The sequence below is a fragment of the Pimephales promelas genome, chromosome 13, assembly GCF_988280905.1.
Source record: "Pimephales promelas chromosome 13, fPimPro1.hap1.1, whole genome shotgun sequence".
Classification (NCBI taxonomy): Eukaryota; Metazoa; Chordata; class Actinopteri; order Cypriniformes; family Leuciscidae; genus Pimephales; species Pimephales promelas.
The window spans coordinates 33,556,412-33,628,500 of NC_142781.1; the positions used below are offsets into that span (position 1 = coordinate 33,556,412).

The 72,089-nt window shown below is 35.4% G+C and overlaps 2 protein-coding genes and 1 long non-coding RNA gene across 4 annotated transcripts in view; 2 read left to right on the forward strand and 1 right to left on the reverse strand.

Annotated features, from left to right (window-relative positions):
* The first annotated feature begins 20,565 nt into the window (after positions 1–20,565).
* slc24a4b (solute carrier family 24 member 4b) lies at positions 20,566–59,609 on the forward strand. The gene is made up of 17 exons (XM_039689967.2): positions 20,566–21,126; positions 27,526–27,639; positions 40,512–40,588; positions 45,360–45,434; positions 45,621–45,705; positions 47,273–47,376; positions 48,009–48,083; positions 49,148–49,173; positions 49,274–49,327; positions 50,260–50,354; positions 52,077–52,246; positions 52,373–52,514; positions 53,569–53,735; positions 53,844–53,958; positions 54,344–54,456; positions 54,536–54,601; positions 55,884–59,609. The coding sequence occupies exons 1-17, from the start codon at positions 20,943–20,945 to the stop codon at positions 56,031–56,033; spliced, it is 1,812 nt and encodes a 603-aa protein (XP_039545901.2). The 5' UTR covers positions 20,566–20,942; the 3' UTR covers positions 56,034–59,609.
* A 5,603-nt stretch (positions 59,610–65,212) lies between these two features.
* LOC148976884 (uncharacterized) overlaps positions 65,213–72,089 on the forward strand; it is a 102,788-nt gene continuing 95,911 nt past the window's right edge. The window contains exon 1 of the long non-coding RNA XR_016145934.1: positions 65,213–65,338. This is a non-coding gene — a long non-coding RNA (uncharacterized LOC148976884). The remainder of the gene's footprint in view (positions 65,339–72,089) is intronic.
* Positions 70,559–72,089, reverse strand: part of tmem121ab (transmembrane protein 121Ab) — a 64,097-nt gene continuing 62,566 nt past the window's right edge. The window contains exons 2-3 of one of the 2 annotated variants that reach the window (XR_016146096.1): positions 71,117–72,089; positions 70,559–71,033 (exon numbers count right to left, since the gene is read on the reverse strand). The exon at positions 71,117–72,089 is cut by the window's right edge and continues 1,459 nt beyond it. Coding sequence is in view for 1 of the 2 variants with exons in the window: in XM_089118917.1 (XP_088975043.1) it covers positions 71,266–72,089 (824 nt within the window). In the remaining variant the exon portion in view is untranslated. The other variant, XM_089118917.1, reaches the window with a different exon arrangement.

Genomic DNA, 72,089 nt, shown 5'->3' on the forward strand with positions numbered 1-72,089 from the left:
ATTATGTCGGTTATGTCTTAAACAGTTGTGAGTGTATCGGATGTGCATCAGTGCGATTGGATCCGCATGTCATTGGAAATAATCCGACGTCTTAAAGTGAAAGTGGCATCAAACATAATGTGGTCTGTGTCCTTAATATTGATCAAGCAACCAAAGAAAAAGAGAAAAGCAATCACAGTTTGTTAATAGCTTTAGTATAATAAGGATTAATTATATTTAATTTACACAAAGAATATTTCTGCTTGAAAGAATAAAGAAGGATGTATGCATGGTTATAAAGAATGCATACTGTATATCATCCATTGAAAAGGCTGTGTTGTACTTTAGGAAAAGTGGTTTTTATTTAATTTTAAGATATTTTTTAAATCACAGTAGTTAAATCCGTATCTGTATTGCATGTTCAGACTTTTAAATCATTTATATTAATAGGTTAATAGATGTTTTCTTCGGGAGTGTATGGGTTTGTACATTTTATTCTATTCTAAATTCTAAATTAACGCATTACAATTTAACTAAACCCATTATATTTTAGTCGACTAAAATCCAATGTGATCTCATGAGAATACGTATGCATTTGTACGTAAAGTGTAGTTCTATCATACGTACATATAATTACGTTTTATATGCGCAGAAACGTATAATACTGACGTATTTACAGAACTAAAATGTAAAATATTTACGTTATTGACAGCACAAAAACGTAATTTATTTACATTTGAACAAATCCACCGATGTACACATTTGTACATATCACAATTTATGCATATTAAAATCGTAGCATTATGTTTTGACTATTGCATTCAACTGTCTTATTCATTACGTTTTCAGTCTCATTTATTGATATAATACTCATAAATATTAACATTTTGCTCGTTTCGCCTGCATGGTGTTAAACAATACACTATAAAACCTTAAAAATACATTCTTTAACTTTACTCGTTTAACCATTTTGTAATATAGTTTATTTGCCGTGAGGCACAGAAAGTGTTTTCTCCTATAAAACAAAACATAAATTCACAAAAGACATCAATTTTATTAGTTTGATGTAATCCAAATCTTTAGAATCCATAGCCTACGTTGTTTACAAGAAAAAAATCCTAATTCAACCTTTTATCCAGTCGTGATCTTCGCCTCCATTCTCAGCAGCAACCGTACACGTCAAATCCCGCGCTGGTGATGAATTCAAATTCAAAAATCGCGCCCTTGAGAAGCGATACGTCGTGTTTTACGGCAGAGATATCAAATGGTCATTGGCTCTTCCCTGCCTCATCACAGATTGAGACATGAAGGACTGTGACGGTTGGTTTAGTTCTTTTGAAATAGTGCGAAGCTGCGAACTGAAGCCGGATGAACATTTTCACTGATTATTAATTTAAATTCTGCTCTGTACTTCATACAAAACTATTACAATGTTGCCAGAGAGGACTGCGACTGCAAAGCATCTTCATGTGAACGGCTTTTGGTAGCGGTTTTGACATTTTTGCAATAAATATATTATTGTGATTATACTTTTCTGTTAGTCACGTTTTTCTTCATAATGGGCTCTATGCACGGCGTTATTTCCGGTGAAGCATTAGGGATGCTCGATAACTTCCGCCGATCGTAGAGTCCAATGCAATACCGAGAATTTATATTGAATTTTATACTCCATGGTTATACTAATGAAACGTTAGTCACAAAAACAGATAAAACAGACACCCCTCGTTGTGTTTATGCTTCTTTTTAAAATTATATTAAATAAACATAACTATATATAAAATTACATCTAAACGTATGTACGTTTCGTTTCAAAGACGGGAGGACAGTAAATATTGAAGACTCTGCCATAATCCCGTTTTCTCCGGTTTTCCTCCGCTTTAATCTACACAACCGGAAATGGACGAGCATCCTTACGTCAAATGCGGAACTTATGCGTGCATACAGCCCATTGTAACGTTAGTTTACGTAGTTTTAACGAATTGTTAGGGGTAGGTTTAGGGGTAGGAGTAGGATTGGTGGCTCAAAATATATTTTAATACCATATTGTTAATAGAACTGCCATTTCCCAACACATCTGTCCATTATGTTTTATCCTTTTTTATATTCTGTATAAAATACACTGTAAAAAAATGTCTTGTCAAATTAACAGTAACTTACTGGCAACAATTATCCAGTACTTGCTGTATTTCATTCAAAAATAAAATTACTTTAACACTAACTACAGTACTGTTAAGCATACTGTAAAATCAAATAACATTATTTTACTGTAATTTCTTACCATATTAAAGTACAGTATTACACTGTTAATTTTTAATAATACTGTATAGTATTATACAGTTATGAAATGTTATTGTATTTATTTGGTGCTACTAACCTGTAGAATGTGTAGAAAATCCGTAGAAATAGAGTATTATTTAACAGTTAAAATAATATTTCTATGGATTTTCTACATATTCTACAGGTTGCAAAGTAGCACTATAGGAAATAGAAAAAAGAACAATTGAAGCTTTAACTGCTCAAGGTTTATTGTGTATTTTCAAACACATTACATTTACATATATACATTTAAATACATGAATAAAATTAAATACATGAATAATAATAATGTAATATAATACAATTTAAATCATGCATGAAAATCATGAACAATCATGCGTTTCAATTCATGCAAAAATGATTATGAACAGGTAAAATAGAAAAGATTAAAGGGGCGCTATCTGATCAATCTATTAGAAAGGGGGGGGGGGCTTAAACTAGATAGTCTATTGGTTTGAGATAGACTGTCTAACTGGTCAGACTGGTCTGTTGCTGATTTTAAAGGGTTTTGGGCTCCTTTATAACTAGAGGACCAGATTTGCAGGGCTGGGAGAAATGTATAAACTAGCTTTGACGAGTAAACCACCAATCCAGATGAGTATTACAAAATGACAAGTTGCACTCTAAAAAAATGCTGGGTTGTTTTAACCCAATTTTTGGGTAGAATATGGACAAAACCAAATGTTGGCTTAAAAATGCAATGTAAAAATTTAACCCAACGGCTGGGTTTGTCCATATTTGGCCCAAAGTTGGGTTAAAACAACCCAGCATTTTTTAGAGTGTGTTATCCAGTGTCCTTTAAAAAAATCTAAACACAAAACAATATCATCATGCACATGTGCAATGAAAAACTTGCATTACGGTATTAATAATCATTTATATGCAGACTTAATGTTCTAACATTTGCAATAGGAAGTTCTCTATACAAGCTTTTATGCAACTGAACCAGAACAATTCTTAACAACTTGCAGATAGGCAATTATCAGTTCAAAATTCACAGATAGCAAATAATCTGTTTAAAATGTTCTCAGTGGGTCAGTATTTGGCCAAGGTATAGTAGTAGTAGTTGGATAAATAGAATAATTAAATTAGATTAGATTTACAATTCATCGGTCGTCAAGATGGATGGGGTCTTCTTAATATGCACAGCTCACACCTGTGGAAAAGGAGAACAGACGAGACGTTTTTACAGTAAAAGCGTTTTTGTTGTTGTTGTTTTTTTTAGCTAAACAGCAAAAACAGACAAAATGATGTCTAAAGTGTAATTCACTTAATACTATCTTGTTTGTTGGACTGTTTAAAATCAATTCATTTACGGTCACGTGAAAACGTCAATCTTGCTTGTGTGATACTAAGTTACATCGTATGACAAAAGAAGCTTGACAGGGCGTCTTTCCCTTCAAATAAGTAACGTTACATGTCAGTTTACACATAGTTATAAAAACAATTACGATATCAGACAATACTGTAAATGTCACACATAGCATTGTATTTGGACAAAACTGCACTTTTTGGGCGCTGCGGTAGAGACTGTCACTGAGGTAAACATTAACGTTAACTTAAATAGCAGATTGCCAGGTCAGGATTTACACAAAAATAAGCGTGAAAAAATCAATAAGAGGAATCGAAACTTTAATTTTATAACAATAGGCTAATCCGAATCCTAACCTTGGATATCAGATTTAAGGATACATTTATCGATTTTCAATTCCCAACCCTATAAAGTTATAAAATAATGAACGTGCAGGCGTTTCCACCGACATAACGTGGTAAATAACAAAACTGATTAGACCATTTTGACCTTATAAGAGGCTATATATGATATACATGTTAATAAAATCACATTTAATCAAGTAACTTCATATAGTTCATGCCGCGGCCAGTTCTAACCTTAATCCGTTAATGTAAGTAACTGATATGGTTTGCATAAAATATATAATTACTAACCAGATATATCATATGTAGGCTATGGCGAAAACATTGCAGACGACAGCGGCGCGATGCACAGCCTGCACGCTCTCACAGAGGGAATAAGGGAACTGAAGAGTTCTTCATAAAATGGCAGCTTGTTGTGGTTATTTTTCGCAGTCATTTCGTACTTATGTATTTAAATTGACAGTAACATGTCCCTAGGTTACATTGAAGAGTGTCAAATTGTACATCTTATAGTAAAATGTCTAGAATAGATTAAATTGAATACAGAAATTGTGGTCAGCTATTCTATATAACTTTAAAGTTATAGCAAGAATCCATAATAATTATTACTTACCAGATGAAGAAGTTCCTGGTCGGCAGAAAAGACAGCGGCACCACTGACACGACAAACTCTTTCAAAATTCAAATGCGCTCTCATGCACACTGAATTAAGGCTGTTCAAGGCGTGCTACATTTCTTTTTTTTTAATGTAAGAATAATAACATTAGAGGTCTAGCAATTTTACCCGTGGAACTGTGTGTCGAGTTTTTCGGTCAGTTTGCACTGCTGTATTTAGATTAACAGTAACTGATAATTTCCCAGAATGCATTGAAATTCTACAGTAACATACTGTCAACTGTGTGCACAGTACATAATTGTTGAAAAAACAAAATAATACTGTGAAAACAACTAAATTCTACTGTAACTTACTGTACATAGATTATACAGTAAGAAACTGTTGACAAAAACTGTATAATCCTGTGAAAACAACAGAAATCGTTTACAGTGTAGTTATGTTTAGGTTTGGGATTAGGGTTATGGGATCTTACATAATATGGTAAAAAGGGATATATACAGATATCTTTATGACATAGAATATACGTAAATACTTAACGTTTTGTAGTTGTAAAAACATAATAATGTTACTTTTAAATGTTGCAAATACGTATATATTATACATTTCAGCATCTATCCAAACGTACAAAAAAGTATGTTTTATATCTTTGCAAAAAACTTAAAATACCTACGTATTAACAATGAGACCAGGCTGCTAAAATCATACTGAATTTCGTTGACTAAAACTAGACTAAAACAATTCAGATGACTAAAATATGACAAACTAAATGGCATTTTAGTCAAAAGACTAAAACTAAATCAAAATTTGTTGTCAAAATGAACACTGCTTTAGTTTGAAAATTACTTCAATTATCTTTTTAACAGTTAACTGGTTTCAATCTTATTTATGGAACAGAAAGTTTTTGTTCAGGATAGGTCATTTCTTCTGTTCTGTCGCTCACCTCCACAGGGATCGATCTCGGCGCCCTCCCTTTACTCGTTCTACATGCTACCATTGGGTTCTATATTTTAATAAGACATGGTGTTTCCTTCCATTCTTATGCTGAAGACACCACAATATATATACACCTATTGAGAGAAATGATCCGTCTGCTTCCATTTCTCTTTTATTATGCTAAGATGAGGTTACATCTTGGCTTGCAAAAAAATTGTGTCTTTAAATGAACACAAAACTGAGGTGATTGTTTTCCCCACTGATAATTTTAAGACCACCAGCATCGCTTTGAGGAGCTTCTCTGCATTCAGATCTATGCGGGATTAGGTGTGCTTTTAGATGGGCCTTCAAAACGTGATAAATATCTTCCGTAACTGCATCTAGTTTATCAACTGCATCTAGTTTTTATTTGAGAAGTTGCACAGATACTTGAACATTGGTAGCTGTATTTGTAAGCGCTCAGACCAGTTTACCTAAAACACCTTCAAAAAGCCATCCTGCATTGAAATGTTAATGAGTGTGGGGGGATGTGGAATCAGGGGCGTAGCAATCATTTCAAAAGTGAGGGGGACAGAATGTCAAGCATTTTACATGGTTCATGTTTACATGAAAGACTAAGACTTGTGTATGTGTTTAGTTACTTCTTAATTTTTCAGTTTTTTTTTTTAGATTCAGAATATGTTTCAGTGTGAAATACGGTAGAAATATCTTATTCATTTTTGTGTTGATAAGTTTTGAACTTAAATAACAGTCTTGGAAATAATATGTAAGCATGTGCCTGTACAGTAAATCAAGTTTTGTTTGCCAGAAATCAATTCATGTAAATCGAAAGATCTTAGTTTAGCCAAGACTGATCGTGTGATCACTGAGTGAAGAGTTTTGAGAAGTTGTTCAATGTTGTATTATGTTCAGAGTTTTAGCAGTGTTGTGTCGAAGTGAAATATGTAGTTTGGAAGATGTAGTCACTGAATGCATTAATACAACTCTAAAAAGAAAAACAACAACAAAAAGCAACATGTAATAGCAGCTGCAAATGGGGCCTTATTTATCACTCAGAAAGAATTAGTGTTAAACACATTTACACAAACTCTAGACACAGAAGGATCATATGTTCCCCACATCATACCAGGACATTTCAATCAAAATTGTGAAATATTTCACTCATTAAGTGTTTGATTTACTCATTCAACTGATGTTCAAAACAACTGTGTAGTTACCGTGCTGCAAAACAATGCAGACATGTTTCTTTATAAAATAGCAGACACAATACCACTGATATTGAAAAAAAAAGATCTAAATCAACTTCTAGGTTTGGGTGAAGTGAGAGGGTCACAGAGACAGAACTAAAAACCTAATTTGTCAAATAAACTCTAAAAATAAAAGATATTCAAGACTGTGGTATAAATAATTGGATGATCTGACCATAACTCATACTATCCTTGATTTTCTAACTTAGGACATTTCCTTTGTGTGAGACCTTTCCGCCCTCCCCCACACTAATTAACATATCAATGCAGGATGGCTGGAAGGTGTCTAGGTGAAGTGGCCTGAGCGCTTACAAATACAGCTACCAATGTTCAAGTATCTGTGCAACTTCTCAAATAAACTACAATAAACTAGAGAAAATGCTGGGATTTACCCTTCCACATTTATTTTGTAATGTTTTCTTTTGTAAAAATGTATTTAAAAAATAAATAAATACAAGAATTAGACTATCTACTGTTAACTGCAGTTTGTTACATTATCCATGTTTACAATACTGCACAAAATTATTCCTAATTTTCCCCTTTTGTATAGATTAAATTGGTGATTAAACTGAGACTAACACAAACACTTGTGGAGGTGTTTAGTTAAATATAATTGTTTTTTTTGTTTTGTTTTTAATTCAGATTATATTTCAAAATGGTATTACTGTATAAATATTGCAAATTTTGGTCTTATTCATGTTGTGTTAGGTTTTGAACATCAGTTTTGATTGGAGAATGTAAAGATGTGCAATTTGGTCTTTATAGAACATAAAGTTCTGTTGGTGTTTGTGTTAAGTGTGAAATACATTCATGTAAATTGAAAGACGCCATTGAATAAAAAAATTCCAAAGCAAAATTAAATGATCCACAGTTTGTCACATAAGCCCATTTCACTCCGAGATTCTAGAAAATATACTGATAATTTGTCCCTTGATCTTTTGATTTCTGTTCATCGACAGTACCAGGGATTACAGTATTGTAAACATGGATAATGTAACAAACTGCAGTTAACAGTAGTTTACTTCTTGTTTTTATTTATTTATTAAATACATTTTTACAAAAGAATATGTTACAAAATAAATGTGGAAGGGTAAATCCCAACGTTTTCTCTAGTTTATTGTAGTTCATTTGAGAAGTTGCACAGATACTTGAACATTGGTAGCTGTATTTGTAAGCGCTCAGGCCACTTCACCTAGACACCTTCAAGCCATCCTGCATTGATATGTTAATTAGTGTGGGGGAGGGCGGTGTAATCCCACACAAAGGAAATGTCCTAAGTTAGAAAATCAAGGATAGTATGAGTTATGGTCAGATCATCCAATTATTTATACCACAGTCTTGAATATCTTTTATTTTTAGAGTTTATTTGACAAATTAGGTTTTTAGTTCTGTCTTTGTGACCCTCTCACTTCACCCAAACCTAGAAGTTGATTTAGATCTTTTTTTTTTCAATATCAGTGGTATTGTGTCTGCTATTTTATAAAGAAACATGTCTGCATTTTTTTGCAGCACTGTAACTACACAGTTGTTTTGAACATCAGTTGAATGAGTAAATCAAACACTTAATGAGTGAAATATTTCACAATTTTGAGTGAAATATCCTGGTGTGATGTGGGGAACATATGATCCTTCTGTGTCTAGAGTTTGTGTAAATGTGTTTAACGCTAATTCTTTCTGAGTGATAAATAAGGCCCCATTTGCAGCTGCTATTACAGGTTGCTTTTTTGTTGTTGTTTTTCTTTTTAGAGTTGTATTAATGCATTCAGTGACTACATCTTCCAAACTACATATTTCACTTCGACACAACACTGCTAAAACTCTGAACATAATACAACATTGAACAACTTCTCAAAACTCTTCACTCAGTGATCACACGATCAGTCTTGGCTAAACTGAGATCTTTCAATTTACATGAATTGATTTCTGGCAAACAAAACTTGATCTACTGTACAGGCCAATTTGCACATGCTTAGATATTATTTCCAAGACTGTTATTTAAGTTCAAAACTTATCAACAGACAAACGAATAAGATATTTCTACCGTATTTTACACTGAAACATATTCTGAATCTAAAAAAACAAACAAAAAAAAACAGAAAAATTAAGAATTAACTAAACACGTAAACAAGTCTAAGTCTTCCATATAAACATGAACCAACGAATTCTGAACAGCAAAAAATAGTGCATATTGCTGCCTGTTGTGTGTGTGTGTTTATTCAACGCATTCTCATCCTTTAACGTCATATAGAACGCTATATGCAAAAACGGCGCTATACTACGCACATGGCACCCGTTATCATTAATATAACACGCGCTGTGAGAGCTAAGTTTAGGTGTGGGGTAGGGTCTGCGTATCATATTTACACTAAAGGATTTATGACGACTTGGGTTCGCGTGTTATATTAATGATAAAGGGTGCCATGTGTGTAGTATAGCGCCATTTTTGCATATAGCGTTCTATGACGTTAAAGGATGAGAACGGTCTGGTTTATTATATATATGAATGATGTGTTTTGGTAGTTTTAATGCGTTTTGAATGTGAAATGTACTGCAGTGAAGCTGAAGTGAAGAGCTTAAAAAAGTGATAAGTATTTAGAAATAAATGCATTCTAATTTAATTTAATTTAATGGGAATATAACATTCTAATGTTGTGGGTTAACAGATTATGATTGGGTTACAAGCATCACCTGATGTCAGTCAGGATAAAAATGTAATGATAAAAAAATAAACAAATCTGGGTAATTTAAGCCCTAAGGGAAACAAGGTTGTTGTTTTTTTTTTTACTGATATTGGCCAATATGAGGGACCACAACCCATAAGATTGGTCTTTCATTACAGAAAAGAGGCTCTCCAGTTTGATGGTAAAGGGAACAATGTGTAATTGCTGCTAATATACTGTTATATACTGCTGCTATGCTAATATCAAATAATGTTATATCTTTTTATAATTGTATTATGAAATATATGCCTTGTTAAAAAGAATTGAAACATGTTCATAATTGAAACCAAAAGGAGAATTATAAGCATTCCCCAGACTTGCTGCTGCCATTGCATTTTATTTATCTAGAGTCTAGGTCATGTACAGTTTAGCTTGTGTGGAGACCTGCAATTATACCTTAAAGAGATATTTCTGCTTGATTTTATTGAGTTGATAAACTAGATGCAGTTACGGAAGATATGAAGAGTTCAGATGCAAAAGCCTCTAAATGCCATTTGAAATTTTCTTCTAGAACGATCATTTTTATCAAGATTGTATATTTAAGTTCAGTGATTTCACTTAAATGGCAATGATAATTACCTATTAATTGTTATTTAAGTGAAATTACTGAACTTAAATATACAAGTTTGATAAAAATCATCATTAAAGAAGAAAATTTCAAATGGCATTTAGAGGCTTTTGCATCTGAACTCTTCATATTTATCACGTTTTGAAGGCCCATCTAAAAGCACACCTAATCCCGCATAGATCTGAATGCAGAGAAGCTCCTCAAAGCGATGCTGGTGGTCTTAAAATTATCAGTGGGGAAAACTATCACCTCAGTTTTGTGTTCATTTAAAGACACAATTTTTTTGCAAGCAAAGATGTAACCTCATCTTAGCATAATAAAAGAGAAATGGAAGCAGACGGATCATTTCTCTCAATAGGTGTATATATATTGTGGTGTCTTCAGCATAAGAATGGAAGGAAACACCATGTCTTATTAAAATATAGAACCCAATGGTAGCATGTAGAACGAGTAAAGGGAGGGCGCCGAGATCGATCCCTGTGGAGGTGAGCGACAGAACAGAAGAAATGACCTATCCTGAACAAAAACTTTCTGTTCCATAAATAAGATTGAAACCAGTTAACTGTTAAAAAGATAATTGAAGTAATTTTCAAACTAAAGTAATATACACTGTAAAAAAAAAAAAAAAATCATGATTTGTTATCATAACGTTGTTTCTTCTGTCAAATCAACTTAGATAATGTATGTGGTTCAGATAACATAATATTTTGAGTTTCTGATTATAAAATCAATCTCCTTCATTGTATTAAGTCAATTTTTCAATTTTAATGAACGTAAAGTTTCAAGGCAACCAGGTAACTTCATTTTTTAAGTTAAACCAACAATAATTGTTTTACAGTGCACACATATCAGTCAAAACTGCTTGTAAAATGTAAAATATAGTCAAATACAACTATTTGTATATTTGTCAAATACAACTTATCAGTAGGCAATAAGCTTAAATGGGATATGTGGACCAATCATATACTGTAAGTATAAAGCCACAACAGAGAATTAATTTTTTAAAGCAATAACTTTCCTGTATTGTCCACAACATAAAGCTTCTGATGTTTTATAGGAATTTCATCGAAAGTGTTATGATATTCTGTATTATTTGTTAGTATGGAATTGCTACTGAGGTACAGACAAAATTATTAAGAAAAGTAACAATGGCAAGTAAATTGTTAGGGACTGCTATAACCAAGCATAGACAGTATCTATGAAGAGAGAGCGTTAAATAAGAAAAAAATAATATTATGAATGATAAGAGGCGTCTTCTCGCCTCTGCTTTCGAACTGTTGCCACTGGGCACTTCATAATAACTGCATGCTATTAATCATTAGTTAATCATTAGTAAATAGTTTATCTGTAATTTATAAAGCATTAATAGACATTAATAAGAAGTTTATAAATACAGCTATAAATGCTCTATTCTTGTGTAAATGCTTTATTCTTTATTTAGAAGCATAATATTGTGTTTAATCATTGTATTTTCATACTTTATTAATGATCAATTTATAATTTCCTAATGAAGAATAACATTATTTACAAACCAGTTATTTAGGAGTTGTCAGTGATTCATGAGATCACTTAAGTGTATTTAAATGTAGTAAATGCAAGAAGTTAAGCATTTAGTAGTGGTCAGTTAACTTTTTTTGGCAGCTCATCTAAAGTGAGGAATAGTTATATCTTGTAAAGCATTCATAAATTAGATTTAAAGGCTCAGTTCTCTTCTAAACAGAAAAAGGAAACAAACACAACACTTTGAACATAAAAGAACATACAAATATTTAACTGAGCCTTTGAAATCTCTTTTATAAATGCATTACAAGGCATAACAGGTCCTCACTTTAGATGAGCTCACAAAATAGTAAACTGACCACTACTAAATGGTTGATAACTACCTGAATTAACCTTGGATTACAGTAGAAATACATGTTAAAAATGTATTTACACACTAAGTAACTATTACTATATGTCTGAATAATAAGATACATGAATGCACATTGAAATAGTTTATTAATCATTTACTCACTTTCTAAGTGATCTTATAAACCACTGACAACTCCTAAATAACTTTATATTGGTTTATTATTATGGTTTATAATGCTATACTTCATTTAGAAATCATAAATTGTTCATTAATAAAGCATGTAATTAAAATGATTAAAACACATTATAGATATGCTTTTAAACCAATAATCAGCAATTTATAAAGACAGCTATAAAGCTATAAATTCTTTAATATTGTTTTAAAAGCATATCTATAATGTGTTTTAATAATTGTATTTTCATTAGTTAAGCATTTACTATTGCTTAACTAATGATTACTAGCGTGGGGTTATTAAATTTACTGAAAGTACCTTAACTAAGCAGCTCTACAGTCTCAGAGGCTTTGGGACAGCCAGCCATTCAGACAATAGAGAAGTGTGAACGACGTGTGTTAATGGGCCACTGCAGTTCCTGCTCCAGCCTACAGGAGCGCTGCTGAGTATGGGCTTAAACACACACACATGTGTTAGTCCCCACTTGGTCAAAAGTTAAAAAAATTCACCAGAGCGTTTTTTAGTTGATTTTAACATGTTTTAAGGCATAGCTAACAGGGGACTTGAAAAATGTCCCCACTTCCCTCGGCGGTCCCCTGTTAGTGAGTGTGTAACGACACCAAAGTCCCCTCTTAGATAGGTAGACAAGTACACACACACACACACACACACACACGATTCTGAATTGAATTTAAACGATTCTGATTCCGATTGCGATTCCTTGTTTCGATTTCGGTTCCTAACGATTCTCGATTCCGATTCTTTTAAGAGGCAGGGTCAAAAAAGTTTAGCTAACCTTGCTAACCAACGGCCTTTCTGAAGGAAATAATCCTTTCTGAAGGAAATAATCCTTTCTGAAGGAAATACTCCTTCTGTCACAAATTTTGCATTTTGCCGAGATTTCGTTATTTTTTAGAAAAGTGAAGCCACACTTTGGACCGCCGACGTAAGCTACTCATGTTCGACTCGCGCGGTTATGCCAACACTTCCGGTAGACGCTTCTTCGTTGGTGTTGTTCTGCGGTTTCTTCTTCCGCTTGGCGGACTGTGAATATCGAAACTAGGAATCGAAATTTTAACTTTTGAACGATTCCGGGAAAAACGAAAAGTTAGTCTCGGTTCCAATCGATACTCGATTCTCGATACCCAACCCTACCTGCGTCCACTGGATCATATTTGGTACGCACATTTCTAACTGACTACTTAAACGTACAGTATACAATTTTTGGCCACCAGGGGTCACTCATTTAAAATAATAACAAAAGACTTTATGAACATTCTGTGACGCGCGAGCAGCACCGGTGACAGTGTGTCTGTTAAGAGTGAGCGCTCGTGAGCGGGCACGTGATTTACACACATAAAAATACGTACTACTTTTTTTTCTTGGTCATTTTCTTTGCTTTATTGGCGGTAGTCCAGTGTTCCCTTTTGTGTTTGCGGGTTTCGCCGGGTTCCGCAAGGACAATAGAGGAGTCAAAGGTTATATGACGCCATAGACGGGCGACGAAACGGAAATAAAGAAACGTCCCGTGTCTTCGAATTAAACTATAAATTTCTCCGTATTTGAAAGTTGGTGGGATAATGTAAGTACACATCTAATAGAAATATATAACATAGATACAGTTATTTTTGCTATTTTTAAAGCAGAAAAAATACATATTGTGGCTTTAAGCATAAATATCACTTATTCAACTATATCTGCCAATGATGTCTCGGCAACAAGATATTTACACTGTAAAAAAAGTTGCTGCTTTAAATTTTTAAACAAAAAAATCAACTTGGATGTTTATTTCAATTTATATTAGCTACGTTAAACTGACTTTAAAAACATTTCTTGAATCTTGTATAACTTACAATAAAAATATATAAATTATATATAAAATGAGCTTGATATCGTTTTTTTTTTAGGAAAACGCCTTATATATGCGTTTATTATAATTATTTTTATGAATATAATTATAAATATGCGAAATCATTAGATTTGTAGAAAATGAAAACAGTGAGTATTGTGTTTCTCTCCACCTGTGGTCCGTGTGTGTGACCGTGAGGAGAACTGGTTTCAGGACACTGCTGATGTATCCCTGAAACATCTGTGTCGTTTATTATCCTGACGTGAGACTCAACGGCTGTGTGTGTGAACCGTCCTCGTTCTCTGGAGGTCACATCTCACACACCTCTGCATGTGTGGATACTTCAGAAATGTATTGCTGTGGAGAATGAAAATCTTCCATTATCACGAACTTGACCAGCATTTAATTGAACACAGCGAGCGATTATAGTTCAACAATGAATCGGGCTAATAAAGGCAAACACTGCTGTTATTAAACCTGGCAAACTGCACACGACTGTCACAGGAAAGGACAGCAGGCCTGGGACAAGGACACCAAGGTCTGTCTGTGTGTGAGTGAGTGAGTGAGAGAGTCAGTGAGTGAGTAAGTGAGTGAGTGAATCAGTGAGTGAGACAGTGAGAGAGTCAGTGAGTGAATGGGTGAGTGAGTGAGTGAGTGAGTGAGAGAGTCAGTGAGTGAATGGGTGAGCGAGTGAGACAGTGAGTGAGTAAGTGAGTGAGTGAATCAGTGAGTGAGGGAGTGAGAGAGTCAGTGAGACAGTGAGTGAGTGAGTCAGTGAGTGAGACAGTGAGTGAGTGAGTGAGTGAGAGAGTCAGTGAGTGAGTGAGTGAATGGGTGGGTGAGTGAGTGAGTGAGAGTGGGTGAGTGAGTGAGCAAGTGAGTGATTGAGTGACTGAGTGAGTGAATCAGTGAGTGAGTGAGTGAATGAATGGGTGAGTGAATGAGACAGTGAGTGAGACAGTGAGTGAGTGAGTGAGTGAATGAATGGGTGAGTGAGTGAGTGAGTGAGAGAGTCAGTGAGTGAGTGAGTGAGTGAGTGAATGAATGGGTGAGCGAGTGAGACAGTGAGTGAGTAAGTGAGTGAGTGAATCAGTGAGTGAGGGAGTGAGAGAGTCAGTGAGACAGTGAGTGAGTGAGTCAGTGAGTGAGACAGTGAGTGAGACAGTGAGTGAGACAGTGAGTGAGTGAGTCAGTGAGTGAGTCAGTGAGTGAGTCAGTGAGTGAGACAGTGAGTGAGTGAGTCAGTGAGTGAGACAGTGAGTGAGTGAATGAATGGGTAAGTGAGTGAGACAGTGAGTGAGTGAGTGAGTGAGTGAGTGAGTGAGTGAGACAGTGTGTGAGTGAGTGAGTGAGTGAGTGAATGGGTGAGTGAATGGGTGGGTGAGTGAGTGAGTGAGTGAGAGAGTGAGTGAATGGGTGGGTGAGTGAGTGAGTGAGTAAATGGGTGAGAGTGAGACAGTGAGTGAGAGAGTCAGTGAGACAGTGAGTAAGTGAGTGAATGAATGGGTGAGTGAGTGAGTGAATGAATGGGTGAGTGAGACAGTGAGTGAATGGGTGAGTGAGTGAGTGAATGGGTGAGAGTGAGACAGTGAGTGAGAGAGTCAGTGAGACAGTGAGTGAGTGAGTGAATGAATGGGTGAGTGAGTGAGTGAGTGAATGAATGGGTGAGTGAGTGAGTGAGTGAATGAATGGGTGAGTGAGTGAGTGAATGAATGGGTGAGTGAGACAGTGAGTGAATGGGTGAGTGAGTGAGTGAATGGGTGAGAGTGAGACAGTGAGTGAGAGAGTCAGTGAGACAGTGAGTAAGTGAGTGAATGAATGGGTGAGTGAGTGAGTGAGTGAATGGGTGAGTGAGTGAGACAGTGAGTGAGTGAGAGAGACAGTGAGTGAGTGAGTGAGTGAGAGAGAGAGAGTCAGAGAGAGAGTGTGTGTGTGCATGTGAGTGTCCTAGTAAACTCTACATAATGAGGACAAAAATGTCCCAACAAAAATGGCAATTTCTGAAATCTTTGCAGTTTGTACAGTTTGTGGATGTCTATGAAAAGTCCCCATAAAACATGAAAACAAAACACTTCCTATAATTTTATGTTAGGACTAGTGTGTGTTGGTTGCACAAATGGATAATGCTGTTTTATTCATAAGCTCATAAATGCCATATAGAGGTGACCATATGAAGTATGACACTGTTGATTCAGCCGTGCAGATTACATATGTCTAGACGAAGAACCATGCATGTCTGAAACAATCTATGACCTTCAAGGTAACAACACGCACACACACACACACACACGCACACACACACACACACACACACACGATTCTGAATTGAATTTAAACGATTCTGATTCCGATTGCGATTCCTTGTTTCGATTTCGGTTCCTAACGATTCTCGATTCCGATTCTTTTAAGAGGCAGGGTCAAAAAAGTTTAGCTAACCTTGCTAACCAACGGCCTTTCTGAAGGAAATAATCCTTTCTGAAGGAAATAATCCTTTCTGAAGGAAATACTCCTTCTGTCACAAATTTTGCATTTTGCCGAGATTTCGTTATTTTTTAGAAAAGTGAAGCCACACTTTGGACCGCCGACGTAAGCTACTCATGTTCGACTCGCGCGGTTATGCCAACACTTCCGGTAGACGCTTCTTCGTTGGTGTTGTTCTGCGGTTTCTTCTTCCGCTTGGCGGACTGTGAATATCGAAACTAGGAATCGAAATTTTAACTTTTGAACGATTCCGGGAAAAACGAAAAGTTAGTCTCGGTTCCAATCGATACTCGATTCTCGATACCCAACCCTACCTGCGTCCACTGGATCATATTTGGTACGCACATTTCTAACTGACTACTTAAACGTACAGTATACAATTTTTGGCCACCAGGGGTCACTCATTTAAAATAATAACAAAAGACTTTATGAACATTCTGTGACGCGCGAGCAGCACCGGTGACAGTGTGTCTGTTAAGAGTGAGCGCTCGTGAGCGGGCACGTGATTTACACACATAAAAATACGTACTACTTTTTTTTCTTGGTCATTTTCTTTGCTTTATTGGCGGTAGTCCAGTGTTCCCTTTTGTGTTTGCGGGTTTCGCCGGGTTCCGCAAGGACAATAGAGGAGTCAAAGGTTATATGACGCCATAGACGGGCGACGAAACGGAAATAAAGAAACGTCCCGTGTCTTCGAATTAAACTATAAATTTCTCCGTATTTGAAAGTTGGTGGGATAATGTAAGTACACATCTAATAGAAATATATAACATAGATACAGTTATTTTTGCTATTTTTAAAGCAGAAAAAATACATATTGTGGCTTTAAGCATAAATATCACTTATTCAACTATATCTGCCAATGATGTCTCGGCAACAAGATATTTACACTGTAAAAAAAGTTGCTGCTTTAAATTTTTAAACAAAAAAATCAACTTGGATGTTTATTTCAATTTATATTAGCTACGTTAAACTGACTTTAAAAACATTTCTTGAATCTTGTATAACTTACAATAAAAATATATAAATTATATATAAAATGAGCTTGATATCGTTTTTTTTTAGGAAAACGCCTTATATATGCGTTTATTATAATTATTTTTATGAATATAATTATAAATATGCGAAATCATTAGATTTGTAGAAAATGAAAACAGTGAGTATTGTGTTTCTCTCCACCTGTGGTCCGTGTGTGTGACCGTGAGGAGAACTGGTTTCAGGACACTGCTGATGTATCCCTGAAACATCTGTGTCGTTTATTATCCTGACGTGAGACTCAACGGCTGTGTGTGTGAACCGTCCTCGTTCTCTGGAGGTCACATCTCACACACCTCTGCATGTGTGGATACTTCAGAAATGTATTGCTGTGGAGAATGAAAATCTTCCATTATCACGAACTTGACCAGCATTTAATTGAACACAGCGAGCGATTATAGTTCAACAATGAATCGGGCTAATAAAGGCAAACACTGCTGTTATTAAACCTGGCAAACTGCACACGACTGTCACAGGAAAGGACAGCAGGCCTGGGACAAGGACACCAAGGTCTGTCTGTGTGTGAGTGAGTGAGTGAGAGAGTCAGTGAGTGAGTAAGTGAGTGAGTGAATCAGTGAGTGAGACAGTGAGAGAGTCAGTGAGTGAATGGGTGAGTGAGTGAGACAGTGAGAGAGTCAGTGAGTGAATGGGTGAGCGAGTGAGACAGTGAGTGAGTAAGTGAGTGAGTGAATCAGTGAGTGAGGGAGTGAGAGAGTCAGTGAGACAGTGAGTGAGTGAGTCAGTGAGTGAGACAGTGAGTGAGTGAGTGAGTGAGTGAGTGAGAGAGTCAGTGAGTGAGTGAGTGAATGGGTGGGTGAGTGAGTGAGTGAGAGTGGGTGAGTGAGTGAGCAAGTGAGTGATTGAGTGACTGAGTGAGTGAATCAGTGAGTGAGTGAGTGAATGAATGGGTGAGTGAATGAGACAGTGAGTGAGTGAGAGAGTCAGTGAGACAGTGAGTGAGTGAGTGAGTGAATGAATGGGTGAGTGAGTGAGTGAGTGAGAGAGTCAGTGAGTGAGTGAATGAATGGGTGAGCGAGTGAGACAGTGAGTGAGTAAGTGAGTGAGTGAATCAGTGAGTGAGGGAGTGAGAGAGTCAGTGAGACAGTGAGTGAGTGAGTCAGTGAGTGAGACAGTGAGTGAGACAGTGAGTGAGACAGTGAGTGAGTGAGTCAGTGAGTGAGTCAGTGAGTGAGTCAGTGAGTGAGACAGTGAGTGAGTGAGTCAGTGAGTGAGACAGTGAGTGAGTGAATGAATGGGTAAGTGAGTGAGACAGTGAGTGAGTGAGTGAGTGAGTGAGTGAGTGAGACAGTGTGTGAGTGAGTGAGTGAGTGAGTGAATGGGTGGGTGAGTGAGTGAGTGAGTGAGTGAGAGAGTGAGTGAATGGGTGGGTGAGTGAGTGAGTGAGTAAATGGGTGAGAGTGAGACAGTGAGTGAGAGAGTCAGTGAGACAGTGAGTAAGTGAGTGAATGAATGGGTGAGTGAGTGAGTGAATGAATGGGTGAGTGAGACAGTGAGTGAATGGGTGAGTGAGTGAGTGAATGGGTGAGAGTGAGACAGTGAGTGAGAGAGTCAGTGAGACAGTGAGTAAGTGAGTGAATGAATGGGTGAGTGAGTGAGTGAGTGAATGGGTGAGTGAGTGAGACAGTGAGTGAGTGAGAGAGACAGTGAGTGAGAGAGAGAGAGTCAGAGAGAGAGTGTGTGTGTGCATGTGAGTGTCCTAGTAAACTCTACATAATGAGGACAAAAATGTCCCAACAAAAATGGCAATTTCTGAAATCTTTGCAGTTTGTACAGTTTGTGGATGTCTATGAAAAGTCCCCATAAAACATGAAAACAAAACACTTCCTATAATTTTATGTTAGGACTAGTGTGTGTTGGTTGCACAAATGGATAATGCTGTTTTATTCATAAGCTCATAAATGCCATATAGAGGTGACCATATGAAGTATGACACTGTTGATTCAGCCGTGCAGATTACATATGTCTAGACGAAGAACCATGCATGTCTGAAACAATCTATGACCTTCAAGGTAACAACACGCACACACACACACACACACACACACACACACACACACACACACACACACACACACACACACACACACACACACACACACACACACACACACACACACACACACACACACACACACACACTTATGACCATGCTTGCTTTGAGAAGGAATCAGACACACTCACATTCAGGGCCTCATTGTCACACATTCTCAATGTGACACTTTAGGTGTATTTAACCAAAGTGAGTCTCCTGAATAGAAAGATACATGTACATTTATATCATACAGTAAAAATCAATATCACTCAAGTCTTCTTCACTGTGATTTGTTCTGGTGATTGTTTTGTAATGATCTAATCATATGACTGTCATTTCTACTGTGTTAAGTACTTTTTGGTTGAGTATATATGGCCTTGCTTTGACCCAAGCACCATTTAATGTTGAAAATACCCATTACATAAAATATATTTCTATCACAATAAGCTTACATGAATGTTGAAAATTACATAACCAGTTTTAAGCAGGCTAACTGTTCTAGTTTGGGGTCTGTAAGATGTTTTTTAAAATTAGTTTCTTCTGCTCACCAAGGCTGCATTTATTTAAACAGAAATACAGTAAAAACATATTGTGAAATATTATAATATTTTTTATTAACTATCTTCTATGTGAATATATTAAAATGTAATGTATTCCTGTGATAAAAGCTGAATTTTCAGCATCGTTACTCCAGTCATCAGTGTCACATGATCCTTCAGAAATCACTCTAAATTGATGATTTGTTGCTCAAGAAACATGTATGATTCTTTTTTTAGTGATTAAAGTGTATTATTAATGAATATGAATTTGCAACTGCATTTTAGTTAGAATTTATAAATGCATGCATACTCAAATTACGGCTTACTATTATTTTTATGAATTATACGCTACTTTTGGAACTATTTATTCAGGAATGTTCGAAATGAACAGAACTTTATAATCAAAGTTACTGTAATATTAATAATAGCCTTATTTATAAATTACATATAGCAAACTAATCATTGCGCTGAATTATTTATGTATGTAGTTCACTAGCACATAGGACATGATAACATAACTCGTCAGTGTTGAATGCCTCCGCTCTCTCGCTGTATATAGGAGCCGTGACGCGTCGGATCCCCGTGAATGCACCGGATCGCAGCGCGTCACGTGTCTCGGGTGGACACCGGAGGAGCGCAAAGTTCCCGACGTTCAGATGGGAAGAGCAGGGACGCTTTCACGAGCAGAGGGACCGAAGGACAGATCACCTGAGAGCCGAGATCGATGCTATTTCCACACGCGCGCTTCACGACAGACGCACGCGACGCCGCAGGATGCATGCATCATGCAGGAATCTAACGTTCCCAGTGTTGTTGCAATGCGGCTGGGAGGAATCTGATGAGAGCAGGGATCTGGGACAGTGAAGGCTGGGGTTTTCCGTGTCTGATCGCGCTCTCTCTACACGTCTCTCCATCAGTGCTCGACGATGACCAGCGCGGATCAGGAGCAGCATCAGGACCACACCATGACGACCAGGGTCTCCAAGAAATCCATCATCGCCAAGATGTTCCGAGTGCGCAAGAGGAGGGAGATGCTGCTGGCGCAGGTGTGTTTGGTCTGCAGTGTTCTGTTCGTGGCGTGGGGCATGTCCACCATCCTGACCAGGACAGGTGAGTCCGAGCGGAACCTGTCAATCAAACCCCCGTGTAGTGTGGACAGAATCTACCCATAATGCTCCAGTGCGATTCATAAGAAGTGATCGGTGTCAGAAGAGCTTTTGATTGACAGTTTAAACAACATTTTGGGTTCCCTTTTTATTCTTCATTCACTATTAATGCAATTCTATATTTACTATCTTACGAGTGTCAGTGGATAAACACATTGATGTTTATTCATTGTGTTTTCATCCTTTACAGCATGAATTCTGCCATAAATTAGTGCCAACTCTCTTAGTTAGAAGAAATGGCATTTAGAACCAGAAATGGTTCCATCCCCCACTTCATATATGGAACTCTACATAGAACCATTTTTTTTTTTTTTTTTTTTTGGTAAAAGGTTCTATTGACCAAGTACGGAACCCTCAGTTTTCTATATAGAACCCAGAGGAACCATTTTTTTAAGAGTGTATAGAACCTTTTAGGGGTTCCAAATACGTAGCGCTGATAGAACCTTTTAAGGTTCTATATAGAACCTTTTCTTCTAAGAGTGAAGAATTAACTACAAAAAGCAAGGTTATTTAGAATTATAAATATGAGTGAAATTCTGTTTTAAGCGTGTTACTGGGATTGATTTGATCCCATTATTTCCAGATTATGTTTGAAATTCAATCTGCATGACATTATAAAGAAAAATGTGAAATGGACTGCTCTCCTTAAACACAAGTATTATGCATCAGATATGTTTCTTAGTTCTATGAGATTCATGGCATTATCCACACATTTGAAATCAGTATTGTTGTGTGTGTGTGTGTGTGTGTGTGTGTGTGTGTGTGTGTTTGAGGCAGATGCACCTGTTCTTACACCAGGGCTGTGTGTAAAGCCCAGTGAGCTGTCCATCTGAACGGCATTTCTGCACTTAATGTGTGTAGGTAGTCGAGTCAGTTTTAAATGTGTGTGTGTTGCTCCATCTCGTATGCCGCAGTGTGCGGAGACGGTATGTTGGGTCCGTTATGCACACATGGTTAGATTTTGAAAGCACTATTCTTTGGTGATTTGTCTCTTATGAGCAGAGATGCGTGTCGAGGGTGCAGTCGTGCCGTTTCGGGGTAAATGAAAGTCACATTCCTGTGATGACCTAAAACATACGAGATGAACTGAACTGATCAAAACAAATGATGCTTTATTTATATAACCGTCATGTATCTTGCACACGTCAAATAGATTAGAATAGAATAGAATATTTCCCATGGCATGATTTAAAGAAAGTTTAAAATGATTTCCGTTATAATAGCTTAGTTTAAACATTTTATTGTGTATCTTGAATTAGCTTAAAGAGGACCTGTTATGTTTTCCCCCATCTCTCTTGAGTGTCTTTGTAATGTTGCTGTTTGAGCTCAAAGTCCCTCCAGTGGGAGTTATATCTATATCTATATCTATATCAGTGTTTCTGAACTCCTGAAACGCCTCAATTGTAGTCTTGAGTTTCTTCACATGTCACAATATTCCTCATTATAATAATTCATGCGCATAATAAAGGGGCGGGGCCTGGTTGAGTTAGTTAGTAGTGTGTTAAACTGGAGCGGGACATTTCCCAAACACACTCGAATCGCTTGACCGATCACAACACACTGATCCAGCCGACCAATCAGAGCAAAGTGTGCTTTTCAACAGGAGTGTGTTTCTCAAAAGCATCGTTATCCAACTATGGTCGCAAGATCTGTCGTTATCATAGTTCAACGAGTCGGTGTTTCCCGAAACTATAGATCTAACGAACATTCACAAACAGCATCGCAAAGTGTGTGTTAGGAACGACAGCGTCGACCTGTGGTTAGAAGAGTAGTTTCTTGTTTGCATGACATGTGGACTCAATAATTCCTTATCTTGAGCAAAATAAGCAAAATGGCTTTCAGTACGATCTGTATCTTTTATTTATAATACACACAAATGTCATTTACGTCTTTTAGTTTTTCAAGCGCCATTTTTGAAGAGTGTAAGAACGAGCCAATGATTGAATCTGGAAATAAAGAAAAATAACTGAGAAAATGAGAAATAATTCTCAAATACCATGTCTGTAATTTATAGCAAAACATCTAGCATTAATTAAATCTCTAACAGATTCATTAAAAGACGTTATTACTCCACTCCTGTGTGACGTCATTAACCGACGTGGTTGAACGACCAATGTGCGACAATACAGTTTCGAGAAACAGTCGTGACTATCTAGTTGATTTCTTCAACTATGCTTCCTACTGGTAGTTAATCAGCGAGTTACGGAGTTACACCCTCAGAGCCTTACTGAGAGACCGGGAAGAGACGAGCCGTAACAATGGAGAATATGTAAAAAAAAAAATTTTTTTTAGTGTTTTCTGAACCATCAAGCATGAAAGCCTATTCTATAGGAGTCCAAAAACAAAATTAAAACTTTGTAAAAGAGCATAAGATCCCATTTTTACTGTTAAGTTGTGTTTTTTATAACAAAGAATTTTGCTTTTGCAGCAAGTATTTCACAGAACAATTGCATTTTTCCCCTCAAAAGAGTGACACATCACTGTTAGGACAGCAGTTTGAGAATGTTTCGTTAATTTAATTTTAATTAAAGGAGTAGTTCACTTTTAAAAAAACTTTTGCTGATAATTTACTCACCCCCATGTCATCCAAGATGTCCATGTCTTTCTTTTTCTCAGTCGAAAAGAAATTAAGGTTTTTGATGAAAACATTCCAGGATTTTTCTCCATATAATGGACTTCAATGGGGTCCAGATGAGCTTCAAAGGGCTTTAAACGATTCCAGACGATGAATAAGGGTCTTATCTAGCGAAACGATCACTCATTTAATAAATAAATAACAAAGTTTAAGTTTTATAAGCTCAAATGCTCGCCTTGCTCTGTTCTGTGATGCACGTTTGTGACTCTTTTGTTCGAATTCGTGCATCAAAATGAACAAATCTTTTCACATTTTCACATCATTTCTCTTTTTCTCTTTTCACATCATTTCGTTCGTTGAATGAACCAAATGACTCGAAAACAGATTTGTTCATTTTGATGAACGAGTTCGAACAGGCGAGTCACGAATGTGCATCACAGAACAGAGCAAGGCGAGCATTTGTGCTTATAAAACTTAAAATTTTGTTATTTATTTTTTAAATGAGCGATCGTTTCGCTTGATAAAACCCTTATTCATTGTCTGGAATCGCTTAAAGCCCTTTGAACAGTTTGTACTGAAACTCTCATTTGGACCTTGAACCGTTTGGTTCCCATTAAAGTCCATTATATGGAGAAAAATCCTGGAATGTTTTCATCAAAAACCTTCATTTCTTTTCCACTGAAGAAAGAAAGACATGGACATCTTAGATGACTTATCAGCAAAAGTTTTTTTAAAAAGTGAACTATCCTTTAAGAAAACAGTCAGTTCCTGTTTATACTGTAAATTGTTAATAATTTGACTTCTTGCTCACTTGTTTGCCTCTGTAAAGTCAAGTGAAGCACGGTGAATGGCGTCACACAGTGTGTCCTGGGCTGCTCTTGTGTTCACAGACACACGCGTGTTCAGATTTCATGAAAGATTTATTCATTCCAATTCTGGTTAAAAAATCTTCACGATTGTCTAAATGTGCATGCATAATTCCCCGCTGTAATGTGGTGTTTGCCAGGGTGTTGTTATGCAGATGTTCTGGGGTGTTTCTGGTTCCTGATCCGAGTCAAACCCCTCAAATCTCTAGATGTGACTCGGATCCCTCCTTCAGTGGCGTTTCGTCTGCATGTCTGTCTACCGAGTGAAAAGTCTGATCTAGACAAGCACAAACAAGCCGCTCATGCCTGTGGCTCAAAGCTCAAATTAAAATGCATCAAACACAAAGACGACGTTAATTACAGTAAAAACAAGAAGCTTAAAAGATTATTCTGCACTGATATCGTACAGACAATAGTAAATCTGTTTCAACGCACAGCGTTTACAGTCAGAAACATGAATGTCTGTTCTTGACAAAAGCTTGAAAGCATGTGTGTGTGAACCTTTATAATGATTCAGGAACGAAAGATCTAAGACTGAGGGAACATATGCAACCCTTTCGATTCAGCCAAATCAAGAAAAGGAATACTGTCACTCGTATTTGTCCCTATTTTATGTTATTTATTATATTTTTCCCCCCATCAAAACAAGACGGGAAAGTGAAAATCGCTCTCTTTTCTTTGCATGCTTGTTCTGAACTGTTCCAGAGCTCTGAAATTGAGTTCCCTAGTGAAATGGCTTTGTCCTGGAGCTAGTCAGGCAGTCCATGAGTGTCTCATCAGCGTTTCAGGACAGTCGTTTTGGGCTGCGTTTAGGCCGCTTTACTTTAATTGACACCCTGTGATTGAACCAAACACCTGCAGTGGAGCAAAAGCGGCGCCGCTCACTCACTCAGGCAAGAAAATCATTCATTTACATTATCGCAGAGCACGTTAAAGAAAACGTGCTTTGTGCCTGAAAAATGAACATTCAGTGGGCGGGGTCATGCAGGATTCTGTGCTGTCAATTAGAGCCAGACCGATATATCGGCCGGCCGATATTAGGCATTTTCCAAAATATCGGTATCGGCAGTTATAATGGCCGATAAATAATATTCAAAAAATAAAATAAAAACGGACGAAAAAACGCTTCAATCATCATCTCTCCTTGGCCTGTTGTATTGAAAATGTATGTTTTACAATTTGCAGTATGACGTTATCTATTGCTATCATCATAGACTAGCTAACCACAAAGCTAGCTAACGCCACTATCATCAGTGGAAGACCGCTAACGTTAACATTAATGAGCTTGGAAACCACAATGAACTTTTTCTACCTAAATAAAGTAATGATTACTGTATTTATAGCAAGCATATCTCTAGTTACAGTCCCTGCATTGTAAAATGTAAGTTATACTTGCAAGGAGTGAACATTTAGACATAGAGAACAAGTATCAAACGTATCTCGTGCAGAAAAGTTAGCTTTTCTTTTACACGTGTGTGAAATCCAACAATATTTAATAAAAAAAAAAATATCGGCCGATATATCGGAATATTGGATTTTAAAACCCAAAAATATTTGTATCGGTATCGGTCTTCAAAATCCTTTATCTGTCGGGCTCTACTGTCAATGTAATTTCAAATTTTAACCCAACTTTTAGTTTCAACAGTACAATTTTTAACCCAAAATTTGGGTTTGTCCATATTTGACCCAAATTTGGGTTGAAACAACCCAGCATTTTTTACAGTGTAGCGTCTCTCTGAGGGATTTAGTTACTAAGAAATATATGCTAAAACTTTTCAGTTTCTAAGATATTTTCTTGATAAATCATAGAACAGTGTTGACAATTTCTGCACTTCTGGCAATTTTTTTTGGTGTTTTCAATAAGATTATTGATTCAACACTCTAAAAATTGCTGGGTTGTTTTAACCCAACTTTGGGTTAAATATGTACAAACCCTAAGGTTGGGTTAAACATAGTAAACAGTAGTTAAACAACAAGTCTAGTCTACTCCGTGATGAGTCTGCCCCGAAAATGTGTTTCGAGATCGCCCAAAATGTCCGGGATTCGGCTTTTGCGTTCAACAGTCGCCATTCGTTATGTTCACGGTGGCGTGATTACCGATGAGCGACACCTGTGAGACGCACCGGTCTCGTGTCACTCGTACACTATTGTCTTCTGTAGAGCTTTAGCTGAATTGAACTCGTTTCATAATTGATGAACTTTGCAACATTGAATCAACATTGCATTAAATTGTTTTCTCAAGAGCGGCTTTTCAGCTATTTGTTTCATAACTGATGAATTTTACAACAATATTTTCCTGCTTATTAATGCCAAGCTGCTGTATAAAGCGGTATATACTAGTTTAATCTAATATTTAAATTTGTATATATGAAGAGTTCAGATGCAAAAGCCTCTAAATGCCATTTGAAATGGTCTTCTTTAATGAAGATTTTTTATCAAACTTGTATATTTAAGTTCAGTAATTTCACTTAAATAACAATTAATAGGTAATTATCATTGCCATTTAAGTGAAATCACTGAACTTAAATATACAAGCTTGATAAAAATGATCATTAGAAGAAAATTTCAAATGGTACTTAGAGGCTTTTGCATCTGAACTCTCTCTCTCTCTCTATATATATATATATATATATATATATATGGTTAATATTTAAATGAATATTAATAATATAGCCTATTTATAAAAATAAAATCTGATACATGTAAAAAAAAAATGTTTACCACATCAAAAGTCATTACGTTCAGTTCCTAGACACAAACATATGATTTGAAGTGAGAGATGTGGTCTTAAATGTGTTATTTAAAGGGATAGTTCGACCAAAAATGAAAGCCTGCCCATCATTTATCATATATCTTTCTTTCTTCGTTATGTTGGGATTTGACCGATGTTTTGTTTTTCTAGGTCATGGCATGATTGTGGAGGAGTCTCATATGGAATCACATGACCACTGGGGGCGACGGCTGATGTCATCGACACCTGATAACATGACAGAGGAGAAAAACTGCACAGAGCCAGGTGAGGTGACATCATCAGAGCGTCCTGTCTCCAAATATGCCTTCGGAGAGCTGATCGCTTTCTCAAATGATCTGAGCGTGAAGCTTTGGTGATATGAAATATGTCAGGTTCTGGTTTAACAGTGGAATTCATGACAATAATATATGAAGAGTTCAGATGCAAAAGCCTCTAAATGCCATTTGAAATTTTCTTCTAGAATGATCATTTTTATCAAACTTGTATATTTAAGTTCAGTGATTTCACTTAAATGGCAATGATAATTACCTATTAATTGTTATTTAAGTGAAATTACTGAACTTAAATATACAAGTTTGATAAAAATCATCATTAAAGAAGAAAATTTCAAATTGCATTTAGAGGCTTTTGCATCTGAACTCTTCATATATATATATATATATATATATATATATATATATATATATATATATATATATATATAAATCTACATTACCCGTGATGCTCAATAGAAAATTACACCAATTGAAAATGTTGCCAAAAGTTTATGTTCAATCAAATAAAGCAATGCAAATGATATTAAATATTTATATATTCATGCAGTATACTTCTTAAACAAAATCTTTAAATGAATCGTTTTGTATTTCTCCATCGCTTCACGGGTTTGTAGCTCTTTTCCTCGTTAAAGCGCACAGTCGTGTATGTTTTTGGTGTCGCGTCGAATCAAAGTTTGTGCTGGTTGGTTTGGTTCATGACTTCTAATGCTATTTTAAAATAAAATATACTTATATATAGGGTTGGGTATCGAGAATCGAGTATCGATTGGAATCGGGACTAACTTTTCGTTTTTCCCGGAATCGTTGAAAAGTTAAAATTTCGATTCCTAGTTTCGATATTCACAGTCCGCCGAGCGGAAGAAGAAACCGCTGAACAACACCAACGAAGAAGCGTCTACCGGAAGTGTTGGCATAACCGTGCGAGTCGAACATAGCTTACGTCGACGATCCAAAGTGTGGCTTCACTTTTCTAAAAATAACGAAATCTCGGCAAAATGCAAAATTTGTGACAAAAGGAGTATTTTTACAGAAGGAGTATTTCCTTCAGAAAGGATTATTTCCTTCAGAAAAGCCGTTGGTTAGCAAGGTTAGCGAAACTTTTTTGACCCTGCCTCTTAAAAGAATCGGAATCGAGAATCGTTAGGAACCGGAATCGAAACAAGGAATCGGAATCGCAATCAGAATCGTTCAAATTCAAACGATACCCAACCCTACTTATATAATAAAAATACAAAGTGGTGGAACACTAATGCATGATAAATTGTCATTTTAAAATGATTCAGTGATTCGTTCACAATGCGTTCTTGTCATTTTACGACCAATCTGCTTTCATTTTTCCCTTTTTGTATGGATAATAAGTGTGTAGATGATTGCACTGATGCGCCAGAGCCGTTGGACTGAGCTTTTGGGAGTGTGTTTAGTTTCTTTGAGACGCCGACGACTGGAATTATCTTCTGTTTTTGGTTCATCATCAGATGGAGAACTTCACAGAAGTGCGTTAAAGTGTGCACTAAGAGCTTTGACCAGATTTGAACTCCATGTCCGGCTGTTTTTGTAACTCCAGTGAGATTTAAGGTTTAATGTGACTTTGCTGTTCACTTGTGGAAGTTTTAATCAGCTTTGGTCCAGAGAGAAAGGCCTGCGTTTAGCTGACACTCGTTTTCTTCGGAGCGGACTTACGGCTGTTATTCCGACTGCGGTTGCTCTCATTAAATTCTTTCGAAACACAAATTAAATATCTAATTTTAGCTGTGGATGTTCTGTTTGTTCAGCTTTATACATTTTAAGGCATAATTTACAAGAGAATCTGCACTGAGGTGTTTGATGTCGCTCGTCTCTCTGGAACTTCATTTATTAAAGGAGTAGTTCACTTTTAAACAACTTTTGCTGATAATTTACTCACCCCCATGTCATCCAAGATGTCCACGTCTTTCTTTCTTCAGTCGAAAAGAAATTAAGGTTTTTGATGAATATCTCCATATAATGCACTTCAGTGGGAACCAAACGGTTCAAGGTCCACTATATATCATTATATTATTATACTTATATATATATTAATATAATATATTATATTATTTGGACTTCTATTATTGATTGCTTTCAGGATGTAAAGAGAGTTTCAACCAGAATAACAGAAAGTGTTTATGAAAAAAAAAAAAAAAATCTTAGTGTGAGAGAATTTTGATAAAATAAAGAACATTTTTTTTCATTACAAATAAATTTTTGTACAATAAAAAACAGGTTCTTCATCCTTTGATGAAGTAATAAAGAAGATTTTGAGGTTAGTCACATTTTGTTCATCTTTGTCTGTACGTGAGCTGCAGGTCAGCTATTTTTAACATTAAAACTTTTGCATTTTTAATTCTTTTTTGACTGTTCAATCATCCAGCAAAGAGAGGCTTCAAGTAACTCAGGAGATTGCTTTCAGTCGAAGTATTTCTGAAATAAAAACGCTCATCTGTGATGAATCTGCAGCTCTCCGTTAGCCTTTCTCACCTCGTACTTTTGCCACTAAGTTTTCAATCTGAGTTGCAGTGTGCCAGTTGACAAGATTACGAGCTGGGAATCTTGTAATCTCTGAAGATTACAGTTTACTCTTTCCTTCTCTTCTTCAGCATGTAGTGCAAATGGCGATGACATCCTGTTTCTCTCTTCTTCACCTTCTTCATGGCCTCCATTTCTTGTTTTATGTCCTCCATGACAATGCAGCTTTAATACCAAGTTCGATTTGGGTGTGTGTGATCATCTTGCTAGGAGTATTTTCAAAGGAGTTGTAGAATAGTGTAAACGAAATGTTCATTTTTGTGGTGCAATCTGGCAGTGTTTGTTTCTTACATTACTAACTGTAATTCTGTCTTTTATCTACAATAAATTTAATCTATGTAAACGATCTTTTTTGATTGATATACAGCCCAAACTTTATTGCAATGGATATATATATATATATATATATATATATATATATATATATATATGAAGAGTTCAGATGCAAAAGCCTCTAAATGCCATTTGAAATTTTCTTCTTTAATGATGATTTTTTATCAAACTTGTATATTTAAGTTCAGTAATTTCACTTAAATAACAATTAATAGGTAATTATCATTGCCATTTAAGTGAAATCACTGAACTTAAATATACAAGCTTGAAAAAAATGATCATTCTAGAAGAAAATTTCAAATGGCATTTAGAGGCTTTTGCATCTGAACTCTTCATATATATATATATATGCGTATATGGTTGGCATAGTTTGAATTTTTGCTAGATGTTTTTGCACTCTGATTTTATATGAAGGAACTAGTTGTAACTTTTCATATTTATTGCTGCAAATGTTTAATCATGTTTTGTGAGGTGACCTTGAGTGTCCAGAAAGGCGCCTACATAAATAAAATGTATTATTGTTATTATTAATATTTAAAAATAGATGCTCAAACTTGTAATTAAAAAAAAAATGTTATTATTAATGAAATGTTTGAAAAGTCTATTAAAACCCATATGAAATTAATTTTTAAATAGCTTATAATATGATATATAATATTCAAATATATTAAATATATAATTCTTTGCTGTTGACATATTCATGTGCGAGAAGGAGTAGGAAGAAGTAAAACTTATATACTCCTACCCCTTAAATGTTGGGCTTGCCATGCTGTATTTTTTTTAAATATTATGTAAATATGTTAAGTAAAATTATTTATATATGTATTTATATATTTTCAAAATTCAAATAATTTAATGTTTTTGAAAGAAGTCTCTTCTGCTCACCAACACTCTTAAAAATGCTGGGTTGTTTTAACCCAATTTTGAGTAAAATATGGACAAACTCAACCATTGGGTTAAAAATGTAATTTAAAAATGTAACCCAATGGCTTGGTTTGTCCATATTTGACCCAAAATTGGGTTAAAACAACCCAACATTTTTTAGAGTGAACACTCTAAAAAATGGTGGGTTGTTTAACCCAATTTTGGGTCAAATATGGACAAAACCAAATGTTGGGTTAAAAATGTAATGTAAAAATTTAACCCGATGGCTGGGTTTGTCCATGTTTGACCCAAAGTTGGGTTAAAACAGCCCAGTATTTTTTAGAGTGAAGGCTGCATTTATTTAATCTGAAATACATTAAAAACACCAATAATGTTATATTATTACAATTCAAAATAACAATTTATGTTTTATTTTATTTTATTTAGTTTATTCCTGTGATGGTAAAAATCATTTTAAAATGCTGATTTATAGCTAAAAAAAAAATGCTGGGTTAAAACAACCCATCATTGGGTCAAATATGGTCAAACTCAGCCATTGGGTTAAATGTTTAAATTACATTTTTAATCCGTATTTGACCCAAATGTGGGTTAAAACAACCCAGCATTTTTTAGAGTGTAGGTAGACGTGGATGTATATAATGGTTACAGGGAGTTTGAATTACATTTTTAAATGTAATTTAAACATTTTTTAATGTTTAAATTACATTTTTAACCCAATGGTTGAGTTTGTCCATATTTGACCCAAATGTGGGTTAAAACAACCCAGCATTTTTTAGAGTGTAGGTAGACGTGGATGTACACTCTAAAAAATGCTGGGTTGTTTTAACCCAATTTTGGGTCAAATATGGACAAACCCGAAATGTTGGGTTAAAAATGTAATGTAAAAATTTAACCCAACGGCTGGGTTAGTCCATATTTGACCCAAAGTTGGGTTAAACAACCCAGCATTTTTTAGAGTGTATATAATGGTCACAGGGAGTTTGAATTACATTTTTAAATGTAATTTAAACATTTTTTAATGTTTAAATTACATTTTTTAACCCAACATTTGGGTTTGTCCGTATTTGTCCCAAATTTGGATTAAAACAACCCAGCATTGGGTCAAATATGGTCAAACTCAGCCATTGGGTTAAATGTTTAAATTACATTTTTAACCAAACATTTGGGTTTGTCCGTATTTGACCCAAATGTGTGTTAAAACAACCCAGCATTTTTTAGAGTGTAGGTGGACGTGGATATAATGGTTACAGGGTGTTTGAATTACATTTTTAAATGTTTTTTAAATGTATTTTTTAAATGTAATTTAAACATTTTTTTCAATTTTTAAAATACATTTTTAACCCAACATTTGGGTTTGTCCGTATTTGACCCAAATTTGGGTTAAAACAACCCAGCATTGTTTAGAGTGTAGGTAGACGTGGACGTATGTAATGGTTAGAGGGAGTTTGAAGTGTGATCACGTGATGCGTCTTGTATGCAGAAGAGTCAGTGTTATGTGCTTTCTCTCAGTGGGGATGTTTTCTCTGTGTTATGTAAGTCAGGGCTGTGTGGATATACTCTGCACATTTAACAAGCTGCTTTTGGCCTAAAAAGTTGGTTTCACAGATAAAGAGAAACACATTTAGTCTGCGATGAGACTGAGGGCAGTTGCTCTGGAAGCGGTCAGTCAGTGTGGCGTGAGTGTTGGTGTTCATGAGTCAGCGTCACACAACTGTGTGTCCTTTAACCCCCACCGCTCAGACATTTCAGAGCGCAGATTATGTGCATTTCTACTAGGAACGGCTCTGGACTTGTTCATTAGTGAGTTTATCTGATTCATTTAGAGACGAAACTTCTCGGAAAAGGGTTTTAGTGCTGACAGTGTAAATCTGTCGAATTTATACTTTGTTTATTGAGACCGCATGTAATCACTTGTCTTGCTTATATGTGCATGACACTTATAAACATGCGAGCTTCAGTGACTGTAATAAGCTCATGAATATTAAATGAGGCAAATGGTGTTTAATTTATGATTGGTTATGTTCTGTTGTAGACCTGCTGAGCTTCATAACTCCACATAAAAACATTGCTTTATAGGTTAAAAACAGTAAACCAATTATTAAGAATAAAAGCTTTTTTAGTTACAATCATTAGTAATTTATGTTATGGTTCTAGAATTATTTTTAGTTTGTAAAATTATCTAGATTTATGTGGTTGTATTATATGAATCATTTCTAGATTATTTGTGAATTAAGCTGAGTCATTCTTCTCTCTCTCTCTCTCTGCTCTATTACTTCATTATTTAGTTCAGTTCATTACACACTTGAGCCGTTTGATTTCCCTGCACTGGCCTCTTCTGCTGATGACACTCAAAGTTCACTGGATTCACACACACACACACATACACACACACTGCCCCGTGGACATTTTTGTATTAAACCTGAGCTTTGTTATTTATACATAACATATATGGATTGTGAATATTTTAAAACCTTGCTTCTTTATAAGGACATTAGTTCATTTGCAAAGAGGTCTAATATAATATCTAATATAATAATATATAATAATACATAATAATATTATAAAATAAAATAAAAATGCTATTTTTTAAATGTCGTAGATCTAATATAATAATAGTAATAATATTATAACGGTGAAATAAAATAAAAATGCTATTTTTAAAATGTCGTAGATCTAATATAATAATAGATAATAATACATAATAGTAATAATAATAATATGATGATGAAATAAAATAAAAATGCTATTACATAATGATAAATAATAATTACATAATTAATAATAGTTGTTACATTTTAATTTTAATTAATTAATGATTGATTACAATTTTAATGAACCAAGAATAAAATTATGTTAAATATTATTATTAGTATTATAATTTCTATTTTCATATTTTTTTTCTCATTTAAATACATATATTATTATTATTTATTGTATTTTTTATATTATATTTTGTATATTAGCTACATATTAAAACTAAATATTCTAATTTCATAATAATGTACATTTCATCATATAAAGCATTTCATGGATGTATTTTTGTAACATGTTCTAGTTTTGTAAGCCCATTCATGAGGAATCCAGCATGTGAGATCAGTCTATTATCTGGTCATTTTGCTTCTGTAAAGAGTGTGTGTCGGTCCACACGAGTCTGCAACAGATGTCCATACTGATCTCGCTTACGCAACACACAAATGCATGTGAAAGACTACAGGATTAGACGTTAATTGCATTATATTGTAGCATGACAGCATGTAAAATTCATCCAACTGAAATTTTAAACTTCATTGTTTGTTATGAATGAATGATGCTGCAAATGTTGATTTTCTAAGCAAGACTTGAATTGCACTTACAAACCCATTGATATACATGTTGTTGTTTGTGTGTGTGTGTGTGTGTGTGTGTGCAATTTATTCCTTACTTTAGGGATATTGATCACTATTATTATTGCTAAAGAAATGTCCATACCGAATGCTTTGTCCCTCCTCACTGATAATCTCCACATCATCTTTGGCTCTCGCTCAGCAAATGGTTATGTGTAGGACACTTATCTTCACATTACCGGAAGCTGAAGCGATCTTCCCAGCGTGCTAGCCTACAGTATTCATGCTTAGCAAAATCGCCTGGGATGATTGTAATCTGAACGCAATGAGCCAGAACACTGCGGCCAAACGCCCGTGAACGCGCGAGGCACGTTAAAGGGGTCATGAACTGGCTTTTTAAATCTTATTATATTGTTGTCTGAGGTCAACTTATAACGTTCGCTTGGTTTTTGCATTCAAAAACATCAAAATGAACAAACTAATAGGCTATTTTGTACCCTGGTTGTGAGCCTACCTAAAAAACAGTCGGTTTTTATGGGCGTGTCGCACTGTAGACTTGGAAGTAAACGCCCACTGCTGCGAGTGGAGAACAGTTTTGCATATTATAATGAGTTTAACTCACCCGCCGTCGTGTACGTGGGGGAAAACGTCCTATGTTGTCAAATGGCAACCGTTGCACAATATTCCTGTCAGATCCAATATAGACGGCACAGCACCGTTCTTTACTCTTAATCGGTCTGCAAATCCAGTCTTGTTGACAAAACAATCCTCAGTGAAATGAAGCGAACAGACGACGATGTTTTACCTCATCAGCTGGAACGTCATTAAAAATAAATTTTATCCATGAAGTACTATTGGAATCCACAGGAAGCTTATGCAGCGACTGTCTTGCACAACCAGGCACTGCACAATATTCTGTATTGCTCCGTAGCGATCCAGTTTCATCACGAGGTAAGCATGTACATGTATGATACTTGTGTGTAAATGCGCGAATCGGTGGGCGGGGCTAAACCTGCCGTGGTGAAGCAGGCGTTGATCATCTTTTGTGGGGGTGATGTTTTATCCTCTTTGTCGTCATAGTTCCCCACTTTTAAAAACGAGTCGTTTTTAGAGGCTGTGTCAGTAAAAGCTTTTATTGGACTAACAAGGACGTTTTCAGTTCTGAAACTTACAGGATATTCTTATAATATGATGACCTCTTAGATGTCAAAAGCTCAAGGAAAATTTGATTTCTCAGTTCATCACCCCTTTAACGCGCGTCCACACTGACCTAGTGAACGCTTGATTCGCATTAGCGGCGTGATGAACACACACAGATGAGTCAGAGTCTCAGGAGACACATGAGCAACGTCCTCAAGAAGAAATGAGAGAAACACAAACTCTGACGCGTGTTTATTACAGTCCAGAAAACACTCAAAGCACTGACGTCATGATTTCGTGAATCTGCATTGACAATGTTTTACAGGTCTTGCTGCTTAAAACTATTGGCTATATTATTTTTAAATGCTTGATTTAGTTACAAAACTTAATTCACGTATAGTGTTCAATTGAGAATGAGGAGTCACGTGCCTATTTGGGCGGGGTCTGAGCCGGTCGTCCATGATGGTAGGAGACGCTATCGGTTACCAGGGGCAACGCCTTTAAAACCCATAGGCGCGACTAAACGTTCCAGAGCTCTTAAATTTTCGCGCATTTATTATTTTGGCAGGACAGAGACGGATCTAAGAATACGAGAAAAAAGGAAGAAAGTAAAGCAATGCTAAAAGAAAAGGGACCTCACAGGAACAAACTCACACAAAGTGCAAAACAGCTGTATTTGGAGAAGCAGCATCAATATATTTATTCTTTTGCACTAATAACAGTATTATTATTTTATTATTATTACTTATGTTGTCCATGAAACTTATGTTGTCCAAATAGCCTATGTATTTCAGTTCTCAATAAATATTGTTAAGCCATATCAAGTTGTTTCAAACATTCATTTCAATGAAATAAAAAAGTAATGAACAAGGCACTCAAACAACACTTTTGCATATGTTCGTTAAGGCACAGCAAACAGTGACAAATGACAATCGTATAAAGGCATCAGCAAACCCAGCAATCCGGCGTCTTCTCTTCAGGTTAGACTCTCTCCTGCTGTGTCCATTTTGGTAACCCCAAAAACTTAATTTCATTGTTTCTATGTTTTCCAAATGTATCGTGTGAGTTACTGGAGGAGTTTTTAACGCAGCAGTTATTTCCAGGCATGGTAAAACATTGCGGTATTGCGAGAAACTCCTCTACTACCGAGCTAAAAACACACATAATCAATACTTTTTTGCCGTGGGAAACCTACCAACATGGCGGAAAGGGGAGGGGCACTGTAAAATGACGTCAATTATATAATCATTCTCAATACGGTACTTTCCTGTTATCCGAACCCCACGATGGCCTACCCCTTACCCCGCCCCTAAACCTACCCGTCACTGGGGTTAAGACCAATCAGGGATGACTATAGTTCCGAAATGGTATTTTTTCCCATTACCATAAGTTTGGGGGTCAGGAATTATTATTTTTTTTATTATTATTTATTTATTTTTTTTGAAAGAAATTAATTATCTTATTCAGCAAGGACACATTAAATGTATCAAAACGGCAGTAAAAGCATTTATAATGTTACAAAAGTTTTTTATTTCACATAAATTCTGTTATTTTGAACTCTATTCATTAACGAATAGTGAATAAAATTGATTACCATTCCCACAAAAAAAAAAAAAAATCAACATTGATAATAATCAGAAATGTTTCTCAAGCATTCTGAAGAGATGTGACACTGAAGACTGCTGAAAATTCAGCTTTTGATCACAGAAATAAATTACATTTTACTATATATTCACACAGAAAACAGTTATTTTAAATTGTGATAAAATTGTAATAATATTTTAACTGTATTTCTGATCAAATAAATGCATTCTAGTGTGCATAATCATGGCAAACCCCACTTTTAAAAACACTATGCTTCAGAAATAGAAAGAATAGTTGTAGTATGCATTTTGAACGCCTCTTTCAATTCCCTTTTACATGCTACGTGGCATTTTCCGATCATTTGCTATGAAATGTGGTTATTTTCTGCCATTGTTTTTCCTTTTCACTCGCTAACACCAACCCACAACACTTGCTTTAAATGTGAACTGGTTCAAGGGCACTTGGTGTCCTTTGTTAATGCTCCTAAAAAACACACGACCCCTTGTCATGTAAAGCTGTTCCGTTTCTGGATTTCACTGTGAATATTGTTACTCTAATTAGGATCTTAATCACATTAACATAATCTGTTCAGCACGGTTTCAATCACATTATAAAGGTGTGTGAAAACAGACGAAGGATTGATTGATCATTTCAGATGAAGCTGTAATCGCTGTCCTGAGCAGGAATATTGATGTGTTCCCCTTTAGTACAGTGAGCGGATAACGGAGCAGAAGTCACCTTCACCTGTGCAGGAGCTCGCTGTGCGTGAGGGCCGGGCTGCTTCTGCATGTTTTGGCATTAACACTGCCGTCCTGCACAGGATTATCCCCGTGGTTATAGCATCCTACCATCATATTTCCTGCAGCAGTGTGTTTATTGTGGAGTGTGTGTGTGTGTGAATGTCCTGTATTGTTCAGCACACAACAAGAGAACGCTGTGCTGTATCCCACAGCGCAATGGACTCAACTTGACCTTGAAACAATATCAATGAGATTTATTGATTTATCTATTTATTCTGTGCATTTGTCTTTATTTATACTGTTCTTGCATCTCCGTTTATTTCTTTATTTATACTGTGCAGCTCAGTTCTCTCATTTATTTATTTATTCTCTGCATCTATTTTTTGTCATTACTATAGCTTATTTATTTATTTATACTGCAACTTAGTTTTGTCATTTTATTACTTCATTCTGTGCATCTCAGTTTTGTTGTTAATTTGTTTAATGATTATTGATTCTGTGCATCTCAGAGTTGTCATTTATTTATTTATTTATTTATTTATTCTGTGCATCTCAGTTTTGTCTTTTATTTAATAATTTATTACTAATTTATTCTGTGCATCTCAGTGTTGTTGTTGTTTAATTATTAATTTATTATTTCTTTATTCTGTGCATCTCAGTGTTGTTGTTTATTTATTAATTTATTATTAATTTATTCTGTGCATCTCTATTTTGTTGTTTATTTGTTTAATAACGATTGATTCTGTGCATCTCAGTGTTGTCATTTATTTATTAATTTGTTTATTCTGTGCATCTCAGTGTTGTCGTTTATTTATTAATTTATTATTAATTTATTATGTGCATCTCAGTGTTGTTGTTTATTTATTTATTTATTATTTATTTATTCTGTGCATCTCAGTGTTGTTGTTTATTTATTAATTTATTATTAATTTATTATGTGCATCTCAGTGTTGTCATTTATTTATTAATTTATTATTAATTTATTATGTGCATCTCAGTGTTGTTGTTTATTTATTTATTTATTATTTATTTATTCTGTGCATCTCAGTGTTGTTGTTTATTTATTTATTTATTATTAATTTATTCTGTGCATCTCTGTTTATTTGTTTAATAATTATTGATTCTGTGCATCTCAGTGTTGTCATTTATTTATTAATTTAATTAATTATTTATTTATTTATTCTGTGCATCTCAGTGTTCTAATTTATTTATTAATTTATTATTAATTTATTCTGTGCATCTCAGTGTTGTTGTTTATTTATTAATTTATTCTCTGCATCTCTGTTTTGTCATTTATTCACTTATGTGCATCTGTGTTGTCATTTCTATAGCTATTTATTTATTTTTTATATATTTTCATATATCAGTTTTGTCATTGATTTATTTATTCTGTGCATCTGTTTATTTATTTAGTGCATCTCAGTTTTGTTTCAGATTTCTGACTGAAAACGGTTTCCAAGTAAATAACTCAAATTTTCTTCAGTCTAGCTTTAGTTAGCATCTGCCAATTGCATATATGTGCATGTAAATGTTGTTTAGTAGTGAGACAACACTCATACAATAGAAACATTATAAACAGTAGCCTGATCAAATATGAGTCAAAAGATGTTAAAATGTTTTATGTCCTGTTCATTTGTCAGACTGAAAATGGAAGGTGCATTGCATTGTCGGATACAGTGTGTCATAAGAGTGCTGTGTTGTACATTGAATCTAATTGAAAATTATGAATAACTGCAATTTTTTAATAATTTTTCTAAAATTATAAAAATAATGCATAGTTTAGAGTATATATACTGTGCAGTACACGGTACGCTACTCAATCCGAATCCGTGATATTCTGTCTATGTTCCCTGCTTGAGTTTAAACACACACACATTTGCACTTACACAGCTCAGACTGAACGAATCATTTCTATAACCTCAGATATCAATGATATGTTTGGAAAACATCTGAGAACAAAAGATGTCACGGGGAGAACTCATGCAAACATGCCGTCAACGGTGGCCTTTCACAACATCTGAATGCAAAAAACCTTCCAGCCCATTTTTATCTATCTCGTCTCTGAGTTAGTCATTTCTTATCTGTCTTCTTTCTCCAGTCCGTCTGTTTATGCATATCCAACGTTCATGAATAAGTTCATTCCTCCAGGTTTGTTAGATAAAAGATGAGGGCCAGATATGTTGTTTTGAATTGTGGTAGCCTACATGATTTCTGAAACATTGACCTAAATGTTTGGAAAATGTTTGAATCAACAGCAATTTGCTTTGGATCAAATGCATGAATGTAAATGTGTGTTTGTGTTTTTTTTACAGCCATCCATGAATTCCCAGATGATGTTTTCACCAATGCGGAGCGCAAGAGCGGTGCTGTACTGCTACACATCATAGCGGTAAGACAATCTGTTTGACTCCTCAGAACATCAACTGACTAGTCATTTTATTTCTTTAAGTTTTGTAAAGGTCATGTGTCATGATTTAATAGCGTGCAGCTCTTTGCTGGTTTCAACTGGATCTTACTGTGTGGGTTAATCTACTGGTAATATGACTAGATTTAACTCCATCGCCCATGAGCAGCACAATTAAATCTGCCGTGGTTATGTAACGCTGTAATGTTGGGCATCAGCTCAGGTCTGAATTATGCATCGATGTGTGGGATTTGTGTTTTCCTTTAGCGCCCCCTGTGGCGGCAATTGATCATGGACATGTCTGTCTGGAATGCTGAACTATTTATGCTTTGTGCTTCTGTGAAATCATTTCTCATCAAGGGATTGATGATTTTTATGACTAAACAGTCTATAAAATGCTTGTGAAAATTCATCTGATGGATGTTAGTGAGTTTCATTGTTTGTTTACTGTAGTTCTTGAGGCAAAGCCGTCGTTTTTTCATGCACTGCTCAACAACATGACTTATATACAAAATATGCATTTATGTTATTTTATGACACTTTTGTATTTTTTTCTCTTCAGAAATCTCCTCCTCTGCAGATTTACATACAACAAACTTTATCTTCTGAAGGTTTCTTCAATTATCGTTCGCCTGAATTATATAAAATTATACTTTCTAAAAAACATTTTTTTTGTGACTGTTGACAGTATTTTCTATAATATAGAGTTATAAAAATAGATCCAAAATCCACTTCTGTAAAAACCTTTAATGTCAACAAAATGTTAACTTTTTTTTTTACATTTTAATGCAACTATGCATAAAATATATGTTTTTTAAACATTTCAGAAAACTGTCTATTAGCTGTCAAATGTTTATTGCCCTGTTCATCTGGAGTTCATCTAAAAAACCCTTTGTCAGTCAAATCACACATTCAGTAGTGGCCAAAAGTGATGCTTGTTTTTAACGTTCAATTAAACCATCAAAATATGTTTTATATTTTCTTAAACAATATTTTAAAGATGAGGGAAGAACAAAACACTAAACTTGGTATATTATATAATATTTATCTGACAAAATGACCAAAGTAATTGGCCAAAACTACAGGCTTTATTATAAAAAAGCATTGATACAACATAATCAGTTATTAATATTTGGTTGGTTCTCTCTTGTTTTTGCATGCATTTTTTTTTGTTTGACAGCCTGTCCTAAATTTGCACAATTTGCATTATTACAAAACAAAACAACCGACTAGCACAAATACACACAATATGCTTACAAAATCTTTAAAAAAATCTTTTTATAATACTTGAATAAAAGGTGAAGATACCAGTGTCCCTAAACTGGACATCACTTTTGGCCAGTTATAAACAGCATGTTTGATTATAGATGTGGAAAAAGTCAAAATAAATAACCGTTATAACGGAAGAGTGTGACCCTCATCTGAAGGTCATCATAGTACATGCTTGAGTTTACTTTGGCTTCAAATCGTGGATAAATAAGCTTTAACTGTGTGGGCGGCTCATTAAGCTGGACGAGGAGAGGGTTTGCAGTGAATGCAGATGTGAATGCAGAGGTGTGCAGTCAGGCCTGACCTGACAGAGATGATGAACAGTTTTGTGTGCCTCCTCCTTAGGGGAAGGTTTCATATGTGATATGAAAATACACACATTTGAGTCCATAGTTGACGTACAGAATTGCAAGCATGCACTGATCTGATGTATCAGCAAATAATCAGTATCGGCTGTTTATATTCCGTCAATCAAAAGGCATTTGCTGTTGCAGGTCCGAGGCTTTGGGATAGTCTGCGTCTTGAACTAAAAGAGATAACTTCTTTAAATGTATTTAAAGCTTGTGTTAAAAATGATTTCTTGTCTTTAGCTTTTGAGAGATTGGGCTAGTATCTGTATTAGTAAGTTGCAGGTGCAGTTGTAAAGTGCTTGTGAAGTTAGTATATATGGGAATAAATAGCAGTTGAATTTAATAGCTCATGTTGTTCATTTTAGACTCTAATATTACAGTAATGTACCAAATGAGAGGGTTCCCTGTATAATTTATTTGGGAGTGTTTTTTCTCTCTCAATAAAATCGAACTATCAATTGGCGGATATCATTCTGGATGATTGGCCATCGGTATCAGTACATCTCTAGTAGTTAGGTATATTTTTGTGGTGGTAATAAACATTAATATCGATAGACGGAAAGGGGCGATTGAGTATCTGTTTTACGTAGAGGTTTTTATGTCTGTGACGTTAAGCATATTATTTTTCAGCTAGATATTGCCTAGCCTACACATCAGTGGCTGTTTATATACAGTAGTAGCCTACTATTTATTAATATTTTGACTAAGCTTTTATCTTTATATTTTCAGTTTTCTATTTCAATAAAATGTTTAATAACTTGATGTGCTTTCGTCATTCTGGTTTTAAATGACAACTCCGGTGCAAAATGAACCTTTGGTCTAATTACGTATTGTTACCTAGTCAACCATTATCCGAGATTTGTTTTCATGATTCCCGAATGTAAATTGTTTTATCTCTAAAAACAGTTTAGCCTATAACGCTAGTATAATGCTAGTATATAGGGCATAGAGTAATGACAAATAAAAATCGCTTGTTATTACCACTAAGGCTCAAAATAGCCCCACAGTAACACGACAGCATTATAAGGATCCCTATTCAAACCGAAGCAGTGTCCATACAGTTTAATAAGAAGACAATCAACTTCGCGAATACAAGAAGAAGCCATCTTTGAAAAAAATAGTCTCTACCAGTCGATCTACGAACGCCGATCCAAGTGCTGGTGGTGAGATGATGTGAATAAGGTGATAAGGTGAGCGCGAACAGTAGGCTACATGTACATATTGATGAGAAGAAAACGGTTCGTGTTTGTATTTCGGACCATATGAGATTGATTCTGCACAGTTCAGCGCACTTGGATCGCCGTTCGTAGATCGACTGGTAGAGACTATTTTTCAAAGATGGCTTCTTCCTGTATTCGCGAAGTTGACTGTGTGTATAAAATATCTTCTTATTAAACTGTATGGACACTGACAAAGTTCTCAATGCTTCGGTTTGAATGTAGGGACCCTTATAATGCAGTCGTGTTAGTGTGGGGCTATTTTGAGCCTTGTTAGTGGTAATAACAAGCGATTTTTATTTGTCATTTCTCTATGTCCTATACTAGCACTATACTAGCGTTATAGGCTAAACTGTTTTTAGAGATAAAACAATTTTCATTCGGCAATCATGAAAACAAATCTCAGATAACGGTTGACTAAGTAGCAATATGTAATTAGACCAAATGTTCATTTTGCGCCGGAGTTGTCCTTTAAATAATACTGTATTTCTATTTAGCTTTAATTTAGCCTACTTTAGTTTTCAATAAATTGAGTACTTCAACATATTTTATTTCAATATTTCTAATTCTAATATTAAGCCTATATTTAATTTTCATTACGCTTTGTTTTAATTAATGAACACATTTTTGAATAGTTTGACATTGACAGCTTAAACAGTTTTTACTAACTTCAAATTGTTGCTCTGCCCAGCACATAAACCACAAATCAAGCCAAAAATAAAAACATTTATAGCTTAAGCTTAGCATTGCTTGTGGTTGCTCATGATTAAATGATTAAATGTAGATGTCATGTAATGAATTGCACTAAAGTTTGACAGTATATGCACAAAATCTAGCTTGCATAGTTAATAGCATTTTCATGCACAGTACTTGCAAAGAGTCTGATTCGGCTCAGAAAATGACGATCTATTAAATGAATGTTGACAGAATAGCTCTGATAATTCGGTCCAGGAGAATTTGACGAGTTGTCAAATCTAAGCTCAGTTTATAAGAGCTCTTCTGAAGCTCTAGAAGAGTCTGTCTTTTTCGCAGCAGAATTGATCTAATGGTTATAAGTGAGATATTAAAGAAAGAAATTTCAAATACTATTAAGAAAATAAAATACAATTTATCTAATTTTCGTTATATCAGGAATTCAATGTCTACCCAAGCTGCCAAAATGTTTATGCACTCTATGATTTTTTCACATATGAATTATTGTCTCACTACTTGGTCTCAGGCCAACCACTCCGCCTGGCTACCAATAAACAAACGCTAAAATGTTTTGATAAGAAACCACATCATTTTCATCATTGTAAAATTCTATCAAAATATAATTGGTTGAGTTGGGAAAACTTTAAGTTTTCAAATGGCTGTTTAGTTTATAAAATTCTAAATGGCCTGGCCCCACCACCTCTTAGTGAGTTTGTGAGTTTAAGGTCGGTTAATAGTCGTTTCACTAGAGGTTCCCTTAGAAGGGACTGTGTTATTAAGTTTAGGAAAACTGTTTTTAGTCAATCTGCCTTCTCTATTAAAGCCTCAAAAGAATGGAATGACATCCCAACGTCTGTTAGAGGATTAAATAGTTATAATGAATTTCGTTCTTCTTTTAAAATGTGGCTTTTTAGCATGCAAATATGTCTACATTTTATTTTTTTTTATTTTATTTTTTTATTTTTTGTGTAGTTGTTTTGGTTTGTTATGTTTTAATTATATTTGTTCTATTTACATTGTATTTTTAGGTTGCCTATTGTACATCTGGCCCAGGACTACAGATGAAAACTAGCCATTTGGCTAACTCTGGCATATTTTGACTTGTCATGTTAATATGCACTGTCCTTGTAATAAATAAATAAATAATAAAAATAAAAAAAGAAATCTCTTCTGTGATTATTTGAGGTGGTGACGTCTGACCTGAGATCTTCTGTTGTCTTCCTACAGGCTCTCTACATGTTCCTGGCCCTGGCTATCGTGTGCGACGACTACTTTGTGATGTCTCTGGAAAAAATCTGCGAGGTAGGATTGTTCAAATCCCGATCCCAATGAATTCCCCCTTCATCCGCGGTACAATGAGAGCAGAATCCGCACTGTTCTTCCTCTGACCCACTTGGAGGCTTTCAGGAGCTCATAAAACACACTGCTCCAGTTTTGTGCCAAAGGCTTTGTTGGATGTGAAGCGTCTGCTGTTCTTGTGTTGTGCAGAAGCTGAATCTGAGCGAGGATGTTGCTGGTGCCACGTTCATGGCGGCGGGGAGCTCAGCGCCTGAACTCTTCGCATCTGTTATAGGTAAAGTCTCAATCATCACACATTGTTCACTGCAAAAAAATGCTTTATCCCTCAGACTCAGTGTTTTTGACTTGTTTTCCAGTACAAATATCTAAACATGCTTCAATCAAGATGCATTTACCTGACCAGCAACATGACTTTAGATTATGTCCACCTGTATCAAAATGAAGACCGTTTTTGCTTAAAACTAGAAAAAGAAATTCGAGTTAGAAAAATAATCTTGTTTTGCCTTTGAATTCAAATATTCTTTTCAGATATTTTTCTTGGTATCTATAATGCTCTTTACAGAGTTTTCATGTTTGAATGTTCAAAAAACATGTTGCTGAGTTTCCATCCAATCATGAAGCGAATTTTTTCATGGAGTGCGTGTGGTCACACAGTATGATGAAAAGATCAGAAAACAAGATGAGTAACACACACAACAGTGTTGCCAGATTGAAAATGTCAAAGTATCGTACCAAAAACCCAAAATTATCGTATTTGTAAGAAAATGATCATACACGAGTCAAACGGACAGAATCCAGCTATTTTTAAGACGTGAAGTTGACTGGATTGTTGACAGGGGTGGGGGAGACGCACACACGCAAGGTCTACCTCTCTACCGTGCTCTCTCACCTTCATTTTCTCCTCACAATCATGATGTAGATCAACAGCTAGATCAATGAGTATAGAAGCGCTATTATTATAATGACCTCCGATCACAAAAATCTGAAATTATCGTACATTATGGGATTTTCTTCATTATTGATCGTACAGAGGTCAAAATTATCGTACAAATACAATAATTATCGAACATCTGGCAACACTGACACACAAGCCTATACTCTTATTAACTGAGCCGAGCCAAATGATCCCGTTCCGTTCCCGTCAGAAATTATTCGGCAAATGCGTTTCAATCTTCCATTATTTGCATTAACTGTGTTTTGCACAAGACAAAAACCACCTCAAGCGAGCATAAAACTTAAGGGATTTTTTATTTTTATTTGACATTTCTATTACTCGTTTCTGATGCGATACTTCAATATGCTCATAAAAACAGGGTGATGGAAAAATAGCGAGTAACCCCCTGTTTAGTTCCTGTCTCTTGAAGCTCCTCCTTCTGAAAAGCACACTGTGCTCTGATTGGTCGGCTGGATCAGTGTGTTGTGATTGGTCGAGTGCTTCGAGTGTGTTTGGGAAATGTCCCGCTCTCAACATAACCACCAGTTTAACACACTACTAACTAACTCAACCAGGCCCCGCCCCTTTATTATGCGCATGAATTATTATAATGAGGAATATTGTGACGTGTGAAGAAACTCAAGACTACAATGGAGGCGTTTCAGGAGTTCAGAAACACTCACACTGATATAGATATACTCCCGGTGATAACTTTGCAGAGCTTTTCAGAAAACAAGAGTTTCTTGAAAAAACTAACTTTGCTCATTTTCTTTTAAGAATTGATATTATTATATTATTATATTTTTTTTTTGCAGTGTTCTTTTATTAGTGATTATTTGTGTTCAGATTTGAGCAAACGCCTAAACTGTGACACAGAACTTCCTGTTTTGAACTTTTGTGTTTTCAGGGGTCTTCATCACTCACGGTGATGTTGGAGTCGGAACTATCGTCGGTTCTGCCGTCTTCAATATCCTCTGCATCATAGGAGTTTGTGGGATTTTTGCTGGGCAGGTGTGTGTGTTTGTGTGTTTGCTTCTTCTCCAACAAATAGCTGTAAAGTCAGCAATATTTCAAAATAATAAAACCATCTACATAAGGGTGCATTAAAAAACACTGAAATGAAGAATAGACTTAAAGTTCAAAGAACCTCAAAAACAATTGTAACGATGATGGTTCTTTTATGAAAGAGCAAATGACTGATCTTGATTTGTTTTAAAAGTAAACGCTTTTTTTTTTTGGTCGGTTTCAATGCATTTGCCAAAATGTGTGTTGAATACTATCTAATTATATAATGACCTTCTATTTCCAGAATGATTTTTTCTCTCTCTTAAGATCAACTGCATTTTTTTTTTCAAATGTATTTAACTTATTTGACTCATATTTATCGTTCTTATAGGATTTCCAGAAGGTTTTCATACAAAATCTGATTAAAATTGCATTTGTTTTTATTTCTGAGATAATAACTGGAGGCCTCGCTGCATGTCTTGTGAGATTTATATATTGAACCATTTATTATTTAACTTTGTTGTTTTCTTTTTTTCTTTTTGTAAATCCCAGGTCATATTCAGTGCACACTGTTCATTGTTCTCTAGCTTTGTGTATTTATGGATTGATTTGACAGTAGTGTGTGTTTATGTCTGCAGGTGGTCTTACTGACCTGGTGGGCTGTTTTCCGTGATTCTTTCTTCTACATATTGTCTGTAGTTGCTCTTATTGTGGTGAGTCTCAAACGAAACACACTGTAACAACATCATCCTGTAATTCAGGGTTCAGGCATGTGATATTATTAATATTAATAAATATTTATTTTAATAGATTACTATTGCAACAATACATACAATTATAATTACAATTATATATATATATATTAGGGCTGTCAAACGGTTAATCACGATTAATCGCATCCAAAATAAAAGTTTGTGTTTACATAATATATGTGGGTGCACTGTGTATAATTATTTAGTATATAAATAAATACACACACATGCATGTATATTTAAAAAAAATATTTATATATAAAATATTTATATTTACATATAATTATATATAAATCTATACACAGTATATGCATGAAAATATTTCTTAAATATATACAAGCATGTGTGTGTATTTATGTATATATAAAATAATTATACACAGTGCACCCACATATATTATGTTAACACAAATTTTTATTTTGGATGTGATTAATTGCGATTAATCGTTTGACAGGTCTAATATATATATATATCCATATATGTTTGTATTTTAAAAATGTATATATATATATTATATGATTTTATAATATACAGTATGTTGTAATAAAAGTATAAATAAAATTGTTATTTATCATTAGCATTATTTTATTTTATAGAGCATCATTGTTGCTCTATAAAATAAAATAATGACAATTAGGTTGTCTTAATTACTTTGCGTTCAATCCTTAAACCATTATTTTGTCGAAAACCTGCAGGGAGACCTTAATGCTTCTCTTTGTTGACAACAACAGATTTTTAAACGATTCTCATTAAGAATTTGGGTTGGCGTATATGTTCCCAAATGCAGATTATTAGAGACTGTGCTTTTCTCTGAAGCATGCAATCTCTTTAGCAGTTTATTCAGTAATTGTTTAAGTCCATTTAATGATTTTAATCATCATACAGTAACTTCCTCGGTGGGAATATTTGCTCTAAAGTATTTAATAATATGGGATATATATTATTTATTTATATTGAATGTTACAGGTTTTTTTGTAACTAGACTGTAACTGCACTGATTATCTTTTTTGTTTGAATTCAATCAGTTTATCTATGATGGAAAGATTGTGTGGTGAGTCTCTTTTCGTTTTGCTCTCTTGTCTGATTTTTGTTAAGCTCCCACTGATCTGACGTCTGGTTTTGATTGTATAAATCTGTCTTGTGTGTTTTAGGTGGGAGAGTCTGGTGCTGGTCCTCATGTATGTTGTATATATCCTCATCATGAAGTGAGTATTCTTCACAGGCATATCATGTATACACACACTTGCAGAATAGAGTGAAGTTCAACTATGGAAGTCAATGGGACCAGAAACTGTCTGGTTACTGATATTCTTCTAAATATCAGAAAATCAGCTGAATGGATTCGAAAACGGTAAAACTCGACTGCTTAACTCTGGGGGAGTTGTAAAATGAGCCTATTTCCAAAAAAAAAAAAAAGTGGAGTATCCCTTTAAAGTTTTATATTTTAAATAAATCCTGTTCTTTTGAATCATCTATTCATACACTGAAAAAAAAATATTGATGGTTTAACTTAAAAAAGTAAGTAACCTGGTTGCCTTAAAATTTTAAATTGATTGAACTGGAAAAAGTGAGTTAATACAATGAAGGAGATAAATTTAACCATCAGAAACTCAAAATAATAAGTTATCTCAACGAAATAATTTATTATAAAGTTGATTTGAGAAAAGAAAATATGTTGTGATAACAAATCTTGAAAATATTTTTTACAGTGTAAAAGAATGCCGGAAAAAATTTATCACAGTTTCCACAGACATATGAAGCAGCACAACTGTTTTTAACATTGATAATAATCAGAAATGAGCAGCAAATCATCATATTAGAGTGATTTCTGAAGGATCATGTGACACTGAAGACTGGAGTAAACAATTTACACTGTATTTTTTTCGTAAGAAGAAAAGACTTCTTCAGACACTATCGTACCAACCCCAAACTTTGGTTGTGTATCGAATATAAAAAAAAAATAAAGTAATGATGACTATTTGTAATCAGTGAAGTGGTTAATTATCATGATGTTTTTAATTCTGGTCATCCCAGAGCGGTAAATGTTGGCGCTCAGGAAGAAAACTCTCATTTTGTTATATAACCTGTGGATGCTCCTAATCAAGCCTCTTTTGTTTTGGATCTGTGTCTCTATTAGATTTAATTCCAGCCTGCAGAAGTTTTTCACAAGACGGAGCGATAAGAATGTTGCCAATGGAAACGCAGCGGCCGGCGGCAGTGAACTGGAGGACGGTAAACACAGTTTAGACCGTAAATGAGATGATCCGTATGTCCCGCCACTCATGGGTCCAGGTTAGACTAAACAGACAGACTGGCTATAAAAATTCAGATTTAATACTAGTCATACTTCATAATTGCATACCCTTGTCACCGTCAGTTCAAGTGTGAGGTCATCTGTCCTCGGCTTGTGAACAAACACAGTAGAAGACAGTAGAACATGTGATACTGTATAAGAAGACTTACATTTGTTTTTTTAAAAAATGATCTAAATATAGTCAGTTATGCTACAAACATCTGAAAATACAGATTATGATATTTCTGGGGTGTCTTTATGTATATGCAGCTATTATTTTACTTGTTTGGGAAAAAAATACAATAAAATGCTATTAATACATAGTGACTTGATTTTAATTTAAAAAAAAAAATTTAATTATAATTTTATTTTTTTTTATTTAAAAATATATATTATATTCTAAAATTGTATGTAATTATTTTCAGAACGATAGATAGAATGATAGATAGACAGACAGGTAGACAGATAGATAGATAGACAGACAGACAGAACGATAGAATGACAGATAGATAGATAGATAGATAGATAGATAGATAGATAGATAGATAGATAGATAGATAGACAGACAGACAGACAGACAGATAGATAGATAGATAGATAGATAGATAGATAGATAGATAGATAGATAGATATGTAGATGGACAGACAGACAGACAGACAGATAGATAGATAGATAGATAGATAGATAGATAGATAGATAGATAGACAGACAGACAGACAGATAGACAGACAGACAGATGATAGATAGATAGATAGATAGATAGATAGATAGATAGATAGATAGATAGACAGACAGACAGGTAGACAGATAGATAGATAGATAGATAGATAGATAGACAGACAGACAGACAGAACGATAGAATGACAGACAGATAGATAGATAGATAGATAGATAGATAGAAAGACAGACAGACAGACAGACAGACAGACAGACAGACAGACAGATGATAGATAGATAGATAGATAGATAGATAGATAGATAGATAGATAGACAGACAGACAGGTAGAGAGATAGATAGATAGATAGACAGACAGACAGAACGATAGAATGACAGATAGATAGATAGATAGATAGACAGACAGACAGACAGACAGACAGACAGACAGACAGACAGACAGACAGATAGATAGATAGATAGATAGATAGATAGACAGACAGACAGACAGACAGACAGAATAGATAGATAGATAGATAGATAGATAGATAGATAGATAGATAGATAGATAGATAGATAGATAGATAGATAGATAGATAGATAGATAGATAGATAGATAGATAGATAGATAGATGTCTGCATTTGTGTGTTGTGTTTGTGAGAGAAGAGTTCTGCTTGAGGATTAAAGCAGACACGAGAGGGCTTTGTTTGTCCAGCTCTTCAGAGGTACAGTAACCATCCCTTCTGTCTCACTCTCTGCCGTCTCTCCACCAGAGGGAGTTTCTGCCATCCGTTTCTTCACGCTTAACCCTGTCTGTCTGTTTAGTCCTACTAAACCTTTCTGCGTGAACTCTTTTTCTGCCGCTTCTCAGAGAAAACATCTAACAGATAGCAGAGTACATGTTTCATATAAGTGCTGAAACGCGCTGTTATAGAATATCAAGCAAGAATATCAGTCATAATTTGCTCTGTGTTTTTTAAATATATGTTATTGGTTTTCTCAAGTCAAGTCCAGTAAGATCTACAGTCGAGGTTCGGTGGTAATGGTTGATGAAATCATCAACGCCAGTCCTACGAATTACCGTTTCCCTGAAGCGGGTCTGCGTGTCATGGTCACCAACCACTTCGGCCCCAAGACTCGTCTGCGCATGGCCAGCCGGCTCATCATAACTGAGGTACAGCAAAAACAATATCACATTTATACACACACTTCATTTGCAGCATATAAGAGGCTATGGCTATGAATCTATGGAAAGTCCCCCTAAAACTTGGAAACCCAACGTGTGTGTGTGTGTGTGTAGCGTCAGAGGTTGGTCCAGTCAGCCAATGGAGTGGAGACGGCTGTGGTGGACGGGAAGCCAGACATCGAGAATGGAAACGTACCAGAAGACAAAACCAATGAAGAGAAAGAGAGTGAACTCACCTCTCCATTCAGATTTCCAGGTTATCTATCTATCTATCTATCTATCTATCTATCTATCTATCTATCTATCTATCTATCTATCTATCTATCTATCTATCTATCTATCTATCTATCTATCTATCTATCTATCTATCTATCTATCTATCTATCTATCTATCTGTCTGTCTATCTATCTATGTCTATCTATCTATCTATCTATCTATCTATCTATCTATCTATCTATCTATCTATCTATCTATCTATCTATCTATCTATCTATCTATCTGTCTGTCTGTCTGTCTGTCTGTCTATCTATCTATCTATCTATGTCTATCTATCTATGTCTATCTGTCTGTCTATCTATCTATCTGTCTGTCTATCTATCTATCTATCTATCTATCTATCTATCTATCTATCTATCTATCTATCTATCTGTCTGTCTGTCTGTCTGTCTGTCTATCTATCTATCTATCTATCTATCTATGTCTATCTATCTATGTCTATCTGTCTGTCTATCTATCTGTCTGTCTATCTATCTATCTATCTATCTATCTATCTATCTATCTATCTATCTATCTATCTATCTGTCTGTCTGTCTGTCTGTCTGTCTGTCTGTCTGTCTGTCTGTCTGTCTGTCTGTCTGTCTATCTATCTATCTGTCTGTCTGTCTGTCTGTCTGTCTGTCTATCTATCTATCTATCTATCTATGTCTATCTATCTATGTCTATCTATCTATCTATCTATCTATCTATCTATCTATCTATGTCTATCTATCTATCTATCTATCTATCTATGTCTATCTATCTATCTATGTCTATCTGTCTGTCTGTCTATCTATCTGTCTGTCTATCTATCTATCTATCTATCTATCTATCTATCTATCTATCTATCTATCTATCTATCTGTCTGTCTGTCTGTCTGTCTGTCTGTCTGTCTGTCTGTCTGTCTGTCTGTCTATCTATCTATCTATCTATCTATCTATCTATCTATCTATCTATCTATGTCTGTATAAAATGTGTTTATACTTCAATATTCCTTTAAAACAGTCAATAATCGTGTTAGTTGTGTGTGTGTGTGTGTGTGTGTGTGTTTCAGGCGGCTGCGTGAACACGACTAAATGGCTGATCTCTTGGCCGTTATTGTTGATCCTGTTCTTCACCATCCCGAACTGTGCCAAGTCTCGCTGGGAGAAATACTTCATGCTATCGTTCATCCTCTCCACCGTCTGGATCGCAGTCTTTTCCTACTTTATGGTGTGGATGGTATGCGTGATACGTATCTCTCTCTCTCTCTCTCTCTCTCTCTCTCTCTCTCTCTTTGATTTGTCCTTCTATAGTTTGTATCAACCCCCTCCCCTCCCTGTCTCTCAGGTGACGATCATCGGATACACACTGGGTATTCCTGATGTCATCATGGGCATCACGTTTCTGGCCGCGGGCACCAGCGTCCCGGACTGTATCGCCAGTCTGATCGTGGCTCGTCAAGGTAGATCGATCGTGCCGTTCTGATCTCGACAGATCAATGGCAGGATGTGTCAGCTTCACGTATCACAGGATCTGATCATGTGATTTCCTGTTCCTGTGTCACTATCAATCACATGGGCTGCCATCTGTGCATCAGAGAACAGCTGATGTTACCCATAATCCCTTGTAGCTCATCTGTGTGCATCTAAAAGTTAAATGTGTCATTTCTGGCACAAAATTAAATTTTTATAGTCAGTTTTTTCCCAACAGAAGGAGCGATGTTTTGATAGGGATGACAATGATGAACAGCAGCATTTGACTAAATGCTTTTTATTTAGTAAAATAGTTAATAATAAATATGAACGTATTGTAATAAATGATAAACGTCAGTTGTTCTGCTTCTGTAGGTCTGGGAGACATGGCCGTGTCCAACACTATCGGCAGTAACGTGTTTGATATTCTGGTGGGACTCGGCGTTCCCTGGGCACTGCAGACCATGGCTGTCAATTACGGATCAGTCGTAAGCCTCTTGAACGCCTCTTCAAGCTGTGCTTCTGCTGGTTTAATGCACTGCTGATGTTGTCCCGTCCTCTGTACAGGTGATGATAAACAGCCGAGGACTCGTGTACTCTGTGGTGCTTCTGCTGGGATCTGTCGCTCTCACCGTCAGTAAATCACACTCACACTTCTCTGTCAATTCAGCTGAAAACAGATCAAAATGTTGAATTTTGAGCGACGGGTGTAATTGGCTGTCACGGTACAGATTCGCTCTTCATAGTGAAATAAACATCCCTGTTGTTAATGCTGGTACTGTATCAGGTATGTGTCCTTAACCAGCATTTTAGTCATTTGCAAAAAAATCAAATAAATCAAATAATAACTCGGATCAATTTAAACTGATTCATTTAGCACTTGCTAATTAAAATAACAATACAATCAAAACAGTGGTTATTTCTAATATTATTGTGAAGTGATTGACAATTCCTTAAACTGAATATTGTATTTTTACTGAATGTTTAGAAAGTCAAATGGTCGATTCTTTTAAATAAAACAAACCATAAAAAATCTATCAATACAGACACGCATTTACTCTATACAATTCAATGTAGAAATGACAATGACATTAAAAAGTTATTTCTAATGTTACTGCAAAGTGATTGACAATTGCTTAAACTGAAAATTTGGTTGATTAAAAATCAATTAATAAAAACAGACAAGCCTACATTCACTCTAAAATTCAGTGTAGCACTTGATAATGTAGAAATTGCATTACAATTTAAAAAGGTTATATATAATGTAGGGCTGTGCAAAAATTAATTGCGATTAATCGCATCCAAAATAAAAGTCTGTGTTTACATTATATATTTGTGTGTGCTGTGTATAATTATTTTGTATATATAAATACCTATGCATGCATGTATATATTTAAGAATTATTTGTGCTTAAATTCTGTATATATATAAATGCATAATCTATATTATATATAAATATAAATATTTTATATATGAATAACACATTTTCTTAAATAAATACATGCATGTGTGTGTATTTATATATCCAAAATAATTATATACAGCTCACACAAATATATTATGTAAACACAAACTTTTATTTTGGATGCGATTAATCGCAATTAATTTTTGCACAGCCCTAATATAATGTTATTGTGAAGTGATTGACAATTGCTTAAATATACTTACTTAATGCTTGTTTTATCAAACGTTTGATTTAAAAATTAATAAAACATACATTCACACTCTAACTTTCAATTTAGCACGTATTCATTTTTTATTAGCGTAATGTTTGGTAACGTTGATCTATTTAGCTATGGTTCGACATTTCATAATGGATATCCCGACTTGACTTATGGACTTCAAATGAGTCGTGAGTTGCACAAATGGACTCCCTCCCGTACGTTCTTGTTTTGTCCATCTTCTTCACCCGCAGATTCTCGGGATCCACCTCAACGGCTGGAAGTTGGACTTTAAGCTGGGTGTTTATGTGCTGGGGCTGTACGCCGTCTTCCTCTGTTTCTCCATCATGATCGAATACAACGTCTTCACCTTCGTCAATATACCCATGTGTCGGGAAGACTAGAGCCTCACCAACCGCTCCATATCCCAGAATGCACCATCCTGATGTCACGCTCACCCTGAGTTTCTCCGCTCACCATCATCACCTCGGACGGGATGAATGTTAGTCTTCATCGGGACTAACGCTTGATTCACTGTGGACAGAGAAGATCTTCCAGTCAAGCTCATTTTCCTGACCTCGAGCCCCAGAAAGAGGAACTTCTCCTCGGCAGCTCTTCTCTTCCGGCTGAGATCTTTTTTGATATCCCAAAATGCATTGCGTGTCCACCATGGATTGCATCAGGAACATATGGGCGCCTCAATAAACATTCACTCTTTTCTACACACCTGTTTTTTCTTTTTCTTTGTCACTTTGTGGAAAAAAGATCTTTTTTTAAGCGTGTCTCAAATATCCGAGTCGAAGCTCTTCACAAAGTCTTCATTGCTCATACAACTGTGAATTATTTTGCTGCATATCACTTTGTTTAGCCCTGAAAGGAAGCGAAATTTGTAGACAAACTGGATAAAAAAGTTTGTCAGACAACTTTTAAGTTGGCTTGAAAAAGCATAGCCAGAAAGTTTGAAGGCAGTACGTTCAAAGAGAAAGAAAGAATAGTTAGAAAGAAAGAAAATTTAGAAAGAAAAAGAAAGAAAGAATAGTTAGAAAAAAGAATAGAAAGAAAGAACAAACAAATAGTTTAAAGAAACAAAAAGTAGTTAGAAAGATAGTTAGACAAACTGGATAAAAAAAACTTTTAAGTTGGCTTGAAAAAGCATAGCCAGAAAGTTTGAAGGCAGTACGTTCAAAGAGAAAGAAAGAAAGAAAAAAATAAAGATTAGAAAGAAAGAAAGAAAAATAGTAAAGATAGATTAGTTAGAAAGAAAAGTTAGAAATAAACAAAATTTAAAAAAAGAAAGAATAGTTATAAAGAAAGAAAAGTTATAAAGAAAGAAACAAAAGTTAGAAAAAAGAAAGAATAGTTAGAAAGAAAGAAAGATTAAGAAATAAAGAAAGGAAAGATGATATTCACTAATGATAGCGTGCGTGAGATCGACAATCGACTAGTGTTGACTTTGACCTAAAACAGGAAGTAAATACAGGTATGTGAGCTGGCTAAATTAACATCATTTTTACTAATATCTTTCACGTCTATTTTAGTCAGATTGACCGTGGTCACTCTTAATAACACCACTCACATGGCTGCGTACTCGTAATGACAAATCAAGGATGTTAAGAGCCTAAAAGCAGGTTTAGAACACGCCCCATTGAAGTCAACACGGTGCGAATTTTAATAACACGGTGATTTTTGTCTGTACTGACAGCACTCCAAATGTACAAAAAATTAGCTCAATGTTAAAATTCTCCTTTTAGAAAACAAGACTTATATCTTTAGTCATTTTGTGGGAAGATTCTTAAACGAAGATTTATTCGAGAAGCAAAATATGAAGTCTTGTTTTCTGTAAAAAGTGTTTTCGCAACTGTAAATATTTTAGACAGAGGATGACGTGCAATATTTCTTAATTACTCTTGCATTTCTAAACACTTTTCTTCTTTTTTAAGTGTGAATCCAACTAAATTCAGTCAAGTTTATGCTTAAAACTAATTGCCGATGATTCAGTAATTCATTTTAAAATAAATTTATGACATTTTTCGGTAAACAACACCTAATATCTTCAGTCATTTTGCTTCTCAAGCGAATGTGTCGTTCGTTTAAGAATGTTTAGACACTTGCACTAGAAAACAAGACTGAGGAATGACATCGTTTTCTGCCTGCAATGCATCGTGGGACGTTCCACCGAGGTGATCTCCGGACAGTCGTCTCCATGGCAACCACATCCCTTGCCCAGTTCGACCTGGCAGCTACAGAACCGAACCTCTGTGGAGACGTTTCCCCGTCACGTGGGCCGAAACGTGGGAATCCGCAGACGCTTATGTGGGTTTATGCAAATCTGAGCTCTGCTGTTTCTGTGCAGATCTTTCCGGATGCCAGAGGGGATCAATATTAAAACACCATCTTTTATGAATGTTGGGGAGTGCAATAGCAATAGGATTTGGATTTGTTGTGGACACTATGCAGGGAGGAAGTGGCATTGACTTTTGTTTCAGCTTCACAAACTCGCTTTTCTCGCAACGTCACCCAGAGACTATTAGTTCCTCTTGACTTTTCGTACAGACACTTCATGTAAATGCGTTTCTGGGACATTTAAAGAACAAAACCAAGCGTAGATGAATATTCTCTAGTGCCATTTTGTAATAAAAAGGTGTAAATCAAACAAAAACGTCAATATTTCACCCTAGATCAAAAGACAACGTTACATTTTGCACGTGAATTCTGTTTTTGTACTATTGTTATCATTTTTATTGTGACTGATTTCATGAAAATTAAGCACATTTTCCTCTCAATGCTTGGGTGTTTTTGTAATTCTCTTTTAAATAAATACCGTAATACACTGTAAAAAATTATATTATTTTATTAATTTTATTCATAATCAATAAGTTATGTTTTTACATTGTTTGACCTGTTAAAATAAGTTAAGCAATTTTTAAGTTATACAAGTTTCTACTCATTTTTAAGTTGAAATGACTTAAACGTCTACATTGATTTTACTGCGGTGTAAGGCAGCAACTTCTTTTTACAGTGTACAATATTTTATTCTCGTATGACAAAACTACCATGATCTGTACAATCTACATAAAATGAATACAGCATTACAGTAAAATAATTTGTTTTATTTTGTTGCATTACAATAATAATCAGGTTTCATCATTTATTTATTTATTTATTTATTTATGATTATTTGTTTGCATTGCACATTGATCATTTGTGGGAAATGTGTTGTAATTGTTATGAAAATATTTTTCTCCATTCATAAACTCTTGGTCCTAAATATAGACTTTGTTTTCTTTATGCAAAATATAATATTTTTATTTGTGGGTGAATTTTGACCTGGACAATTTCTGGATTTGCCCTGAAAATGTGCATATTGATAATGCAGAATTAGATTTATTTGTACATATGTCTGAGATGCTTTGACCTTTTACCATCAGGTGAACTGGTGGCGTCTTCATTTGAGACTTGATTTGGGTTTTTGTTGTTTATTAACACACACACACACACACACACAATGAATTATGTATCGCATATCTGTTTATGAAGTCATTTTTTTAACAAGTAGAATTCAGATGGCATAATTGTTGTACCTCTACATATTGTCGATTGTATGGAAACTTGCAAAATAAGCGCACACTCATTCAATACATGTATGAACTGCGACCCCATTCACTGTGAACTCAACGTGATGTGGGATTCATGCCAATAATAATAAATGTATAATGATCAATATATATATATATTTCATGTCAAGTTAGTTACTATGAACCATAACTGAATACATCTGTAAAACGTATATATGAATGTATTGTCATGCTTTAATGGACATACAGTATCCAACCAATGCATTTTACTGTAAAGCAATAACATGAGAAAAAATATATATATATAAATGTGAAAAGAATTATTCCTGTACATTTGTCATATGAATATTTGAGAAAGGAATGTTTAAAATATGTCACAAATTAAACAATGTCATTTACACCTGTTTCATAGTGTTTTGAATACAACTCGACGTGAACAATTAAGTAACAGAAAGTCGAAGGGAGTGATTGTTCAGAATGCAATGTTAAGAGGGTTAATTGATACACTGATGAGTTAATTGATTCACTGATGAGTTAATTGATACACTGATGGGTTAATTGATACACTGATGGATTATTTGATACACTGATGGGTTAATTGATATATACTGATGGGTTAATCAATAGTAATCAGTTAATGTTATCTATCAGGAACTGTTTGTAGATCAGCTAGCAGGATGGGGTTAAAACTAGGGTTGCCAAAACGGGTCTCATGGTCAGAGAAAGTGTTAACGGCCGTAAGAACTGACTACGATCTCTATGGATTTTTAAGGTAATCAGCTAACCTACCTAGTTCACTTTGTTATTGGCGTTTTATTCCATTTTTAAATATTTAAACGTTACTGTGAAGAAGAAGAAATATAAAACGTTTAAATATCAATCTGCACATGTGAGGGATATTGGTTATGCTAATCTTTGCTCGCTCCTTTGAAGTTATCTTGTGTAAAACCGCAAAAAATAAATTAATTAATTAATTTAAAAAATAAATAAATCATGAAGCACATACAAAAGACCTGAACCGGAAGCGATGCGATCTGTTTTACAGAATGCGGAAGTAAGTTGTGCATTTTACTGTAGCCCATAGACATATATCTTTGAATGAGTTGAAATCCAACCTTAATCAAACTCACATGCCTGGAACTTTCTATTAATCCTGATGACTGATCATCTGCTTCAGGTGTGTTTGATTATGGTTGGAGCGTCGATATGTGAGCTTGAGACCAACTCGCATGAGTCGGTTCTTTAAATGAATCGTTCAAAAAGACGCTACCGATTCCAATCAGTCTGACAAAAATTTCTCAACCTCTTTGCTTAAAATTAATGTGTTTCTTGCTAAAAAAAATTCCACACTGTAAAATGTCTTCATATAACCATGATTATCTTTCTTAGAGATTGAGGTTTCCGTTGTTTAGGCTAGGGATGGGCAACGATTAATCGCATCCAAAATAAAAGTTTGTGTTTACATAATATATGTTTGTGTGGTGTCTATAATTAATTTGTATGTATAAATACCCACATATGCATGTATATATTTAAGAAATATTTTATATATATTTATTCACAATTAATATTATATATAAATATTTTATATAGGCCTATTAATAACACATTTTTGTGAAATATATACTTGCATGTGTGGGTATTTATATATACAAATTAATTATACATATACACACACATATATTATGTAAACACAAACTTTTATTTTGGATGTGACTAATCGCGATTAATCGTTGCCCATGCCCAGGCCTACCTATTTATAATTTACCCCCTTTCCATTTGTGTTCTTTGTATTTCAAATACAGCGCAGTTTCTTTGCAAAAAAAAAAAAAAAAAAAAAAACATCCTTGAAGTAGTTATAACTGACTTACTGACCGGCCATTTACCATTATACACAGTGCAAAACACCAGTATTTACATATGTACCTATTCATCGCCTATTCATAAACTTTGTGTTAATTATATATTACAGTTGGCATACCCAATGTAATAGGCTATTAGGACATGGAAAATAAATGATTGGATTCAACAGCCAGCAGATGGCAGACTAACACCACTGTTTGAATTACAGAGATTTCGCAGTAACACATCATTGGATGAGGCCACAGATTATATTTGCACATGTCTCACTGCTTTCACATTAAATGCATAAAAACCAAACTAAGTGGCATTTGTTATGAATAATGAAGACCCAGAGAAAACCTCCTGTGGCCTGTTAAGACTTGCTTTGATGATTCAGTCATTTTAAAGTGTTTTTGAGTCACTGTATGTGCATTAGTAATAAATACAGTGGGATCAAATCTAAGTTTAGTAACCAGCCTTTGCTTGTAAAAGCCTTTGTCTATAGACCTTTTTAAAAATCTGAGCCACATCATCATCATCATCCGAGCCTTTAAAACTGAATGATGTCTGATTTAATGGAGTATTTGTGTGTGAGAGATATAAACCATCTGCAACAGCTAAACTCTCCCATTTTGCAGGTAAAACCTCTTATTAAGGGGGCAATTCACCACCTGTCAGTGCTGGAGCATTTGCTCCGTAATTACACCAGTTTGACTGGTAAAGCTGTGATTCTGCTCTCCCAGTCAAGCGGATACAACCGTCTGCGAGGTTAACTCTGTCAGGCTTCTTCAGCATTGACCTGCCTTTTGCTGAATGACTGTAATTTTCATAACTGCATGTACACTGCTTCTTCTTTTTTTTTTTACTATGGCTACCTTTATTTGTTAAGTTTTTACTTGCGTAAAGATCAGACGATATAGTATTTCCTGGTCTCATCCCAAGGCGTCATATACTGACGCTTTTGACATTTCGTCAACATCCGACGCACATGGCACCCTTTAGCAGATATATATGGGCCAGAAGGCGCCTCCTAGTGGTCTAACCCTAAACCTACCCATTACTGTATGTGTTATATTGATGGTAAAGGGTACCATGTGCATTGGATTTAGAAGAAATGTCAAAAGCGTCACTATATGACGCCCTAGGATGAGAATGCGTTGAAATATCACATTCAAGCACACTTGTTTGTTTTCATTTTTTATTCAATTATAAAATTTCAATCTGCAAACCATCACAAAAAGTTAATGATAATCAAAACCATGTGACCAATAATGGCACTGCATGTTTGAATATGCAGAAGTACGAGAGTGGACCCCGCATCCAATCAACAACCATAAGATAGACGGAAACGAATTTGACAGCGTAATGAGTGTTCGAAGATAATGGTTGTCAGTCAGATGTCTTCAATCTGAGCTCGAGACAAACTCTTCCACTTGATTCTGAGTAATGAGACTCACACTGGGGGTTTGGTGCTGATAAGCAGATCTCTTGGTCTCTTTCTCCCTAATGAGGACAGAATATCTAACAAGCAGGACTTTCATGTGCCTTTCATGTTTTTTTTTGTTTTGTTTTTTGTGGTTGTTAAGTCATGTAACCATATTTCCCAATAGAATTTGCATCCATTAGTTAAGACTTTGTTGAATTCAATCCATTAGTCTTGTCATTCCTTCATTCTGACGACACATATGCATCCATAATATGGTTTTTCTGTTTTATGCATTGTCATTTTTCAACAGAGTTCGGCTAGCGGATGTTGGCTTCCCCAAAACTTTGTTCAATGCAAGTGTTCTGCTCTATAATTAACACAGTCATCACCTGTTGATACAGCACACGTTGCTATCTGTGTTCAAACTAAACTCATTTAAGTTTTGCCAATTTAAACATTCAAACGCAAGAAAATGTTTAAGAGATCTCAGACGGCCTGTAAATATTGAGTTCTCTTTCAAATCTTGCGCTTGAACGGACAAATTTTCACACAATTTATGCCAACATGCCCATTTTGACGAGTACAGCAAGCTTATGTGGATGTAAACAGTCGAGAAAGTCTTAAAGTGACAGCAGCCTAATATTCCTGCTGTCTGTTTTTAAATGTTAAACAACAAAAGACAAGGAAACCACACTCTGCTCTTGACTAAGCAGCTTTTGTAACTTTAATAATGATTCATCTTTATTTAATATATATATATATATATATATATATATATATATATATATATATATATATATATTATAGGAGGCCAGCTAGTAGTTGCTGTGCGAGTAAACCTCACTCCCCTGATCTCAATAGGCGCATAGTGACAGACTCTCATGCTGGGTCGAGTGGGACCCGGGTGTAGGGGTTACATATATATATATATATATATATATATATATGTATTTATATAATAAATTATATATATATATATATATATATATATATTTAAATGTGTGTATGTTTGTATAATATTAAGCCTATATGATTGTGTTGGGTCGCCACTTGATGTACAGTATGCAATGCAGAAACAAAGCATATTCAACAAGAAATTGCTAAATATCATGCAGATACTTTGTCTTCATTAGCACAATCTAATAAACTTTGTCCTTCTACGAGCAAGTTGTGCTTTCCAAACAAAGCCACACAAGATGCATTTCTATTCAATTAGAGTTTAAATGTACCTGTCATGGTAGACTTCCCAAATGAACCATTTGCAATTCTGGATTAGTTCCATAAATAGCCTTGAAATATTAAAAATGGCAGAATTCCCCATCTCAAAAATGATCACAAAATTGCTTAACCTATGACTGCTGAAGTTCACAAATCACGACGGCGGATCCTGAGCGCTCTAATGGAAGCTTGTAGATGTTTCCTATGATGGAGTTCATGAGCATTAGTGTTGGAGGATGCCCAAGTCACACATTTACGGGCGAGCGTGTGATTGCAGCAGCTGCACCTTCATTTTCTGTCATTATAAATCTGCCTCAGTGTTATTAATGCAAAGTGCCTTTTTGATAATGTGCTGCATCATTGTATTAAAATCCATAACATACAGAAAACTGAGAAATGTTGCCAGTAACCTGAAAGCCTGAACGCTTAAGGTTCACGTACCTTTTAACAAATGAATTTCTGGGACTTTTACAGTCATTCATAATTACTGGATTTTGATTTTAAAGTATGCATAATTCACAAACCCTTGTTATACGGACCATTTTCTCAGACTATGATGACGGTCATCAACATTGTAAATCCTGCAGCAAAGTTTTTCATATTTTCACTTCAGAAAAGTTTTTTTTGTACATTTATAACACTACACAAGTGACAAATAAAGCTAGTTAATGCTGCTGTGAGTGTTTCTAATACAGCAGCTGTGAAAGTGACAGTAAAGTTGATATGTCTGCCTTTATCTCTCTATCTTTTCCCTCTTTTTTAAAATTGTTAATATAATATAATATAACAAAAATATTTATTATATTTTTTTTTACTAATGTCATTAAATAAGAGTTATTATAGCAAAAACTGCATTATATTTAATTTAATTTTTTATTTTAAACCTTTAATACCTGCAGAACTTTATGGCACCAGACAGGGGCAGTCGATCCCGGGTATTTTATTTAACTCACCATGTTTTCTCTTCCAAATTTAAATTTTACTGCCGCCATTTTATAACGGAAAATGTTTTCCCACTCGACATTATAAAAGTTAATGTTAGTGACAGTCGTAAATCGCGGGCTGTGTATTCCAGTGGACGCAAGTTGCAACTAAAACAATGGGCTATGCACGCATAAATTTCGCATTTGACGCAAGGATGCTCGTCCATTTCCGGTTGTGGAGATTTAAGCGGAGGAAAACCGAGAAAAACGGGATTATGGCAGAGTCTTCAAAATTTACTGTCCTCCAGTCTTTGAAATGAAACGTACATACGTTTAGATGTAATTTTATATATAGTTATATTTATTTAATATAATTTTAAAAAGAAGCATAAACACAACGAGGGGTGTCTGTTTTATCTGTTTTTGTGACTAACGTTTCTTTAGTATAACCATGGAGTATAAAATTCAATATAAATTCTCGGTATTGCATGGACTCTACGATCGGCGGAAGTTTCACCGGAAATACCGCCGTGCATAGGCGCGCAACGCTACCCAGCAACAGATCAGTTATGGCGCCCGCTTACTTCCGGTAGTTTCGCTGGATTCGTCTGGATGTGTTGTGCACGTTCCTCCCTCAATAACAAGATAAACACACAACAACGACAGCGGTGAAAACACCATCTGATCATGTGGATGTTTCATTCAACAACATGTCGACTGATGAGGTAGGCTAATTACAAATACACTGTTATGATAGTTTGATGATAGACTGATGTAGATATGGCTGTAGATTGAATTACACTCTTTATTGGTATCGATGGTTCCATTTATGGAAACTTTTCAATGCACAAATGGTTCTTTATTGTGAATAATCGTTCTTTAGATTATTAAAATGTTCTTCACATGAAGAAATAAATGTTTCTCTGTCACTGAAAGGAAGGAAACATTCGCGTATATTCTTTTGATTTTCCCGGCAAAAACGTCCCGCGTTCCTCACACAAGAGGCTCTCATCGACAACCTAAGTTGGGGAACATCACCTTTTATTAGTTTCGTTACAAGCTGTTCACACATCAGCAATGTAAAAAGCGATTTATACGTGAAAATTCTTCTGAAAAAATCGTACGATATAGTTTGCAATCAATTATATCTCTCATTACAAGAACAAATTTATTGACTAGAAATATCCTTGCTTCCTTTAGTTACAACTTTACTTTATTAATCCAACAGGGGCTTTTATGATTTTATGCATATATTCATGATTCAATGAACAAATTTAATAAATAAATAAATTCCCTGATATTTTCTGGTTTTCTTTGCCAGTGGTAACCAATAAAATGTATATTTTCAAATTGAATAAATAGTTGAATCTATTAAAACACATGATTGACATCATGCGTTAATGGTTACATCCTTTAGACTCTTTTAAAGGGCTAAGTTACCACGAATAGGCCTAAGTTTGAATATAACGCTGATACATAGTAGCTAGTTTTAAAAATAATGCATTATATATGGCCTCGCCTCGATCAAGTTTTGCCATTTCTGAGCACTAAACACACATTTGAAGGCTTAGGGACCCTTTGACTGGTTTTAGAGTGAGACTGAATCTTTAATGTTGTTAAAGCAAATCTAAGCGTGCCTGCGGGGGTGCTGGCATCTGAACGTGGTTTATTGATGTGTTTCGAATGAAAGATAATGTTCCTTCATTTCTTTTCTCTTCATCCAATGTGAATGATAACACGTGCATCTCTCAATATTGTGCACAAAAATCAGTTTCACTTCATTTAACTTTTTACTAGCTATAGCAGATCCTTAATATTTGCATGCTCAGATATAGAATTCTAATTATATCACTTTTTGCATTTACAGTATGTGCTTATTGGTAAACACCCACACTACTGAATTATAGATCTGAAGATGCTGAAGGTTAAGGCTGGATCTTTAATATTTATTAAAGAAAACAACATAAAAAAATATTTTTGCACAGTAAGATATATGTAGCTGTGGGTATTGCATCCACATCTCACAGATACACAGTATATTTTCATGTTTGGGAGTCAAACGAGGCTTTTGAAATATAATATTACAGCATATTCATCATGTTGTCAGATTTTAATTGCACTTATTGTGTTCCGACCTTGGGTTTTATTTTTCCTATTAGATTTTCTGTCAGGCAATAACAAACAAACAACATTTTCTTTATCCTTTAATTTAATCCTACTTCTTTCAACATATATTTAGGGCCCGAGCACTAACAGTGCGAGGACCCTATTGAAACTGTTAGGATTATTTTTTTTTATTTTTTTATTTTTTTATTTTTTCTGCAAAGTAAGTGCCATTTTCGGGGCCGCAACATGCTCAAAAACTCACCAAATTTTGCACGCATGTCAGGACTGGTGAAAAATTTCGTATTTTGTGGGTTTCGCGGATGGGCGGGGCAAAATGGCACGCTAGCGCCACCTAGAAAATTGGAAAAAATTAGCCCCTCGTCCACGTTCAACCTACATGCACGAAATTTGGTGGGGACGTGTATCATATCAAGACGCACAAAAAAGCCTCAAGAACCCATACCCTAAACTCGACAGGAGGTCCGCCATTTTGAATTTGGCGCCCATTTTTGGACGATTTACAGACTCCGTACTTTAACAAACTCCTCCTAGGGATTTAGTCGGATCGACTTAAAATTTCTGCTGTGCCTTCTAAAGGCATTGACGATGTAAAGTTGTGCTATCTGCGCGTTTTCGTCGATGGGCGTGTCCGTGGCGTCGAAGATTCGCCATGAAACAGGAAGTTGTAGTAACTTGGCTGTAAATGCCCAGATCTGCACGAAATTTTACACATTTGATAAGAGTCACGCCCTGAACAAATCTACATGCCGACATTCACCCACAGTCATAGCGCCACCTGCTGGCAACAGGAAGTGACCTTTAACGAAGCAGCCCCCGCCGCTTGTTTGACCGACATGTACGAAATTTCTGTGGTACATCTACCATGACCAGACGCACAAAAAAGCCTCAAGAACCCATACCCTAAACTCGACAGGAAGTCCGCCATTTTGAATTCGGCGACCGATTTGGGACGATTTACACACTCCGTACTTTAACGAACTCCTCCTAGGGATTTAGTCGGATCAACTTCAAATTTCTGCTGTACCTTCTAAAGGCATTGACGATGTAAAGTTGTGCTATCTGCGCGTTTTCGTCGATGGGCGTGTCCGTGGCGTCGATGATTCGCCATGAAACAGGAAGTTGTAGTAACTTGGCTGTAAATGCCCAGATCTACACGAAATTTTACACATTTGACAAGAGTCCCGCCCTGAACAAATCTACATGCCGACATTCACCCACATTCATAGCGCCACCTAGTGGCAAGAGGAAGTGACATTTAACGAAGCAGCCCCCGTCGCATGTTTGACCGACATGTACGAAATTTCTGTGGTACATCTACCATGTCCAGACGCACAGAAAAGTCTCTTGGAGCGATGCCCTAAACTCAACATGAAGTCAGCCATTTCTAATTTTACCGCCATTTTTGGATGATTTACTCATTACGTACTTTAACTAACTCCTCCTAGGGCTTTTGTCGGATCGCCTTCAAATTTCTGCTGTGCCTTCTAAAGGCATTGACGATGAAAAGTTGTGCTATCTGCGCGTTTTCGTCGATGGGCGTGTCCGTGGCGTCGATGATTCGCCATGAAACAGGAAGTTGTAGTAACTTGGCTGTAAATGCCCAGATCTGCACGAAATTTAACACATTTGACAAGAGTCCCGCCCTGATCAAATCTACATGCCGACATTCACCCACAGTCATAGCGCCACCTGCTGGCAACAGGAAGTGGCCTTTAACGAAGCAGTGTGGCAAATGCACAGCCGCACTGGCTGAGCTGCAGAAAATGAAATGCGGCCGCCTCAGACCCCGACGTGCTACAGGTGCGAGGGCCCGCCCATCGCTGCTTGCAGCTTTAATGCATCTTGCAATTTATGAGTGAAAATAGTTTCAAAGTAAATCCTACACTAAATTATTTTTAGTGTTGGAACTCATTCTTGTATCATACTATAATGGATAGATACTTATCAACTTCAATAATTGATGAACACATCTATACAAAATTGCAATTAGATAATGCATGATTGCAATTCCACTGCTGTACAGAAATGCCATAAGGAGACATTCATATTTTCTAATTTTTCACTACTATCTGAACCACGGCATATAACTTAACAGATGCAGCAAGCATGCATACGTGTGGGACGGATATCATTTATACTATTTATGAAGTGTTCTGTGTTGCACATCCTGACCTGCTTTGAAACTATATTTAATTTTTACCCGTGCATGTAAATGCTTTTTGACTATTAATGAACAATGCAGTTTTAATAGCATGTTTCTTCTGTTGGTGCATGAATATACCATAAAACACGACATAATGCAATACAACATGTTTTATTCTAAATACTGTTAATTTGAAGTGAATATGTCGCCATATGAGACATTGTATGGTAAAGGGATATTCAAGCTGTCATATGGTGGGTGGATGCTAAATGAGAGAAACTCTCAAAAAGCACAATACGCAGAGGAGTGAGTCAATGCCACACGAGAACGCCCACCATATGCAGGTGGCAATAAATTAACGTTGTTGAAATTGAATACATCAGGTTGCTTGCTACATATGCTGAATAAATCAGACGTGGATAGTAAATGGTTTTCGCATTCGCACTGCATACTGAGAAAAAGGCCTTAGTGTTTTAGGAATCAGTTTCACGCTGTGTGACTCTAGTAAGGTGAGTCCCCGCTGATGGGGCCATGTGTAATTTATTTCATTTTCCCAGATGCCATTTACCCTCCCATCCGCTTCCGAAGACACGGTGTGTTTACTCAAACATTAGAGGAACTGATTTAAACAAGGGCTGAAATAGAAATGCTGTGACTGTCTGTTCGTGTGCACTGCAAAACATGATTTTCTTCCTCGGTATTTGTGTCTTGTTTTCCAGTACAAATATCTAAGCATTCTTAAATCAAGATATATTTGCTTGACAAGCAAAATGATTTAAGATAAATTGTTTTATGAAAAAAAAAGCTATCAAAAATGCTTAAAGGTAGAAAAAAATATGTCAGTGGGGTCATATCAGGAAAAAAATATGATTTTTTTGGCTGATATTTTCTCGTTTTAAGCAAAAAACACTTTATTTAACATATTAATTGTTGTTTTTCTGAAAAACAAGTCTTTTTGCTTCTTCATGTATCTATGATTTAAGAATATTTAGATATTTGTACTGGAAACAAGACAAAAATACTAAGAAATCACTTTTTGCATTTTGTTAGCATAAAAACTAGAGCTGTCAAGCGATTAATCGTGATTAATCACATCGAAAATAAAAGTTTGTGTTTACATAATATATGTTGTTGCACTGTGTATAATTATTTTGTATATATATATGTATATTATGGCTGTCAAACGATTAATCGCGATTAATCTCATCCAAAATAAAAGTTTGTGTTTACATAATATATGTTGCACTGTTTATAATTATTTTGTATATATATTATGGCTGTCAAACGATTAATCGCGATTAATCGCATCCAAAATAAAAGTTTGTGTTTACATAATATATGTTGGTGCACTGTGTATAAGTATTTTGTATGTATATATATATATATATATAAATACACACACATGCATGTATATTTAAGAAAAAATATTATTTGTATATAAAATATTTATATATCATATAAATTATAAATCTTTTATACAGTATATACATGAAAATATTTCTTAAATATATACAAGCATGTGTGTGTATTTATATATATATAAAATAATTAAACACAGTGCACCCACATATATTATGTAAACACAAACTTTTATTTTGGATGCGTTTAATCGTGATTAATCGTTTGACATCCCTAATAAAAACCCTTCAAGCAATAGCAAAAACTTTTTTTATTATAATTTTTTTTTATTAAACGGCTAAGTCCTCAAACAAAAATGTAAAAAAAAAAACAAGTACACAAGTGGTATATACATATATAATGATAACAACAATAATAATCCATATACCAATCAATTGGAAGTGCATTCGCTTATTTCCTAAGAAATTCTATATACTCATCGGATACAAATTTCTTACTTTCTTATTTAATCTAATTTCTGTAACGTCATCAACACATCATAAAACACGAGCGCAAACACATACTGCAGGCATGTAGGACTACTCCTCAACATTTGGTCATAATATCAACCTCATCTGTCTAGTTCCTTCAATAATAAACTCATTACACTTTAGTTCCACCATTCTGTACTTGCAAGAAAGGGAAATTTCAGTCTGACAGAAAAGTGGACGTGGGAACAAGAGTTTGGTCTCATGGGAAAAGGATTTTGCACCGCAGGCACTCCAATGAAAACAGCAGTTCTTCATTGCTAACTGTGGAGAAGATGGAGTTGAACAAATTATAAGACACTGAATGTTTTCCTTTGAACAACACCGCTCAAAATTGGCTGATTTACCTCCGTCAAGAAGAGGACGAAGCACCTTATGATGCTGAAATGTTGTATCAAAGTACTTCAAAACAGTTCACCGGTTCATCTTATCTGTTGATTTTGATGCTTTTTGTTGGCTCTTGCATCAAACCAAAGACTTAATTTTGGTTCCTTGGTCATGTATCCATAATATCCCGTGCTGGAGTGGGTTCATGTGGGAGGCTCGTTGCATTCGGAAGAGCTTGTCCATGTCCCACCGAGTTCTGCTGGACTTCCATGGGAATTCCGGTTGCGTTCTCTCGATTCGGGAATTCCCGTGACTGTTTCCGGTATTCGAGAAAGGTGCACGCCTTGGTCGCGATGGCCACCACGTTCTTCCCGACGAAGATGGTGGAGACCCGGCTGTCCTGGAAGAGCACCATGTTGACGCCACGTATGAGGATGGTGACGATGTTGATGGTGACCAGACTGAGAAGAGGATAGAGCATCATCTTCTGCGGAGACACGTGGTCGCCCTGCACGCTGACCTCGCTCAAAGACACGCAGGGAAGAATCAGAAGCAAAATGTAGCAGTAGAAGAACATCAAACCTTCAGCCCAAATAGGCAAACCCGTCCGCTGTGGCTCCCAAAGGTTTGCCTGCATATCCAGCAGGTCCAGCAAGTCCAAAGCCACCCAGAAGAGCCGACCCCTCATGTCCTCCTTTCTCCTGAAGGTACGGAAGTATTCCATGCTATCCAGAGCCACCAGAACCAGGTACAGGCCTGGCACACAAATAGACAGCAATAAAGTTAAAGCCTTCCGGGCGACAGTCTCCAGACTCTTACGGTCAGCCTTACAGTTCTGGAAGATGAAGTAAAGTTTGATCTCCAACACAAAGATATAGAGGAACCACAGGATCATGGCGTATCCTCGCCGAGCCGTCCGCACTTCTGCTCCGACCCAAACCGCCACATAGCGGAGGACGATAAGAAAGCAGACGTCCCCGACCAGGACAATAA

What these genes read in the sequence shown, in the direction of transcription:
- slc24a4b (XM_039689967.2), top strand. Translation starts at nt 20,943, where the DNA reads ATGACCAGCGCGGATCAGGAGCAGCATCAGGACCACACCATGACGACC. An exon ending in TCTGATCGTGGCTCGTCAAG is followed by an intron (nt 53,959 to 54,343) that starts GTAGATCGATCG and finishes CTGCTTCTGTAG; the next exon opens with GTCTGGGAGACATGGCCGTG. An exon ending in CTGTCAATTACGGATCAGTC is followed by an intron (nt 54,457 to 54,535) that starts GTAAGCCTCTTG and finishes TCCTCTGTACAG; the next exon opens with GTGATGATAAACAGCCGAGG.